This window comes from Lolium rigidum, chromosome 7 (assembly GCF_022539505.1).
Source record: "Lolium rigidum isolate FL_2022 chromosome 7, APGP_CSIRO_Lrig_0.1, whole genome shotgun sequence".
NCBI lineage: Eukaryota > Viridiplantae > Streptophyta > Magnoliopsida > Poales > Poaceae > Lolium > Lolium rigidum.
In genome coordinates, this window is record NC_061514.1 from 318,499,673 (window position 1) to 318,571,412 (window position 71,740).

The 71,740-nt window shown below is 47.7% G+C and overlaps 4 protein-coding genes and 1 long non-coding RNA gene across 5 annotated transcripts; 2 read left to right on the top strand and 3 right to left on the bottom strand.

Moving 5' to 3' along the window:
- Window positions 1–5,633: 5,633 nt before the first annotated feature.
- LOC124669875 (calmodulin-binding protein 25-like) lies at window positions 5,634–6,511 on the bottom strand. Its single transcript, XM_047206413.1, has one exon. It carries the CDS (start codon window positions 6,426–6,428, stop codon window positions 5,706–5,708), a length of 723 nt encoding a protein of 240 aa, XP_047062369.1. The 5' UTR covers window positions 6,429–6,511; the 3' UTR covers window positions 5,634–5,705.
- Window positions 6,512–26,651: 20,140 nt separating this feature from the next.
- LOC124676479 (protein ROLLING AND ERECT LEAF 2-like) lies at window positions 26,652–31,456 on the bottom strand. The gene is made up of 5 exons (XM_047212528.1): window positions 30,763–31,456; window positions 30,600–30,674; window positions 28,368–28,525; window positions 27,685–27,908; window positions 26,652–27,524 (listed from the first exon to the last, which is right to left on the bottom strand). Exons 1-5 carry the CDS (start codon window positions 31,370–31,372, stop codon window positions 26,906–26,908), a joined length of 1,686 nt encoding a protein of 561 aa, XP_047068484.1. The 5' UTR covers window positions 31,373–31,456; the 3' UTR covers window positions 26,652–26,905.
- A 2,315-nt stretch (window positions 31,457–33,771) lies between these two features.
- Window positions 33,772–37,808, top strand: LOC124675314 (interaptin-like). Its single transcript, XM_047211378.1, has 4 exons — window positions 33,772–34,130; window positions 34,613–36,515; window positions 36,774–36,980; window positions 37,249–37,808. Exons 1-4 carry the CDS (start codon window positions 33,772–33,774, stop codon window positions 37,564–37,566), a joined length of 2,787 nt encoding a protein of 928 aa, XP_047067334.1. The 3' UTR covers window positions 37,567–37,808.
- Window positions 37,809–38,639: 831 nt separating this feature from the next.
- LOC124673226 (E3 ubiquitin-protein ligase Arkadia-like) lies at window positions 38,640–39,389 on the top strand. The gene has a single exon (XM_047209347.1). The coding sequence runs from the start codon at window positions 38,640–38,642 to the stop codon at window positions 39,168–39,170; it is 531 nt and encodes a 176-aa protein (XP_047065303.1). The 3' UTR covers window positions 39,171–39,389.
- An 18,593-nt stretch (window positions 39,390–57,982) lies between these two features.
- Window positions 57,983–59,436, bottom strand: LOC124669353. The gene is made up of 3 exons (XR_006992149.1): window positions 58,555–59,436; window positions 58,239–58,322; window positions 57,983–58,131 (listed from the first exon to the last, which is right to left on the bottom strand). It is a non-coding gene; the product is annotated as an uncharacterized LOC124669353 (long non-coding RNA).
- Window positions 59,437–71,740: the final 12,304 nt, after the last annotated feature.

Below are 71,740 nucleotides of genomic sequence, written 5' to 3' on the forward strand. Positions count from 1 at the left end.
TCAGTCCGGAAGCGCTTGGATGCAGGGGCCTGGCTCGAACCGGCGTCGGAGGCCGGAGCCTTGTTCTTTTGCCCCGGGCCATGAGTTTCTCCACAAACTCTTGGCCCGCCTCGGCCTCGCGGGGAGGAACGTGCTCGTGGACCTGTGGGTTGATGTTGGCTGAGGGAACATCTACAGAGGAACAATAACAGAGGAATATGAGAGATCAAAAAGAAGAGCCACCTCAAGCAAGGTCAGGTCGTCAGACGAACCGGATGGTTCCGGTGGAGATTTGCCGAGGCGCGAGGCTGGAGTCCGGCCCATCTTCAGATCCTGCCAATGAATGACGGGGTCCGGGTCGAATTTGTCTAGAGCACGCTTCCGGCAAGGGCCTCGCCGGTCTGAGTCAATGCGGGGGAAGCGGTCCTTGGCCTGAAAAACAAAAGAGAAAAAAGGGTTAGTCACAGTATAAAAGTTACCGGTAAACCGACCCGAGTTGCGTAATTTCTTACTTCTTGGGTCGGAGGGTTAGTGGAACTGAGGGGCCGGAGGCCCCATTCCCAATCATCCGGCATGGCAGTCGGCAGATCCGCCTAGCCTTGAGGACAACGTCCTTCTTGTCGAGAGGAAGTCCGGTGATCTTGGTAGGATCACCGGGACCGTACATCTCGCTCATCTTATGCATGCGGCGCTTAAGAGGAAGCACCCGGCGCGAGATGAAGGCGCGGATAATATCATCGGAGCAGATGTCAGTGTCCTTCATCAGCTGCTTCATGAAGCGTATAACCCGGTTGGTCTCTATATGAGAGTCCTTCGGATTGTAGCTCCAGTTGGCCCTCGTGGGCGGCGCCGGATTAAAAGGCGGCAGATCGATGAGATCTGCGGCGCCGTTGTTCTTCACATAGAAGAAGGTCCCTTGCCATAGCCGGCATGACTCGAGACCGGAAAACTTGAAAAAAGGGCTCCCTTGGCGGGAGCCGATGATGCAAGACCCGCATTGTACGGGGGGTTTGGGTTTAGGGATCTCCTTGCCCTGAACGGAATTGATCCGAAGAGCAAAGAAACGGGCAAATGTCTCGCGAGTGGGACGAATGCCGATATAAGCCTCCATAAAGGTGGCATAGCAAGAGAGGTAGAAAACGGCGTTGCCGGGAAGATGGTGAGGTTGGAGTTGGTAAAAATCGAGGAAACTCCGGAAGAAAGGAGAGGCGGGAAGGCCGAAGCCACGCTCGAAGTGAGCGAGAAAAACAACGCGTTCACCGGGTTCAAGCACCGGTTCAATCTCGTCGCCAGGGAGCCGGCAGGATACTCCTTCCGAATCCTCCTGGACCGGTAAAGCCGCTCAATTTCATACGGCTAACGTTGGAGCCCATCCAGGCCCCGCGTGTGATACCGGCGGGATCTACGCCGGAAGCTTGGCTAGAGCTACCGGTTTCTTGGTCGCTACCGGAATCGATGTCCATCTGGACAAGATCGGCGGTTAATCCGTCGGAGGATTGGCTATGCCGGCTATCTGAGGAAGAGGCAGAAGAAGAGGCAGAGGAAGATTCCTCACTAGACATGAAGTTTGACGCGGAGAAACAAGAATCCCACGATTTACCCCCGCGCGAAGATCTACGAGAGAGAGAAAAAGAAAAAGAAAAGAAGAAGTAAATACACTACCAACTCAAGATCTAGAAAGCAAGCAAAAGAGGGGTAAACACAGATTGAGCCTAACCTGAAGCGGCGGAGTCGCAGAGGAAGTGGCTCGCCGGTGGATTGGCGAGCTTGCGGTTGGCGAGGAGGTCCGTTGACGGCGAGGTGAAGAAGAGCTCGAGGAAATACCAATGCCGCGACCGCGAGAGGAGCACCACAGAGATTCTTCGCGCGGCGAAGTTCGGCGACGTCCGGCGGAGCAGTAGCGGAGATTCGCTGGGCGGCGAAGCTCGAGCGGCAAACGAAGCAGCGGAGGCGCAGAGAGCAAAGGACACTGTGCGCGAAGAAGTGGGGAATGCGAGAAGAGGAAGAAGATGGAGCGGTTTCGCCTTATAAAGGAAGAGAGAGAGGTGGGCCGAAAACCGCCGGGACGCGGCGGTTCGGTACGCGGGCCGCGACGGTTCGCTCCACGGGCCGCCGCGTGGCGCAGCGATACACGCGCAAAAACAGAAAGCCACAGGGAGGTGCACACGGATCCAAAACGGTGGTTGGGATCCGCTGTGGGGCAGTTAATACGCGCGCGGAAGCCGAAGGGAAGTGACCCCTGACACTGACGCGTCAGTCACAGTGCGCATGTCACTGACAGGCGCGGGCCCGAGATATTCTCGACTTCGCCGAGGAGGTGTTTAATGACTAAGATGCCGGAGGATAAGATACCGGAAATGCCTTGCAAAGAGAGAAAACGTGAGTCCGGGCAAAGATGCCGGATCTAAGTTAAGCGCCGGATAGGTTTAAACCGGTATCCAAAGACGTGAGAACCTGGCATGGTCTGTTGGATAGAATCCGCCAGACTATACCAGCTTCGGGGACTAATGTTGGGGGGATGACCCCCGGTATGCCAAAGGCATGCCAAACCGGATGGCTTATGCCATCAAGATACCGGTTTAATGTTCATACCGGAGCACAAAGATAAGAGTTTGGCTAAGTGAAGCTAAGCCGGTATCCCCAAGAGGGGTATACCGGAACCGGGTAAGAAGACACCGGAATACCGGAAAGAAAAGCATGTCGGCAGGACTGGTCAAAGATTCTCTCCAGAGCTAGAGGACAAATATGAGCTAAGCAAAGAAGCTTTAAACGAAGGCCTGACGATAAAGAGGAGGATGACGATGAAAGAAGCCGGAGGACATCAGCCTCCCTGTTTAAAGAAGACCCCGGTGTCATCTATGATTAAAGTAACTTTGTAAAGTAGTTTGTCTAGTCAAAGATGCCATTAGGGTTTCTTCCCCTGTAAGCCACCCTCTCCCCTATATAAGGAGAGGGGGCACACCCGTACTCGGGAGCGAAGAGCAGAGAGAGAAATCCTGTAAGCACAAACCTGTAACCTGTGAAGATCAATGAAGAAGATGATCTAGAGCGAGTTTCTCCTTATGTCTTTCTTCTTCAACCTCTAGCCTTGGCTAAGTTCTTGAGGAAACCATCCGGAAGTTCATCCCATCTAATCACAAACCCTCCCCCGAATCCTCTAGCGTCCATTCGGCCCCAACTTAAGCCATCCTATGGCATCTGTCTGTTCACCACGACGACAAAATAACATTTAAGAAAAGTTATTGTCCGTTCCCCCTTGGTGACCATTGCTATGATCTATTCGTTCACATTACTCGGCAGGTCCGTTCGAGAGCGAGGATGGGGAAATGATCAAGCTAGGAGCCCATGAAATGCTCCAGCAGGCGCCTGCGCTCCACTCCAACACGGCTCCTGCTATGGCTCCGGCTACTCCAACTGCTAGACTGGGGATGCTGATGATAACGAATGGCAGAGTATGATTATCCCCATGTTGCTGATGATGGTATTTGTAGTGGTTGATGAAAAACTCATCTGGTTGGATGTTTTTTCTAGCTGTTGAATATATGTTGGAAACCTTTGGACCCTGCAGTGTAGTGTAGGTTTTTTTTTGCCCTGTAGCTTGGTTTTTGATGCTGAGATCGAGCAGCGGGTTTTCCTACCAATTTATTTGCGTTTGCTGAGCATAGGTCTATCCCTTTCTTTTCCTTTCTCCTATTTGTTTTCGAAATCGAACATGTGTATTTCTGTTTGCTTGTAATGGAAAGGAAGGGGGAGAAGTTCCAGTTGGGAAAAAAATCTACAATTTTCATATCCAAATTAGGAAACCACACACACGTGGAAACAAAAAAGGCAAATCCAACAAGAATTGTGTCATAAATGGCAATGCACAAATCGATACTATTCAGGCATCAATTTGTCTTTTTACAATTTTCTAAAACCTTAAAATTATAAGTTTTGATAAGTGGTATCATGCTATCATCTAGCGGGTGGTATCACTAGGTATCTTCTTCAGCATGCAGGATATCTCGGCACGGCACATACATCTAAAGCCTCCGGCCCAAGAAGCCACGCTGTCAGCACGCGAGGCATGCCAGGGGCACGCGAGATTACATCGGTACTTCGGCATATTCCTTGATGTGAGCTCCCTGACTGCCTCTTCTTCCTCACTGCGACATCAAGTTCCAGCTCGCTCCTCATCGAGGAATCTAGTCGATAGACCGCATAACCTCGGCTAGGAACGAGTCATCGTCCAAATTCAGCAGCCATGCTTTTCTAAATCTAGTCGCCGCCTCCTCCTTTGATTCCCTGCACCATCACCTTCTCTAGCTCCGGCACGCGAAGCCAAGGGACCGTGCCCAGGTCGCCCGGCTAGGCACCTGTGTCGGCATGACACAACCCGTCTATATAGTGTCGTCGGTGTGCCGTGTCGTGCCAGTCACGCGGAGGTTGTGCTATGCCGATGCCGACCGGCCAGGTTTTTCTCCACCATCCTCCGCACGGACAGGTAGAGAGGAAAACCCAAATCCACCGACCCGATGTAAATGGCCAACCTCTCCGTGGTGACCCATTCGTGACACAAATTTGGGATGAAGTTTGGGCCCGTTCATCTGTAGTTCTTACGGGTTTCTTCTAGGTTTTTTTGGGGTTTGTTTATGCGGTCAGGTTTCTCAATTACTTAAAGAAAGTGAATTTTGTACTTACACGCCGAGACGGAAACACTCACACCCATCCGTGTAAGTACAAAAATATTTCCTTTATTTAAAAATATGGTTTTTCAAATTAAACCTTTTTTACATCTAAACATTTTGTTTTTTCAATTCTAATTTTTTTTTAAGGGAAAGCCACCACGGCTAATCTAACCATGTTTTTCAAACCTATGAAAACCTGGAAAAAAATCGGAACAAAACCGGAGCTCACATACACGTGAGAAAACAGCGAGCACACAACGGGCGGCCCATCGGAAATTCCTTGAGGCGATGCGCCATACCACGCTGCGTGCGTGGTATAGAAGCACCCGTTGCCCTGGAGAAAGCACCCGTTGCCTGATGTCATCTGGAAATGATATCGCGAGCTGTTCAAATTCAGATGTGTACGTACGTACGTACGCTAGTGGAGGTCAAATCAAACCAAATGTTCCCAGGGAACGAAAAGGGCTAAAAAGGGCAAAAGGCCGATCTGGAACTGGAACCAAATCTCGACAGTCCTCCACATCTCGCACCAATTTAATTTCGGTGCGACCGGGTCAATAAACCGGTGCCGTCGCCGTCCTTCGAGCGACGACACCGACGCCCGGCCGGTGCTTCTCTCTTCTCGGCTGTCTTGCAAGGATGCGAGCCAATAAATCTGGCTCGCGTTCTAGAAGGAAGCTTGAACGGCGCGAGAGGAGAGGAGGGCTGTGTTCTAGAATCTCAGCGTGGAACGTATGGATCACAAGGTAGCCAGGCGTCGCCACGGTGGGCTGATTACGTACACCGTAGGCGGTACACCTAGCTAGCTAGCACTCCCAGTGTCCGGACGGCGACATGTATGCTGGATGCCTGAATTGCTGATGACTGACGCTGATGCAGATAAACCCAGCAATATTTCGTTCTGATTTACTTCATGGCCAGATCAGGCAAGGTTTACTACAGAGGCCCGGCAAAAAGAGAAAACAGTACTGTAGTAAATCAGTCTAGGAAGTTCCTGGTTAATAATGCACGGATGGAGTACATGGAGGCCGGCTGATCGATCGGCCGGCTAGGCTAGAACTAGAACAGCTGGGCGCTCTCGTACAGCACGTTCCAGGAGTCGAGCGTCGGGAAGCACGGCTGCTGCTGCTGCTGGAGGCGGTGGTGGAGCGTGGCCGCGTCGGCGTCGGAGGGCAGCTGCAGGGCGTCCGCGAACGACGCGCCGGTGTAGGTGGGGCAGTCCAGCAGCGCGGCCGCGGCGGACGCGTCGAAGGATGTGGGTGTGAAGACGCCGGTGCCGTCGTCGGTCCCGGGCTCGGCCTGGATGCCGGTGACGTGCTGCACCATGAGGCGGAAGTTGGCGGGGTCGGTGCTGATGTAGGTCGTTGGCGCGCGCTTGGACGCCCGCGGCCGCCGCTTCCCCGCGCGGCCCGTGGCCGCGGCGACGCCCAGGCCCAGGCGCCTCTTGTTTGACGTCGCGGCGGGGGTGACGGAGGTGTTGATGGGTGTGGACGGCGGGCGCGGCGCCGCGTCCGAGGCGACCAGCACGGAGTCGCAGGTGAGGCTCGTGAGTGGTGCTGGGGCGGGCGCGGTGGAGGCGAACCAGTTGGTGCCGTCGGAGTAGGGGAGGTCGGTGAGGAGAGATGAGGACGAGGAGGGTGAGGAGGTGGAGGCGGCGGGGGAGTAGTGGTCGGACATGGAGTACTGCAGCGCGCGCGCCATGGCGGCGTCGGTGTAGTATGCGGGCGGGGCGGCCGGGAAGAAGGACGTCGGCGGCGGCGCAAGGCAGGACATGGCGTCCATGGGGCGAGGCGGGTCAGGCAGGCACGTTCAAATTCAGCAGGCAGCTCGGTGGGTAGTGTGAGTGTAGTACAGGAGGAGGTGGGTTGTTGCGGTTTGGGAGGATTGGGAATGGTGGGAGGGAGGCGGGGTGTATATAGAGGACACGCGGGTAGAGGGAGGCAGGGGTCCCAGGGGAAAACGCGTGGGCGCACCGGGCATCGGCATCGGGGTGTGTCGGCGTGTTCGGGGGAGAGCGGGGCCGCGCGCGCGGCATCGGCATGCCTCCGTGTCGGACTGCACCGCCACCTCCATCCATCAACGCCAGCCAGCCTGGAGTCAACTCTCTACGAGCAGTCGAGCACACAGTGACACAGATCAGGCCAGACAGACGCCGCGGGCGAAAGCGGCTGGCTGTGGCTGCCTCTGCCTGCGTGGCGCGGCCGCGTGCGCCCAGCGTCGCGAGACGTACGGTACGGCGGCCGTGGAGCTCCGACCGGCCGACGGTGTGGCGCGCCGCGCGGTGAAAAGGTTAAAAGGCGAAAGTTGGTCGGAGCGGCGCGGCGTACAGACTACAGAGCCATGTCGATCGGCGGTGGCAAGTGGCGCGCACGTTCCACGGGACGCGCGCGACCGAGAGGGAGGGTCAGCATGCAGCGGCCGCGCGCGAAACAGCTGACCCACGCTGCGCTTTCCGCTAAACACACGCACGTACGTACTGTACGGCGGTGCGACCGCGTGGGCGTCGGGTTCGAGATGCAATTGCAGGATCTAAAGGAAATAGCTTCGAGCACACGCACGACGGCGCCAGAAAAATACTTTACCTGGGACCGTAGTATGAGTGCCTTTTACCTTTCCTCCCCGGCAACGGCGCCAGAAAAGTGCTTGATGTCTACGTTCCCCTCCTTTCCTGTAGACGATGTTGGGCTCCAAGAGCAGAGGTTTGTAGAACAGACAGCAAGTTTTTCCTTAAGTGGATCACCCAAGGTTTATCGAACTCGTGGAGGAAGAGGTCAAAGATATCCCTCTCATGCAACCCTGCAACCACAAAGCAAGAAGTCTCTTGTGTCCCCAACACACCAAATAGGTGCACTAGTTCGGCGAAGAGATAGTGAAATACAGGTGGTATAAATATATAGTAGCAGTAGCAACGGTGCCAGAAAATAGCTTGCTGGCGTATAGTTGATGGTGGTAGTATTGCAGCAGTAGTAACACGATAAAACGATGAAACAAGCGACGATAGCGATATTTAGGAACAAGGCCTAGGGATTACACTTTCACTAGTGGACACTCTCAACATTGATCACATAACGGAATAGATAAATGCATACTCTACACTTTTGTTGGATGATGAACACATTGCGTAGGATTACACGAACCCTCAATGCCGGAGTTAACAAGCTCCACAATAATGCTCATATTTTAGTAACCTTTAGTGTAAGATAGATCAAAAGACTAAACCAAGTACTAGCATAGCATGCACACTCGTCACCTTCATGCATATGTAGGAGGAATAGATCACATCAATATTATCATAGCAATAGTTAACTTCGCAATCTACAAGAGATCATGATCATAGCATAAACCAAGTACTAACACGGTGCACACACTCGTCACCTTTGCACACGTGCGGGAGGAATAGAACTACTTTAATAACTTTGCTAGAGTAGCACATAGATAGTAGTGATACAAAACTCATATGAATCTCAATCATGTAAAGCAGACTCATGAGATCATTGTATTGAGGTACATAGGAGAGAGATTAACCACATAGCTACCGTACGGCCCCGAGCCTCGATGGAGAACTACTCCTCTCTCATGGGAGCAGCGGCGGTGATGAAGATGGCGGTGGAGATGGCAGCGGTGTCGATGGAGAAGCCTTCCGGGGGCACTTCCCCGCTCCGGCAGGGTGCCGGAACAGAGACTCCTGTCCCCCAGATCTTGGCCTCGCGATGGCGGCGGCTCTGGAAGGTTTCTGTGGTTTTCGCCGAACGCATCAGGGTTTTCGCGATGGAGGCTTTATATAGGCGAAGAGGCGGCGTAGGAGGGCTTACGGGGGCCCACACCATAGGGCGGCGCGGCCCCCTCCGGCCGCGCCGGGGTGTGGTGTGGGGCCCCCGGGCTCCCCTCGGCGGCTCTCGGGTGTTCCGGATGGTTCCGGGAAAAATAGGAACCCGGGCGTTGATTTCGTCCGATTCCGAGAATATTTCGTTACTAGGATTTACGAAACCAAAAACAGCGAGAAAACGAGAACCGGCACTTCGGCATCTTGTTAATAGGTTAGTTCCGGAAAATGCACGAATATGACATAAAGTGTGCATAAAACATGTAGATAACATCAATAATGTGGCATGGAACATAAGAAATTATCGATACGTCGGAGACGTATCAGCATCCCCAAGCTTAGTTCCGCTCGTCCCGAGCGGGTAAAACGATAACACAGATAATTTCTGGAGTGACATGCCATCATAATCTTGATCATACTATTTGTAAAGCATATGTAGTGAATGCAGCGATCAAAACAATGGTAATGACATGAGTAAACAAGTGAATCATAAAGCAAAGACTTTTCATGAATAGTACTTCGAGACAAGCATCAATAAGTCTTGCATAAGAGTTAACTCATAAAGCAATAATTCAAAGTAAAGCATTGAAGCAACACATAGGAAGATTAAGTTTCAGCGGTTGCTTTCAACTTATAACATGTATATCTCATGGATAATTGTCAATGCAAAGCAATATAACAAATGCAATATGCAAATATGTAAGAATCAATGCAAAGTTCACACAAGTGTTTGCTTCTTGAGGTGGAAAGAAATAGGTGAACTGACTCAACATAAAAGTAAAAGAATGGTCCTTCAAAGAGGAAAGCATCGATTGCTATATTTGTGCTAGAGCTTTTATTTTGAAAACATGAAACAATTTTGTCAACGGTAGTAATAAAGCATATGTATCATGTAAATTATATCTTACAAGTTGCAAGCCTCATGCATAGTATACTAATAGTGTCCGCACCTTGTCCTAATCGGCTTGGACTACCGGATCATCACAATGCACATGTTTTAACCAAGTGTCACAATGGGGTACTTCTATGCCGCTCGTACAAAGGTCTAAGGAGAAAGCTCGCATTGGATTTCTCGCTATTGATTATTCTTCAACTTAGACATCCATACCGGGACAACATAGACAACAGATAATGGACTCCTCTTTTATGCATAAGCATGTAACAACAATTAATAATTTTCTCATTTGAGATTGAGGATATATGTCCAAAATTTAAACTTCCACCATGGATCATGGCTTTAGTTAGCGGCCCAATGTTCTTCTCTAACAATATGCATGCTTAACCATAAGGTGGTAGATCGCTCTTACTTCAGACAAGACGAACATGCATAGCAACTCACATGAAATTCAACAAAGAGTAGTTGATGGCGTCCCCAGAAACATGGTTATCGCACAACAAGCAACTTAATAAGAGATAAAGTGCATAATTACATATTCAATACCACAATAGTTTTTAAGCTATTTGTCCCATGAGCTATATATTGTAAAGGTGATGATGGAATTTTAAAGGTAGCACTCAAGCAATTTACTTTGGAATGGCGGAAAAATACCATGTAGTAGGTAGGTATGGTGGACACAAATGGCATAGTGGTTGGCTCAAGTATTTTGGATGCATGAGAAGTATTCCCTCTCGATACAAGGCTTAGGCTAGCAAGGTTTATTTGAAACAAACACAAGGATGAACCGGTGCAGCAAAACTCACATAAAAGACACATTGTAAACATTATAAGACTCTACACCGTCTTCCTTGTTGTTCAAAACTCAATACTAGAAATTATCTAGACCTTAGAGAAACCAAATATGCAAACCAAATTTTAGCATGCTCTATGTATTTCTTCATTAATGGGTGCAAAGCATATGATGCAAGAGCTTAAACATGAGCACAACAATTGCCAAGTATCACATTACCCAAAACATTTATAGCAATTACTACATGTATCATTTTCCAATTCCAACCATATAACAATTTAACGAAGAGGAAACTTCGCCAAGAATATTATGAGCTAAGAACACATGTGTTCATACGAACCAGCGGAGCGTGTCTCTCTCCCACACAAGCATGATGTAATCCAATTTATTCAAACACAAAGAAAAACAAAAGCACACAGACGCTCCAAGTAAAGTACATAAGATGTGACCGAATAAAAATATAGTTTCAAGAGAAGGAACTCGATAATTTGTCGATGAAGAAGGGGATGCCTTGGGCATCCCCAAGCTTAGATGCTTGAGTCTTCTTGAAATATGCAGGGATGAACCACGGGGCATCCCCAAGCTTAGACTTTTCACTCTTCTTGATCATAGTATATCATCCTCCTCTCTTGACCCTTGAAAACTTCCTCCACACCAAACTCGAAACAAACTCATTAGAGGGTTAGTGCATAATAAAAATTCACATGTTCAGAGGTGACACAATCATTCTTAACACTTCTGGACATTGCCCAAAGCTACTGGAAGGTAATGAAACAAAGAAATCCACCCAATCACAGACGAAAGAAGCAATGCGAAATAAAAGGCAGAATCTGTCAAAACGAACGGTCCGTAAAGACGAATTTTATTAGGCCACCAGACTTGCTCAAATGAAAATGCTCAAATTGAATGAAAGTTGCGTACATATCTGAGGATCATGCACGTAAATTGTCTTAATTTTCTGAGCTACCTACAGGGAGGTAGACCCAGATTCGTGACAGACAAAGAAATCTGGAACTGCGCAGTAATCCAAATCTAGTACTTACTTTACTATCAAAGACTTTACTTGGCACAGCAAAACATAAAACTAAGATAAGGAGAGGTTGCTACAGTAGTAAACAACTTCCAAGACACAAATATAAAATAAAGTACTGTAGCAAAATAACACATGGGTTATCTCCCAAGAAGTTCTTTCTTTTTAGCCATTAAGATGGGCTCAGCAGTTTTCATGATGCACTCGCAAAAGATAGTATGTGAAGCAAAAGAGAGCATCAAGAGGCAAATTCAAAACATATTTAAGTCTAACATGCTTCCTATGCATAGGAATCTTGTAAATAAACAAGTTCATGAAGAGCAAAGTGACAAGCATAGGAAGATAAAACAAGTATAGCTTCAAAAATTTCAGCACATAGAGAGGTGTTTTAGTAACATGAAAATTTCCACAACCATATTTTCCTCTCTCATAATAACTTTCAGTAGCAACATGAGCAAACTCAACAATATAACTATCACATAAAGCATTCTTATCATGAGTCTCATGCATAAAATTATTACTCTCCACATAGGCATAATCAATTTTATTAGTTGTAGTGGGAGCAGATTCAACAAAGTAGCTATCATTATTATTCTCATCAAGTGTAGGAGGCATAGTATAATCAAAGAAAATTTTCTCCTCAATGCTTGGGGGACTAAAAAGATCATGAAAACCAGCTTCCCCAAGCTTAGAACTTTCTATATCATTATCAACAATGGTGTTCAAAGCGTTCATACTAATATCACTACCAGCATGCAAATAAGATTCCATAGGTTTTTTAATTTTCGCATCAAACAATCCATGTTTTAAATCAGGAAATAGAACAAGAAGCTCATTGTTGTCCATTATGCCAAACTAGTGTAAACAAGAAACAAAAAGATGCAATTGCAGGATCTAAAGGAAATAGCTTCGAGCACACGCACGACGGCGCCAGAAAAATACTTTACCTGGGACCGTAGTATGAGTGCCTTTTACCTTTCCTCCCCGGCAACGGCGCTGGAAAAGTGCTTGATGTCTACGTTCCCCCTCCTTTCTCGTAGACAGTGTTGGGCCTCCAAGAGCAGAGGTTTGTAGAACAGCAGCAAGTTTTTCCTTAAGTGGATCACCCAAGGTTTATCGAACTCGGGGAGGAAGAGGTCAAAGATATCCCTCTCATGCAACCCCGCAACCACAAAGCAAGAAGTCTCTTGTGTCCCCAACACACCAAATAGGTGCACTAGTTCGGCGAAGAGATAGTGAAATACGGGTGGTATAAATATATAGTAGCAAGTAGCAACGGTGCCGTAAAATAGCTTGCCGGCGTATAGTTGATGGTGGTAGTATTGCAGCGAGTAGTAACACGGTAAAACAAGTAAACAAGCAAGCGATAGCGATATTTAGGAACAAGGCCTAGGGATTACACTTTCACTAGTGGACACTCTCAACATTGATCACATAACGAGAATAGATAAATGCATACTCTACACTTTTGTTGGATGATGAACACATTGCGTAGGATTACACGAACCCTCAATGCCGGAGTTAACAAGCTCCACAATAATGCTCATATTTTAGTAACCTTTAGTGTAAGATAGATCAAAAGACTAAACCAAGTACTAGCATAGCATGCACACTCGTCACCTTCATGCATATGTAGGAGGAATAGATCACATCAATATTATCATAGCAATAGTTAACTTCGCAATCTACAAGAGATCATGATCATAGCATAAACCAAGTACTAACACGGTGCACACATCGTCACCTTTGCACACGTGCGGGAGGAATAGAACTACTTTAATAACTTTGCTAGAGTAGCACATAGATAGTAGTGATACAAAACTCATATGAATCTCAATCATGTAAAGCAGCTCATGAGATCATTGTATTGAGGTACATAGGAGAGAGATTAACCACATAGCTACCGGTACGGCCCCGAGCCTCGATGGAGAACTACTCCCTCCTCATGGGAGCAAGCAGCGGTGATGAAGATGGCGGTGGAGATGGCAGCGGTGTCGATGGAGAAGCCTTCCGGGGCACTTCCCCGCTCCGGCAGGGTGCCGGAACGGAGACCCTGTCCCCCAGATCTTGGCCTCGCGATGGCGGCGGCTCTGGAAGGTTTCTGTGGTTTTCGCCGAACGCATCAGGGTTTTCGCGATGGAGGCTTTATATAGGCGAAGAGGCGGCGTAGGAGGGCTTCTGGGGGGCCCACACCATAGGGCGGCGCGGCCCCCCCTCTGGCCGCGCCAGGGTGTGGTGTGGGGCCCCCAGGGCTCCCCTCTGGCGGCTCTCGGGTGTTCTGGATGGTTCCGGGAAAAATAGGAACCCGGGCGTTGATTTCGTCCGATTCCGAGAATATTTCGTTACTAGGATTTCTGAAACCAAAAACAGCTAGAAAACGGAACCGGCACTTCGGCATCTTGTTAATAGGTTAGTTCCAGAAAATGCACGAATATGACATAAAGTGTGCATAAAACATGTAGATAACATCAATAATGTGGCATGGAACATAAGAAATTATCGATACGTCGGAGACGTATCAAGGGATTAACTCGTCAATGCCTACAGATTGTAGACTTAGGGTTTCGTAAGAAGTAGAGGGCAAGTAGATCTCGAAGGTTCAGCCGAACAAAGGTGCTCAACTCAAGGTTATGGTGGTTCTGGCTACAAAGATTTCGATCCCCCGTTCCTCCCTCGGCTCCCCTTTATATAGGAAGTGGAGCCGAGGCTTTTCGTGTCGTACAAGTAACAAACTATCTGAGGCGCATTGGGCCTTTCCTATGTTGATACATGATTACTGTTACAACTCTACTTTTCATATCCGAAGATCTCTGAGCTTCTGGGCCTCCAAAGCTTCGGGTCCATGGGCTTCACGCCCTCTTATAGAACCAGGGTACTTTAGGGGGTGTTTGGTGTGGCTTTTTTTGGCTTTTGGCTTTGGCAAAAGCCACCAAAAGCACCTAAATAGGTGCTTTTTTTGGCTTTTGGATTTTGGAAGCCAAAAACAAAGATCCTATTCTTTTGGCTTCCAAAATCCAAAAGCCAAAAAAAGCACCTATTTAGGTGCTTTTGGTGGCTTTTGCCAAAGCCAAAAGCCAAAAAAAGCCACACCAAACACCCCCTTATTTGGCATGACTGTTAGCATACCTATGTAAACCGGTAAAAGGAAAACCTAGCAAGACCATATTTTTGCCTTGTGCAGTCCATTGATCTTGATGGCGACGCTTCGGGCTTCATTCAAGCTTTAATGCTACACTCGTTCATTGTTGCTTCGTGAAAACTCATAATTTGTTCCCCCATACACCACTATGGGATAGCTTTATTCACATACATTATCAGATGTCCATATTGTCACTTAATAGACGACAAGCTTCAAGCATATTATCTTCTTGAGATGCTTATTTTGAACTTGCTCTTCTCAACCTTGATGACGATCAACACTTGCTGTCATACGCTTATGTACTATATGAGATCTTAATTTTGATGCATGCCCATGCAAAGAGAGCTAAGCCCACACAGAAGACACAAAAGCACATATATGATTGGTTAGTTCACAAATCATAATTGAAAAAGCTTATCATATCGAAAGATCACATGATACCATGTGGTACATTCTTTTATGCTTCATGTGTTGACAAACTTGGATCCAATCTTTGCTCTTAGTCTTGTTCAAAGCTCTACCATAATATATTGAGGTACATATAAAAATATTCATTTGATTGCATGCTCTAAACCTTGGTCAACCATAGCTTAACTCATGAGACTATCATGACACCGGCTTTGAGCCATATCTTGAATTCTTCTCTGGAAATCAAGCTCTCAAAATCTTGATCAAATTCTTAACATATAAGTTATAGCACGACTAAATTGAGTTCCACACCGGCTTTGAGCCCTTTTTCATTTCTTCTTCTTCCTCTTCTTCTTGATCATACATATTGTTCTCTTTAAATGGATGATCTTGATGCCAATACTCAAGGTATATCTCTATCTTCACGACGTCCATACTCGAATCCAACACATGCACTACAAGCATTACCTATTGAATATTTCTTCATACAAACTCAATGAACACATTAGTCCACCGAGATTATTATTAATTATCAAAACCATACATAGGGGCAATATATCCTTACAAAATTCAAAGATCTTGCAACAATGTATTAGTTCACGACACAATGTATTGAAAGATCATCGCTCGAGCATATAGTGCGGTAAATTATATACATAAGTAAAAGTAGCCAAGATTGGATTATGCAAACACATCATAATTAGGGGCATCTTCAAAACCATATATCACCAAGAATGCACATCAGAAAGGTGTTGTAGAGACATCTGCTGGACACACTAGTCAAGTGCCATGGACAACTAATTTAGTTGTACACAACACATGCTAAAAGCAGATTATCCCAGTGTGATTTAGATAGTGTCCAGTTTTAATCATCATCCAAACAATGCAAACAACAAGCCTCATATGAATATCGTATAACTGGCTTGAAAGTAATCATTGAGTTTGCATAGATCATTGGCAATTTATGAATCATCGGCCGTCCATGAAACCTAAAGAGTGCAAAAATCCCCAAATGTTTCAAGACCAAAGCCATGGCCTAACCTAGCAAAATTTGACCATAAATCAAAACAACGTAAAGGTAGATCTGCACTTTTTTTTGCGAAAATTCCGTAGATCTATTAATAATTATCAGCAACAGTAACGACCTAGCGACAACTACAAACACTAGCGCGAGCCGAAGGTGCACTGTCGTCCTTGCCTCTCCATCACCGGAGCCAGGCAAACTTTATCGTAGTAGAGCTTGTTGTAATAGACAAACGAGAAATTGTCGTGCTAAGGCCCCAAAGAACCAACACACCAGAGCAGCAACCATCGCCAATGATGACAACCGGACCGTAGATCAGAAGAGATTGACCTAAAACCACACCAACAAACACAAGAACCGGCCGGGTCCCAGGAGATCAACAGACACACGACTCTTCCGGCGGTAGACGCGTCATCGGAGCGAGGATAGGGCGGGGAGGACCTTATTTTGATTTCAGGACGTAGCCGCGCCTCACCATCCCGAAGAAGACACTGAAAACAAACTAAACGAAGAACTGAACCTTCATGTTGGCGAGAGGCCGCGGTCCTCCACGCCTCCAAGGCCCCAAGGCCACCGGAAGCGGAGCGGACCGACGCTAGACCGGTATCATCGTCGGGGAGAGGGACGAAACCCTAGATGGGTTTTAGTGGTACCTCACGGCCGCCTCCTGTCTATTCTCGTCCTCGTACCGGTTCGTAACAAAAACATTTGGTAGGCCTGGTGAACAAGTAAGAGGATAATCGCTCACCCGGAAGAAAAATTAACCATGCCAATTAAGATAGAGTGCATGTCATATGTAAACACAAAATTAGCATCCTACATACAGATCTACGCCCATGCAATCCTCACAATTTGGTTTGAGGGCTTATCGCCATTGATGCACATATGAAAGTAGAGCTTGAGGCGGGAACAAAGGCATCATTGTCGATGGAGGTTTGCCAACATATAGCTTTGATTTCCTGCTCTCCTATCGTCGATGGTCACAACGGAGCTCTTTGTTCTACCGGCGGTAGTGCAACCACCGATAACAAGAAGATGAAGAGGACGGATGTGAAAAGACAGTTGAGAGTGGCAGTGAGCGGTACCGGGATTCATGGCACACGTTCTCGATGCTTCGCGCAGTGTCCCGCTATTTTTCATACGTAGGGTGGTCGCGAGAGTCTATCCACGGATGGACGACTCGAGGGTTTCTCACGTGCTAATTTTTAGCCTGTTTCAAGAACGGTGCAAAGTTCACCAAACACTTGAGCAACCAAGCGACTGAAATCTTTACTATTAAATGTGAGTTGGTCGTTTGACACTCAACGCGTTTGATGGTCGTCATTAAAAACATCCGGACCATCCAATCGTCTTGACTCAACATCTAACCTGCATAGGCCGTCCGATCCTGGAATGTGGCTCCTGCTCCCCCAAGACGTTTCCTTCACTTCGGACGCTTGCCAAAAAACCCATATTCATTTATCATAAAAGCTTGCCAAAATCTCCATTGCTACCATTAAGTATTTGCCATAAACTTGTCCTGCCGCTAATCAGGCCAGCAAATCATATACTGCTCGCCAAAAATACAATCCATTCTAGAAATCAAATCAAATCAAATCAAAGCACGGGTCCGGATTCTCATCTCCTGCAGTAGGTCCAGCCAAACATATCTTTACGTACCAAATTCAACTCCCTGACCATCCCGATGACAGGAAACCTCACGTCCTCCAGAATAGGTCCAGCAGAACAAATCTTCACGGACCGAATTCAACTCCCTCTCCATCCCGACGATAGGAAACCTCACGGCCTACCGCCAAAGAAGATCGCCAAGACGGAAGCGCCTCCCTGTTTGATCTTCCGGCAAAGGCGAGCAAGCAGGTATCACGATGCTTCCGCCTCCCTATTTGATCTTCCGTGTTTTTTTTTGAAACTAGGCAAGAGGCTTGCTATTCATTGATATAGGAGAAGAGAATGGCCAATTTATGAGGGAAACCAGCCGAAAACCGAAACAACCCAACACAACACGCCGGCCCCGAGGCCGCGCACCACACGAGCCGACGGCCTAGCCACCCCAGTGGCCAAGGCCGACACCCTAAAACACCTCAAAATGCAACAAGGCGGAGGCAAAACACGGAGCCGCCGCTCCGACAACCACGCCGACCCCCGGGGCCGCGCACCACCTAGCCGAAGACAAGCCGAGGACAAAACCGACAGGACAGACAACACGAACAACAAACTTGCAGTGAAGGGCCTCCACAGTGATGCCTCCAACGAGGGGAGCGACGTCCGAGAGCGCCGCCATCACCGGCATCGGCCGAGGCCGATGCGGGTTTTCACCCGGAGCACACCGAAACCGAAGACGTGTTCGCCTGACCGCCGAGTCGAGGAATCCAAACCGCTCGTCGACGCCGACAACCAACTCGCTCCACAGCTCTCTCCGGCCAACAGAGCAACCAAGGCGAGGACCCCATCGGGCAAAACGACACTGGAAAGTGTCGCCCTCGAGCACCCGGGCGGAGGCGCAAGAACACCACCACGACGACGCCTCCAAGGAGGTCACGACGCCAAAAAAGGCGCCGCCGCCGTCGGTTCCAGCTGCAGCCAGAACAAAACTTTCGCCCGGCGAGAGTCGCAACCTCACACCCGCCGCAAAGGGCCGTCCAGACCACCATCACCACCCGGCGCGCCGACTTCGCGCCACAGCCACCACCACCACCAAACCAGAGAGCTCCGCGAGCACGACCGACACCCACCGCACCTCGCGGAGATGAGGGCCGGGCTGCGCAGCATGCGGCCGACAGAGCACTGCTAAGGAGCACCGTGGGCGCCGCCGGAACGCCACGAAGGAGGGGGCGCCGAACAACACCGAAGCGGAGACTCGAAGACGAACGCCAACGCCCGAAGACTTGAGCTCCCTGGACCAGCCGCCGCGCGGCCCACGTGGCCACCGCGGCCGCCGCACAGCCGAGGAACCCGGGGCCGCCGCCCCGCGCCCATCTCCGCCGGAACGCCGCGCCAAACCAGGGTCACCACGCCGATCCGGCCGGAGCTCCAATCGCTCGAAGGGGAGAGGCCCCTGCCCACCCCGCCCGCGCGAGAGGAGGAGGACCCGCCGCCATCGTCAGCCGCGCGGCCTTCGCCCGGCGGCGTCCTCGGCTTGAGTTGTTGATTTTTCCCTCCGTTGCCGTCCGATCGTTTAGGAAGCCAATAATGATATCCTCACCTCCAGCCACATTTCGCTCATCATCTCTTTTTCGCTCGTCGATGGCCAGGGCTCGCTACACGTTTTTCACATTGCTGATGAGGCTGTTCGCGATGGTCGAGGCGAGCGTACGGGTAATTAAGACTTTTCACTTTGCCAGTTCTTCCGTTCCTCAATGTGCAAGAAATCTTATTAAATGCATTATCAATCTCAATCATCGGACTATAAGTGCCAATTCACTGTTATACGGCCGGAGATTTTATTTTGTTACATGAAAATATGAAATGGCTTTATTTGCATCAGAGTTTCAATGATTTTATCTTTTTTGTGTCTCTAGAGGATAACAATTGCAGAGACATTAGAAGATGAATGGTTCAAAAAGAACTATAAACCACCACAGTTAAGCGAAATGAAGATGTGTGCCTTGAAGATTTCGATGATGCATTGAATAGTTCTGATGTAATACAATCTGAATGTCGTTTCCTGGTATGTAATCTATTCCCCAAAATTTATTTTTTTAAAGGTCGCTTTTTTTATTATCTTTGATTTTAAATTTCATAGAACATCTTGTGGCGGAGAAAAGATAGAAACCATAATCCATGAATGCGTTTGCTCTTATTTTAATGTCGCAGGGATTCAACATTGGAAATTTGTTGATAAAGTGATGGTGGTAGGTTCATATAACTGTTAACATATAATTTTCCCCAGATTGCACTTGTGATTAATTTACTTCTGAGTTCAGTATTTCCGATTGTTTGAATATTGTTACCGATGCAGTAACAAGCAGGGTAGTATCATGCCCTCTATTCACTTCACTTCACAGCCTCTTTTTATAAATCTAGGGCTCTAGGCATCTTCTTCGATACTAATTTGTACTATTAGAGAATATTGTTGGTTCGGAAATAATTTTATTCTTTGTTAGGTATTGGTAAAACAGGAAACATAATTCCCGTCCCAACTTACGCCACAAGTGATTGTGACAAAAATAGAGGAAACTTACAAACCTCTTGGTTTCAATGTGCGGAAACAAAATTAAACCAATGTGTGAAAAAATTATAAGGTATTATTGGGTTCCTTGTGCTTTCTTGCTGCAATTTGAGCAGTTCAGTGCGTACAAAGATTTCTGTTTTCTACCTTCAAGATGAAATACATTGATTTCTATTTTTACCTTCCAGCTGAAGCTTAAAGGTGACAGGACTGGAATAAAAAAGCATTTATCTGTAGCAACGGAGGCACCACCACCATTACAATGTAATTTACAGATCACTGATCATAATTAACTTTGTTACATCTATACTAACTTCATTGCACCAGCCATGGTGTCCGAAAATAGAAAATAATTAAGTTCGATTGAAAATGACACTGACGTTGCAAACTAAAGGTGTTGTTTTATAGGGATGCATCAAATATTTTTTTCACTTCGGATGTCAGGTTCTAATCATTCTATGCTGCGTAGTATTCTAGAGAGTGAACATTTTATTTCACAACTATGTGCCTGATAATTACAGATCAATCTCTTGTAGGGTTTTGAGGTGCTCCATCACTCCATATGGTTGAGCTTCCTAAAACAGGGGGTGACACACGCCAGGGTTTGGCATTGGTGCTTGGTCAGCCAAGGGTGTCTTTGTGGTAGCAGTAAGTTCCTGCTTAAAATGTTTACAAGATGACAATATTGAACTTGACCTAGAAGCCCTTAAACTAGATCAAGTTCACTACACTAGATCGAAAAATAACAAGGTAACTAGATGTCTAGAATTCTAACAGGATTTATATTTCATTGTATCATATTTATTTGAACTAAAGTAGCCGCTCTAAGTGTGTTCATGTGATTTTGAACATGAGATAAGCTCTAATGTGAGGGCAAAGTTCAAGGATGTGATCCAGGTTCAAAATAAGTTTTGTTGTCTCAGTGCAATTCAGTTCAGATGTAGGGGTCGGTGGGAGGAGTAAAATTTGATTCAATTAGAACAGCATTGTTTGGTTGTTTGGTAGTGTTTTATTCGTGTGTCTCAAGACTTTAGTACTATCTTTTCTTTTAAATTGCCTCTTAGAGAAAGATACACATGACTTATTCTTGATAAGTCGGAATTTTATAAGATTATCATTTCCTGCTTGTGGATCTTCGTAATATTATTCATATGGATATTATCTTTCTTGGGTCAGAGTTGGGATTTTTTCCTTCTAATCTTTGGATATCTTTTTTTTTGTCGTAGTTGGTAATTTTTCTAATCTTCGGCTTTCTGTCAATCTGAGGTATGATTGTGCGATGTGTCATTAAGTTATTGTTAGATGGTGCATCTCTTATATGCTCGTATGTATTTACTTTGCTATACTTGGCTCATCATGTTAAAGAACATTGATTGTTGAGAGGTGACAGATGGCTCGGTTAACTCGTTTTTTTCCTTCTTTTGTACCACAGATAGTCATCCTAGCTATAAGTTTTTGTAAACTATGTGGTTGTTTGTTGGTTAAAGACTACGGAGTGCATCAATTTTCTTGGCAACAGGTCTTGCCTATTATATCAAATTTTATTTATTTATTAATACAATTGTCCTATATGGTGTGGTTACGTTCGAAAGGTAAACTTGCAGCTGAAATGAAAAATATTAATTTGAAAATCCACATTTAATGCGGATTTTATTATATATTATTTACTTTGGTAGATAAAATGCAAAAAAAAATGTCGCCCCTCTCTCAAGAATAAAAGATGTGAATGGGTGAATTGGTGAGTGAGGAAGCATGAATGACAAATGCATCCTTGTCATGACTTTGCGGTTATCTGTTTTGTGTGCATATGTGAGCGAGGGCGGGGATAGAGAGATAAGTAATCCATTCTACTTTTTGGAGTTGCAACTAGTTTCAGTAATAAGGCTGGTGCCAATGCACCGCCCCACTCTAGCCTCGCCACGTCAGCTTTTTCCTCACTCTCATCTCACTCTCACCCCACTCTCACCCCACCTTGCCAATGCATGGGCTATAGTGAGAGCTCTCACTTCTCTCTCCTCCACATCAGCTTCTCTCTCTCCTCAACATTAGCTTATCTTTTTCAGATTACAACATTAAAAATAATGGAAGGAAATTATTTTATTGAACTAAAATTGTTACCGATTACATCATAAAAAGAAATTACATAAAAATTAGAAAAAATTACATAAATAGTTGAAAAAATTACATAATCTAGCCATTATGAGCCCACACATGCTCTATCAAATCTTGCTCGGAGCCGTGTATACAACGGTGAGTCCCTCATATCGTTGTCCATCTGAATCCTGGCTGCTAGGCTTGGTGGTGCATGGTGGTGTATTGCAGGGCCGACATTGGACTCAACGGTCTCATAGGTGTGCTCCAAATTTGTACCACGCTCATCGTCGATCAGCTCACCCTCTATTCCGTCGCTCGAACTGCTGGACGAAGACATGGCGTTCAGAGGTAGTGGAAATGGAGAGTGGAGGAGATGAAATGGGTGTGGAGTGAGTGAAACCATATGCAGGTATTTATAGAGGGGGGGCTCAAATTTTAGGGTTTTTTGAAGTACCAACGGCTACCCCAACGGCTAGCTGAGGTGGACGAATCACATCGCGCCACCTCAGCCACTGCCGCCCCACTCGCGCCCCACTCCCGCCCGCTACCGCCCCACTCCCGCCCGCATCCCGCCCGCCTCTCGCCCGCTACCGCCCCACTCCCGCCCGCGTCGCTCTCGCCCCCCCCCCGCCATCGCGTCGCCCCGCCTCCCGCCCCGCTCCCGCCTCACTCCCGCCGCCAACGCGGGCGCCGGCCGGGCGGGAGCGGGCGCCACCGCCGGGCGCCCCACCGGCGCCCCGCCGGCGCCCTCCCTCCGCGTCCCGCCCGCCTCCCGCCTCTCTCCCGCCCCGTCGCCGCCGTTACCGCCTCCGCTCCAGCCTGCAATGGCACCAGCCTAACGCTAAAAACAACTTGGCGAGCAACAAGCACGCCGCTGAATATGCGAGGGTGCCGAGGCACGCACGAGCAAGCTAGCGTGATTAGTGGGAGGTTTGCTGCTCCATCCAATCAGACCATAAATGGAAAGGCACCAAAGTTAATTTGTACCCGGCCGGTTAATCAGACAGGCAGCTCGCGGGAATGGCGCGATCGGGTGGGCTCGCTGTCGCTCTCGCCGGTGATTTCTCCTCTCCGGCCGGGCGAAAGATCCTTCAGCCACTGCTAGCTAGGCACTGAGGGCTCCTTTGATTCAAAGGATTTGCATAGGAATTGTGTAGGATTTGGTTCCTACGGGAAAATTTCCTATACATGTTGTTTGATTCATAGGAACATAGCTTATAGGAAAAATTCCTATAGGAATCTTGTAGTGTAATTCCTATAGGAAAAAGCATTAGCTCATACCTCATGGAAAAATTCCTTTGCTACAATCAAACAAACTTCATCTTCCTATAGGATTCAAGTAGACATGTCATTCCAATCCTATACCTTTCCTATTCCTATGTTTTTCCTATCCTTCAAATCAAAGGAGCCCTGAACCTGAGTAGTAGATGGTAAACAGGGCGCAGGAAGAATCTCATCTACATGTCATCCATCCATCCATTCATTCATTTTATCCATTGCTAGTATGCTAGCTCACTCAGTCTGATGCTACGAGCAGCACACGCCAAGCACTGAAACCACCATGAACCGATTAATCAACTAGTACTCTTTAATCTTTGTTCAGTTTTATATCGTCGGCTGCCGTCACCGGTACCTATATTTGATTTGCCACTTAATTTATTCCCTGGAAAATCTAGAAGAGATCGTCGGCTCGTCGCCGGGCGGGCGCGCGCGCGCGGTTGCCTCCCAACGGTCCAAATCTAGAACTCTAGAAGAGATCCTTTCTCTGTTTTTTTCTTTCTTCTTCTTCTAGCAAGAGATTCTTCTTCCATTGCAAGCGATCCTTTTCTCCCCTCTCGCCGAGGGCGAACGGAACCGCGAATAATTTCTTACCGGTCCAGTGAAAATGACCTGGGAGCGATTTTTAATTTCTTGGGTGCGCTCGATCGATCCTCCTCGAGATTTATCCGTTGTTCACGTCAGAATAATCCAGGCGACACACTTTCTTACCGTCGCCTTCAGAGCCCTTTTCACCGACGAGGCAACATTGCAACAGCCCATCATTCGTTACCTTCCAGTTATCTGTAGTAGGAGTATACATGTTCTCGCTGTCACGGAGCCAGCACCGATCGTAGGCGACAATACTGTGAGCTCAACCTGTTACGTGATCGATGTGTCGTGATCCCTCCTCGGCGCTGTAGGCTGTACCGTTCCGTTGACCCCGAGCATGGGTCCAAATGCGTATTCCAAAGACGACCAACCCCGCGCGCGGCAGATCTTCCACGGCGCCGGCTCATGTAGCCAACGCTGCGATCGATCGATCGATCGATGTACACACTGCCACTAGTCCGGCGTCAGTGACAATGCATTTTCTTTTCTTTCACAGACGACAAGCTAATCTTTTACCGCCAAATCATGCAGAGTTTCGATCGATCGATCTGAGCTCTGAGCTCTGAGCTCTGACCTAGCCGTGCATGGACAGACCAGTGGATTCTGAAGAAAGCACGGCATATGGCAGCACACAGAGACAGTGAGCTCGTACCGATCTCCGACGACCAAAAGCTGAGCAAGGTTGACGGTTTCCTGCACTTGTCAGCGTTGAAAGTCCCCCATGATATACTATCGAGCAGCCATCCAACCACTCCAATTCAAACTCGATCGACCGTATCGCATCGCCCGCCACACACTAGTCAACACACATCAGCAGGGACCGATCAATCGATATACTTAGTACATGCAAATTGCAGACTGACTCACCGATTAAACTAGCTACGCACAGTTGCAGTGGCAGCGATCGAGACGACCGAGCAAGGCATGTCGCATGGGTTTTATTCAGTTTAATCTGATCACGAGAGCCAGACATCCCATGAGGCATCCCCCTTGTGAGTTGTGATCGAGTACTCTCGAAGACTTTGCGCGCCTCTGATGGGGTCCATGGAGCAAACACTCCATTACCTCCACTAACACTCATACTTTTGATTACTCTACTGCTAACAAATCCGATTAACAATGGATCATGGACGGATAGACAGATCTCTGATCTTTTGGCTAGGTCAGTGTACACTTTTTTAGATCATCAGGGTCAGGATCCACTGGAAAGCTAAAAGCTTTACCTTGACAGTGTAAAAAGCATGCATTATAGAGTACTTGTTCAAACGATCTTTCTAATCCAGTCACAGCCAGAACAAACTCTATACATATAAACTAGGCTTCACCAGAAGACTAAATGAATGAAGGATATATACTTGTTCAAATGATCTTTCTAATCCAGTCACGCCCAGAACAAACTCTGCATATGTAAAGTTGTAAACTAGGCTTTTCCTGAAGGACATATATAGCTATTCTATTCTAACGTTTCAACTCTTCTTGTTGAAACCGTCTTCAGGTCAATCTTTCAGTCCTGCTGACGATGCAGAGCAAGAGAGATATCTCCAAGTCCAAGGTGACAATTTGTTTGACATGCGCAAGAAATGAATTTAGATTTCTGACGGCAGGATGATCTCACCCGGCGGTAAGCACCCACCCTACATTGTTTAACACTTCCTTCCACACATACACCAGATCAATCGATCGATTCCCTCGTTAAAAATACATAAAACCCTTCATGTGATACTACGCCGTTTTGACTTATCTCACCTGCCCCTCATCCACTTGCTCGATCAGCACAGTGGTCGTACGTACGCGACCCGGAATATATATACACCAACTGGTCTAGCTAGGTCCAAGGACAATGACACAGTTTGAGACTGATTAAGCATAGATTACTTGTCTAAGTGTTCATCCATAGAATAAACTAAGCAGCTCGCCTATCAGCTATCATGCTACCATGTGAGTATGCATGACGGATTCCTTATGGGAGTAGTAAAGCATTTGAAGTTTGGCCCATCTCCTTGTTCCATTTGACACACTTCACGGGGGAACATCCCTATCGATCCTAATACAGTAGGTCAATGCTTGATGGGTAGTAATACTAATACCCCGGAGCTTTGTTGTTTCTTTGCATACAGGGTTTGTCACATGCCACCGCACTGCACTGGACCAGTGTTCAACTTCTGAATTTCAAATTTGAAACACTTGGCTTCTATCTCTCTCTCCTACTGTCCTGCATAGTATGACATGAAAAATGCTGAAGTTGATACACAACAGGCGACTAGCTAGACAAACAGGGTGCACGAGAAACGAAGGGAACACTTTGCCGTGGACGCATCATGGCGAATATGCAATGCAATATTGGGCATGTTGCAATGGCATTTTGACTTTGGCCGTGGAGCCTGGAGCGGTTGTCGTTTCTCGTGGATGCAGCCAACAGAGTCAGGAATCTCGTAGCTCGACATGCTTGTTCGTTTCCTGGATGCCAGACGCATCCCTTGATTCCTCCCATTTTTTCTCATATTTTTTCCCATTACAATACTGTCAACCTAAGCCAGGCATCAAACTATGGAAGCGATGCCTGAATACTAGACTGACTGCTTGTCAGTTTCTTACCTAGTTTATGTATTGGTGTGCTGTCGCAAGTGTCAACGGGTTGAACTATTCAGCCTGCGCCATCTGACAGATATACTTATCCATCTCGAAGCAGTTAACAAATGGAGAGCATACTTCTGCTGAATATTCGTTTATTTTCTGGAAAAGGACGTGTAACAGGGTCACAAGTAGTACTATTTTATGTATTCTGGAAAAAAGATTTAGTTACAGTACCACAAGTTTGAACCATGCATGCTGTCCCCATACTTTGCTGTCTCTCCAGTTGACAGAAAATGGCATATACAGATTTCTATTTTTGGCTACAGCCAGCAAAATTCATATTTACACCAGAAGCTAGCATTTATTTCTTTACTTGACTGTCAAATTAAGAGTGATTCATCAAGTAGCTGTTCACCCAGCTGAGTTACTTGGACTCACTGCTTCAAGCCCCTCTCAGAAGCCTGTCTTTAGCTGCACCGATGCCTTTCTGCAGATCAATGTATTTCTGTACTGAATTTTCTGAAAAGGCTTCAAGCTTCGCTATGAATGTCACGAGATTTGACTGTATATCTGCAGTGGTATAATTTCTAGGGACCCCTTCCTCATCATTTAACGTCTGATCGAGGCCTTGATTCAAATGGCGTGGCAAATGTCTTCTTATATCTGCAGTTAGACCCTCGATAGCTTCTTCCAAGTCTTGGGTCGGTAAATCCTCCAGTAACTTTATCCAGATCTCGCAAGTTGTAAATATGGGAGCAACTGCACACTCTGTTAGTGTAACGTCGACGACGTTCTGCTTCCTGGAGCCCTTCCTCTTCTTCAGAGGTTTCATGCACTTGTGCAGCCACAAGTTTAGGCTGTGTAGGTAAGCCTTGTGTGACGCAATCCAATTTTGGAAGTTCAAGCAAAGTTTGCTGAGCTCAACCGATAGGAGAAGGGCAGCTTGGCATTGAGACTCGGAGTCGAGTGGTATTTCTAGTTTGCACCTGCTGGATAGTAACTTGATGACCGCATGTTGACGCCGATGGCACTGAAGCATGGTTGCCCACATCCTGGTTAAACTGAATGAGAAAAATTAACAGGTACTCCATCAGATACATATAGCTTCCAATATGTTAAGCAATCTTCCTCTTCTGATGCAGTGCACAGTAAGCTGCCATGATCTTATAACACACACCTAAGTGCAGTTTAATCTACATAGATTAAAATGGAAAAACATACTTCTCAATTAGTTTATCCAGCTGTGGTTGAAGCTCTTTATCCCTGAGATCTTCTATGTTCTTAGAAATGAAGTCTATTTTCTGAATAGCCACTAGGACTCTGGAATGCAAGTCTTTTACAGTAGCACGGGTAAAATCAGTAATGATCTGATTTTTCCCTCGTGACTCCTGGTCGCTCAGTTGCTTGCATTTCTCATCATACTTCTTGCAGATGGAGCTGCTGGCCTGAAAGCATAATCACACTTAGGGTTACCAAATGGCAATGGGCCACACAAACTATAAATCATACTACCATATGACAACCTTTATCATTTTTCCTTTTGACATTTCAAGGCACTAACAAATTTTGGCTCTGTGGAACTCTCCATCATATGACCATATGATAATGAGGTCGGGAGAGTGATCCCTTCCATTATCCAAAGAAAACAATGAAAGCTAAATGATCTACTATTACATGAAAAAAGTTATATGTACATGAATTTTAGTACTTCCTCCGGCCCAAATTAACTGGCACCGTGCCAATTAATTTGGGCTGGAGGGAATATCATAATAGTAAATCGGAACAATCAAGATATATTCCATGATGTTCTAAGGAAAGGGAAAAACCGAAAAAAGAGACTGCTAACAGAAATGGGAAACATGCATAAATACTCAAAGGGTGCACATCAAGTAGCATGCTATAACCTTAACTTCATCATAAAGCTTCGTTTCCCAGGCATACAATCTATCTAGCGTTGATGTATGGATGTCAAGAATATGTCCAGCAGGATTTTTTGATGGCGACAACTGTGAAGACACCGATCTATGCCAGGTAAGATACTTTATCTCAGCTTGAGGAGGAGCTGCATTAAACCATGGCGGATTAAATTACTTGTCACTGTAAAAGACCACCTCTGCTCTCATACAATAGAAAACGAAAATGCTGAGCAAAAAAGAGGATAAGATCAATTGCCTGGGGAGCGTATAGCATATAAAACTCATCTCAGTAGAATAGAAAGGAAAATAATAATAATAATAATAATAATAATAATAATAATAATAATAATAATAATAATAATAAACAAATTAAACGAACTTTAAACTACAGAGTATGGTAACAGCTAATAAAATAGTATTACTACGAAGTTTTTGAGGGGTCTGGAGATCCCCTGTCGCCATCGCTGTTTGTTCTGGTGATGAACTCGCTCAACAAGCTCTTGGCGAAGGCCATCGAGCTGGGTGTCCTAAGGCGTCTTGCAAGCCGAGACTTGATGACTTCGGTCTCCTTTTATGCGGACGACGTGGTGATCTTCTATCACCCAGATGAGACGGGGCTGCGAGCTGTTCGTGGTATCCTGGAGCTCTTTGGGGTGGCCTCAGGGTTGCATACCAACTTCGCCAAATGTTCGGTATCCCCGATAGGGTGCTCGGATGAGGAGGCCGATGGCGCTGCTGAGCGCATGGGTTGTCAACTAGCGCCGTTCCCGGTGAAGTACCTCGGCATACCACTGCCTATCAGGAGGTTGACAACTGCCTCTTTCCAGCCTCTGGTAGACCAGATTGCCGACAAACTTCCCACTTGGAGGGCGGCTATGATGCCAAGGGCGGGGCGTCTGACGCTTATTCGCTCGGTGCTCGCAGCGATCCCGCTGCACCAGCTGATGGTGTTGGGGGTCAACAAAACCGCTCGAAGCGAGTCAACAAAATCCCGAGGGGCTTCCTCCGGGCGGCGAGAGCTGATGCCAATGGCGGGCATTGCCACGTCAATTGGGCACGGGTCTCGTCGACCTCCGAGGCTTGGGGGCCTCGGGATTCCGGACCTGGCTCGCACCGCTACCAGCCCTAAGGGTGAGGTGGATATGGAGGATGCATACCGACCCCCTGCGACCTTGGCGCGGGCTGGACATGAACTTCTCGAAGATGGAGTTGGATGCCTTCGCGGTCTCCACCACCATGGTGATCGGGAACGGGGAATCCGCCCTCTTCTGGGAAGACAGATGGCTGGACGGCAAAGCCATGAAGGAGGTGGCGCCTGAGGTATATGCGTTGGTACCAAAGCGCCGGAGAAAGGCGCGTACGGTCCGCCAAGCCCTGATGGACCGCACTTGGATCGCTGACATAGTAGGGCACCGAGCGCTCCGGCACTATGGCGATGACGTGCAGCTGTGGAGCCGGCTCGGGGATACCCAACTCTCGGCGGATCCGGACAAGATGCTTTGGCGTTGGACGACGGATGGCCGCACTCCTCCGGTTCTTGCTATGACGCCCTCTTCCAAGGGGCGATAATTGCGAGCTTCGGAAGTTGAACTGGAAATCCTGGGCGCCGCCAAGGGTGAAATTCTTCTTGTGGCTGGCCTGTCTTGACAGGTGTTGGACGGGGGAGAGGCTGGCCAGACGGGGGTTGCCGCATACCCCCAACTGCCCGCTCAGACCATGCGCCATCTTCTCACAGGCTGCTCGTTCTCCAGGATGGTTTGGTTTGAGGTGCTGTCGTGGATCCGATCCACTTCAAGCCCTCCCATGGCTGAGGGCGACTTCGCGGAGTGGTGGTCCCTGGCGGTGCGGACCGCTCCTCGCCAGCTACGCAAAGTCACTTCGTCGGTTATCATGCTTACGGCATGGTGGATATGGAAGCATCGAAACGCGGTGGTCTTCGACAACGCGTGGCCTTCGGTGACGACCCTATTCAACGATATCGTGGCGGAAGCGCGGCAATGGGCGGACGCGGGAGCCCGGGGTGTGCGCCTTCTGCTCCCCTAGACTAGGTTTCCTTTTCTTGGGTCGAGTTGTACGGCGTGGTGTTCGTCCGGTTTCGGGCTTGTACATATAACCTTCTTTTCTATCAATGCATCGAAACGCAAGTCTTTTGCGTTTTCGCGAATTTTTTTTTTAACACGGGGACATGTTAACAGTAATAAGTTCAAAGAGACAACTTACGTTCAGGAACAGAAACCTCCTCTTTGCAGCAGATGAAAAATGTTGCAAGAAAATTTGATGCATTTGATCCATGTGCTGCATCAGAATATTAATTTGAACAAATGTCAAGAGAAGCTGAAAAAATGGAACATGCAACACAAATATACGTTGTTTGACATCTAACCTATTTCTTCAGATAGCAGAGGGCGGAACTGGATTTTATCTTCTTCCAGAATCATAGGGACTTGTTCTCCAGAATCACCTGCCCTAAAGAATAATATCTCAATCTCTTTCATGCATAAAGATAAGTCCCTCACCACATTGCTTACATCAGGATAAGGTTCCTTGGAGTCCATGTGACGAGTAGTCGCAGAAGATGACACCACATTAACTAGGGTCAGGGCAGGAATTTCATCATTTTCATTTGTAATAACATCTAATACTCTGCTCTTGTGTTTGAGGCTGTATGCTGAAGCAATATTTTCTGAAGCTACACTTTTTGAGGCATGATATGCGGTTGACTGTTCTGTTGAAGTACTACGGTTCTTGGCCACCTGCTCAAATGTTTCAGTGGATGGATCTGAATCTGCAAAATCATCCTCATTTGCAGCACCATTATCTCCTTCAAAACATTTTTTCAGAAGAGAACCTGTGTCTTTAAGCGATACTATATAATCGTAGTGAGTAGATGCAAGAGCGCATCGTCTATCAAGTGCCTCTCTTACAAAACGCTTCCTCTCCTGGCATAACACAAGGACCTTGTCATCTTCCATCTTAGAAGATGTCACCCCCATTTTCAGGTGCAACAGCCAGCGGCATGCAAAGTCGCACAAAGATTACCCGCACATGCGAATCCGAGGACATTCATGGAAGTTAACCGCAGATCCCTGGCTGTTATTCGTAAACAATGGCGTTAGAATTAGTGCCTGTGAAGCTGTAATATTTTGAATCATCACAGTTAAACGATTTACTAATATTGGCAAAGTCAACAAGACTGATGTACCCACTAAGTGCAATAAGGATACATCATACATCAACACTCATTATCCAGAAGCAAGAGATTCATCATGTGAAACAAATTACCACTATTTATTTTGAAACGTTTAACTGGAAACAGATAAAATTGAAGGCAGAATAACTGAGCTGTTAGAATGTCAGTTAATCTATTCGTAAGAGTGTGTTCAGTTAGTTCGTCAGCTATATTCAGGGTTTTTAGTTACGCTAGTTTCCCGTTTGGCTTGACCCGATCTACCCCTGTAAACATGATCTCCTGGATGTGGGATGTCACGTTCAACCGAGGGCGTCGTGTAGCCGGACACTATGAATTTCTTGTTGAATAAAAAACAGGCAAGAACGCAGAAAAGCTGCAAGTTGTTCGCAGCGCAAATACTGTCTCCACTCTGAATATCACTGAACTTTCGTTCTCTGAAACAACACATAGAATTGAACCGATTATCATGGAAGTATCAAGTATAACACTAATCCCTAAGGAAAAAAATCAAGTATGGAACAGTACCAAAGGTGTCAAGGTTCAATGAAACAGAACTCTGCTAATTTGCATCAAGGTTCATCAGTCATCACCGAAAACCCACACAACTGTACATGATTGAGCTACCAAGGTAAAGCTATTAAAAAATCTAATTTTCTAGCAGCAGAGTCAACGAACCAAATTGTACGCGTGGAACCAAAAAGAAGCATTTCCAAACTGTAACCAAATTATACTGTCGCCAAATTCGAACCGATGAAACACACTCTCTCGACTATTAATCCAATTAGGAGAACACAGATTACGCTAACTAACTAAACCACCACGATTTCAAATAAAGGGAACTATGTGAATCACCATTATGAGGCCAACTGGTATTAGTAATGTTCCTTTTTTTTTTTTGCGGGTTGTAGTAATGTTCCTCTATAATCCACTGGCACAGTGGCACTCCACCTAGCACACCCGCAAATCCATTTCCCCACCCAAAAGAGAAAAAATAGAAAAAATTAAAATCACCTTGCTGGGCAGCCAATGGACCACTACCAGGTTGATACCCGCCTCCCCGGCCGGCGCGGTTTTCTCCTGATACTTCAGCGACTCGCTCCACCTCGATGAGCGCGGCGGAGTGACGGGGGCGGGAAGCAGAGAGCGGGTCGAGGGAAGACGAGGCGCATAGCAGGGCGCCATTGCCGTCGCCTATAGGCATCGCCGGAGGGGAGGGGAGCGCCATCATTCCGCGGCGGAGTAACTGCAGATGCGAGCGTGTGTGGCGCAACTCCACTCCACGGGCCTTCTCAGAGTGGGCCCCCACAGAGAAGTCACTCTCCCTGTCGAGTCCTAATCCAGCTCGCATTTATGGCACATGCGGCCCATCTCCTTAGACAGTCCGGCCCACCGGGAGACCCATCTCGCTTCAGGATCCGGCCCATCTAAACCCGCTCCCGTCTCCTACCATTCACGTCCCAGTTCAAACCTCCTGGATTCGCGTCTCCTCTCCTCCCGAAATCATATCTCTTTCTTCCGCTCCCAAAAGCTCACGATTCCATTCCAGGACCCAAATCTTCGCAGTAATTGGAGCGCGCTTAATCAGCGGCGCCGGCCCCGGATTCCCGACCGTTGCCGCAGGCGGCGCACACAGGTTGGCTGGCGTCCTGCTCCTCCTCCTCTCGCCTCTCCGTTTCTTGGTGGTCAGTTCTCCGTTCTTGTTTCGGGCTGTTCCGCTGTTTGTAAATTCCGAGTTGGATTCGTGTGCTCCGCCACTCGGTGGTTCTGAATCGCGGGGTGAAGTTCGGTTTGGTTCTTGGGGTGCTGGGCGGGGGATTGGAGCGGCGTGGGTTGTGTGTGTGACCTGTTCGACCAATTTCCTCACCCGACTTAGTTTGGTGCGGCGGTCCGGGAAGTCCATGCTAGCTTGGTATCTTGCAAAGTGTAAATGTTACTGTGCGAATCTTGCTGCGGATGTACTTCCGTGCCTGGTTCCCAACTCCCCTGTCGATTTATTCTTGTCTACCTCTACTTCCTCAAGAAATGATTTGGTGTAGCATCTGGCTTCTCTACAATTTATTAGTAAATGAACTAGGGTTACTCAGTACTCCAACTTGTTTTACATGATTTATCTACTCCGTGGTTACTTCTTCGCTGACCAAGATCCGATCCACGCAGGCACTCATTCGCGGGGATCTGTGAACCCACAGCAGTTCCTCTAAGATGCGGCGATTCTTTTTCTTCGGATCCTCCACATCAAACGAGGGGAACGGCAGTGGGACACCAGGCGAGGATGGCAAGAGCAAGCATAAGAGTAAGAAGGCAGTGGAGGAAGGCGAGGGCAATGCCAACTCTAGTTCCAGATCCGATGACCGTGGTGCAAGGATATCCAGATCACGGAGCCGCCGCGGAAAGCTAAACAACGAGGAGCCATCCAACCCGAGGCAGCTCAGGAGGTGCATGTCGTTCTCGTCCGCGGCCACCAACAGCTGCTTGAAGGAACGGAGCTTTAGCTTCTCGGGCGATGTTCCTGGCTCTTTCTACAATGAGTCTGATGCGCCTCACCATGCCGAAGATGTCAAGTAAGTTTTTGGTTTACATGTTCTGATGTTGGTTGTTGTCAGTATCCCAGTAAATCTTGGATGTTTGCCATCATTGATCAAACTAGTAGAGGGTATTGACGCGAGTGATCTGTCGTTCCATTCTAGTAGTGACAAGAAAAGGAAAATGAAAACAGATCAGGATACGCTTGTTATGTGAATCTGCAAAGACCACTCAGTCTAATCCATGAGCCATATTTGTAAATGCTTGATTATTTGTCATATGCCCTTGCAAATTTTCAGTTTCAATGTGCATGCAGCTTATATAGAATTTTTCCTAGATGTGTAACACTTGTGGTCACATCTGATCCTAATCGTTCTTCTAGCTTTGCTTTACGATGAAAACTTGTTCTTGTGACCGGCTTCCATTTCATCTGTAAGATTATAACAGTTCTCTGGTTATATATGTAAGAGTTGTCCTATAGAGCTCCCATTCTAAATCGTTCTGATTATTTTACTTGCAGTCACTATGCATGGTCACCAGAAAGGCATCCAGTCTCAAGAGAACACTCTATAAAGGTTCCAAAAGCACATTCAGTTCTGGAAACTGATTCTCCTCGTTCAAGATGTCATTCATGCTCAACAGGGCACTCTCCTCCTACCTCCCCTGTTGCCCTGAGATGCAGGTCTACAAGGCTAGGCAATTTACTGAACAAGAATGAAGTTCTGGATAGGTACATTGAGGGAGAGCAGGAAGCTGCCATTCAAAGCGAGAAACGAAGGCAGAGCTCTCCCACCAGATCTGTGGGTTCGAGTTCAAGAAGGCCACCTCGACCCCATTATGCAGTGCCATCTTTTCAAAAGTCGGTGAAAGAGAGCCTTGAGACCTACCCAAATGTGAATGGAAATGATGCCTATCTCCATCAACTCGCTCAAGAACGTGCAAATGACTCCTACAAGAATACAACTCTTAGCAATGCAAGTAAAAATCATGCAAGTGTTTTGGATGATTTTGGAAGATTTCCGCATGTAGAAGATTACAAATCAGAAAGTTTTCCATCTGTTGAAGATATCTACGAGGACTTTCAAGATGTGCAACTTTCAAATGTAATTCAGGATGCCCCCCAGAATTATCATGATAATGACATGGACTTTGCCCTAGAAGAGCAAGAAACTGATGGCAAGTTGCTTCAGAGGGCAAAAGAAGTTGAAGAGAGGTTTATAGCTCTCTCTGGAGACAGTTATGAGCTTAACATGTCCAGGTATAAGCGACTAAGTTCAAATGAAATGTTCCAGTTACTTCAGTGTTTGACTGAAGATAGGAGGCAGCTAGCAGATGAACTGTCTTCACAGATTAAGGCACGCCTTACTGAAAGGTTTAATGCCAAAGAGCAGTACAAACGATCAATGAAGGAATCGGACATCAGAGCAAGAAAGTTGGAGAAGGAGAAGACTGAAATGCAAAGTGCTCTGGAGAGAGAGATTGACAGGAGGTCAAACGACTGGTCAGCCAGGCTATCGAGGTTTCAATCTGAAGAAGAGAGACTACGTGAACGAGTGAGAGAACTTGCAGAGAAAAATGTCTCCTTTCAGAGAGAACTCACTTCTATTGAGGCAAACAGAGTTGATGCATCTGAAAAGGTTGCAAGTTTGGAGATGCAAAATATAAAACTAACCGATGAGCTAGAGAAAGTCAGAAAAGAGCACGACAATCTCCAAAAATCTTCAGTAGAGTTGCATGCTCAGTTTACCAAGGTTGCAGAGGAAAAGGGTCATATCAGAGGATTCTTGAAAGATAAGGATGGTGATAACAAGGCATTGCACCAAGTGGTTGCAAGGCTACAAACAATATGCAATGAACAAGAAAAGACAATTGCTGGTCTGAGACAGGGGTTCAGTGCTGAATTAGATAAGGAATCTGCTGGATGCAGCAGTGAGAGAAAGAGTAGGATGCAGATAGAGCTTATTAGACTGACAGGAGTGGAGCAGAAGTTGAGAGGTGAAGTTCAGTCTCGGCGTCTTGAAGTAGAAGCTCTTAGGCAAGAGAACATTGCACTCTTAAATCGTCTACAAAGTACTGAAAATGGATCAAGCTTCTCCTCAATTCGGTTTGCCCAGGAACTTCAGGCCAGAGTGGACAATTTGCAGATACAAGGCTTGTCGTTGCTTGATAAGACTAGCCAACTTTGCACCAAATTGTTGGACCTCGTGAAATGCAGGAGGCACGAAAATGAACATGACACAGATATTGATGCATTAGACTACACACTGGAGTTCCAGAGCATCAAAGCTGGAATTGAGAACATGAAAAGAAGCTTGCGGGCAACCAATGCTGTGCTTGCTGAAAAGCAGAATTTGATAGAAAAATCTGGAGAGGCTGCGGCTGGAGGTACTTCTCCCAGGGTGCAGAAGGATGAGTTGTATCTGGTAAGCAAGCACGTATTCTATGCACTAACTTATTTTCTTATTATGCTAAGCTGTTTCCTTTTTCTGTTGGGATAAGAACCATAGATTGATTCAAGAGTCACATGTATGTTTTTGTAAGGAAACCATGACATAAGATCTTTTATGTGATATCTCTAGTGTGTTGAGTCAGATCAGGAGCTTGCTTAAACAAACTATTATGGAAACTATAAATGTTTCAGATCCTTGATCCAATTTTCCCATTATTTGTTCTTACTGTAGGTTGATTCTGAATTCAAGCTGAAAGAGGAGGCTCTTCTCAGTAGAGTACTAAAGGAGGCACTTTTGTCGAAGGAGCTTGACATTGAGCAGCTGCAGTCAGACGTGGCATCTTTGCTTCGTCTCCAAGATGTGATGAGAAATGAGGTCCAGAGAGTCCAAGATGAACTGTCTTGCATCACCCACAAGGCTAAACATATGGAGCTTCAGGTATCATCCTATCCCTATATTCCCTAACAAGCCTGTACTTGATTTTTGTTTGTCTGGTAATATGTGGGTTTGGACAATGACCTTAATGATGGATGTTGTAAATCAACTTATTTAAGCAGCCTTTTTTTTCTCCAGCTAGTCCTGGCCACACTAGAATTTTGTTTTGATGCTGGATTCTTCTATGTTTGTGGCACCTTTGTTGCAAATACACCTTGAGCGTCTGCAGCCTGTATCCTTTGTTTGTTCACATATTCGTTGCACCTGGCAGGGTTCGAAGAAAGACGAGTCGATCAACCAAATCCAGCAGGATTTCCAGGAATCCTCCAAGGAGCTAAGTTCCCTCAGAGGACAGCTGAAGATAGTCACCGATGAACGGGACCTCTCGTGGCAGGAAGCAAAGCAGCTTCGCAGAACAACAACTGTCATGCAGAACGAGATCGGCTCACTCAAGAAGAAGATCGAATCCCTTGAGGAAGACATCCTTGTTAAAGAGGGGCAGATCTCGATACTACAGGACAACATCTACAAGCCTCCGCTCGACTTCATCTGCAGCCCTACAACGATGAAGCAATTCGGCATGGAGTGAAAAAGTTGCATAGCAAAAGGAAGGTTTTGCAGCAGTCCTTGGGTAATATATATAGCTTTTCTTATATACTTTCGTGAACAGGGAGAGATAGATGCCTATGGTGCATAGGCTGTTCATATGCTTCCATAGTATCTTGGGTACACCATAGTCTTTACACCCTTTTTGTAAAGCAATGCATATACATCACAACCTGTGATGGTCTTGCTGCGGTCTGAAGTTTCTGCACTATGAGATCTTTGTGATGGTAATGTGAACCGTCCCTTTCCTTGGTTTCCAATTTATTTTCGTTCGCTGGTCACTGTATGTATTGCGTGGTTAGTTCTGTAACTGAGCAGCATAACACCTTGTGCTAAGCAATGCATACATCTGTCACCGACGGTTTCAAGTCTTGATAACCATTTTAATTAGCTCCTGGATTAGGATGTGTCTGGCGATGTGTAACTATCGTGCATTTTAACTACTCCTACCCAATTTGTATTTGTTCACTTGTCCACTGTACACATGGCCTTGGCGTGCTGTGAACTTCACATTTGTCACAATTTATTTCCCAGTGGCGACTGCTTGAGAGCTGAGAGTTACGGACGTGGACTTACATGACATGTTGCTACATCAAGCAACTTGCATTTGACCATGTTGTAATGCAATGTGGGTAAGTTCACTGTTCTGGATATGGTTTGAATGATTGTATCCAACTATTCAATATTCATTACCAAAAGGAAAATAATGTACTAACAGATGTCTCGAGGGAAAAATGGTTTTGTGCACAAGTGGGGTGGGGGTCAGGAGTCACTTGCATATAGTAGTCGCATTGAACCGCAAGATCACACGAGCTCTGACTCGAAGAATGATTTTCTTTCCTTGGGGTGGCGTCGTTATCCCTGAGAGGAACCCGGCTTCAATGCGGCGCCGATCGTGTCACCTCTATCTATCAAAGGTCAAAATGACGCTCCATGTCCCGGTGCCGCAGCCCCACCCGCCTGCTTATATCGCCCAAAGCGACGAGCCCAGGCTAGGTAGACGAGAGGTACGGTACAGTACGTGACCAAACAAGCAGAGAAGAGAAGAGATCGGCCATGGCAAGCGTGTCCACGCTCCTGTTCGTGGCCGTTCTACCTCCGCTGGCCGTGCTCCTGATCACCGTGGCCGGCCGCGCCGCCGTGCGCGGGGTGGGCGCGCTGGCGCGCGCGCACTTCGCGTGGCCGGCGGGGTCGCCGTTCATGCACGTGGATCAGGCGCTGCGGAAGGGCGGCAGGTGGGCGGCGCTGGGGCAGCGTGACCACGAGCTGCGCGTGACGCTGCATCGCCGGAGGAAGAACCAAGGCGGCGGAGTGGATGAGCCGGCGGTGGAGTGCGTGTTCTGCCTGAGCGGCGTGGAGGAGGGGGAGGAGGTGCGGGAGCTGCGGTGCCGGCACGTGTTCCACAGGGCGTGCCTGGACCGGTGGCTGGCGACGCCGCCCGCCACGTGCCCGCTCTGCCGCTCCCGCCTCCTGACGACGCCGCCGCGCGCCGGCGAGGAGGAGGAGGAGCTGGACCTGGACTCCGACCTGGTGCTGCTCATGGCGTACGTGCACGGCGGCGGCAGCAACTGGTTCTGGTCGCCATGATCCATGCCCCATATCGTCGTTTCTGTACAGCGAGCTAGCGTACGTGCACTGGTACGCCGTACACGTACGTACGGCGGTCCGCACGTCGTCTCGGCAGTTTTTTGTTATTGTTTTCTGAGCTTGATGGAGCCATTTCTAGTTTATTTCTTTTCTTTTTTGGCGGGATTGTGTACGGAGGATTGTGGATGGCATGGGAGCTCCGAGCTCAGCTTATTTTTGCAGTTTGTTAATGGCGGTGCATGCGCGCTCGCACTACATACAGGGTGACAGAGCGTGCTGCTTGGTGGCCGCCACGTACGTCTCGGCGGGCGCACGTTGTTCCCGCCTGCCTCGACGTGTGTCATGACGACGGCCTCGTGTGCACGCAGCCGCAGGCACAGCTAGTCGCATGCATCTTTTTTTCAGCTTTTAATGGCTTGCGTTGACAGTGTCGATCTGGCCTTAACTTCATCGACGGTGGCATGGAAATATCGGACCCAAAGTCTTAGTCGACGACGTGGACGAAAGATAGGAGTTGCTGCGGATATATATGATATTGCACCGTGGAAAACGAGCATCATCATTGTATAATCGCACAACACACGTGCACTGACGCATCAGTGTCGAGGACGAATGCACGATGCATCCAAAGGAATGGCTATGGCATATGACACGTACGGATGTAAATAATACGGGTGATTTTCGTTTCAAATTCGCGTCCTTTTTGATGATATGGTGTGCACATTATCAATCAACCGAGTGTAAATTTAGATGTAAATATTGGTCAGAGGATAACGGATATGATATAGAAAGCATTGAGCGTTCTCAAGGGATCAAATTCCCCGATCCCCTTGTCCGTGGCCATCCGTTGAGATAAATCTAACCATCAACATACGGGTCAATAGTCTCGCGGAAAAAAAAAACAAGAAGGAAAACACTCCCATCGTCCTCCTCCTCCCGACCCCTCATGTAGAGAGGATCTCGGCATCATCAGCAACTTCGGCTGGGAGGAGCGCCGGCGACATTGAACCCGGCTTGAAGCACCCGATCCCGACAACAACACCGCTGCCCACGCTCGCCTCTACACATGCAGGGAAGCTCTGGCTGCTCCTTACAGTACGAAAACCTCCTATTGGCAGAAACTTCGTCGCCGTACGCAACAGCGCCCCTCGTTATATAGTCATAGCACTGCTATGGCCGGCCCGCGCCGGTAAGTGACGGAGGTGGAAAGCTTGCCGCAACGCCAACAACCGCTGGTAGGCAGCCACTTGTAGCAAAGCCAGCAAAAGGTTGTAGCACAGCCAACCGCAGATTGTAACAGAGCCAGCTAGAGATTGTAGCACAGAGTCGGCGGGCGCTTGTAGCAGAGGGGTTAGCCCTTTGTGGCAGCGGGGGACGATGGCGTGCGGTGGTGGTAGCATCAATGCTGCATCGGTAGGGGGAGGTGATGTCTACGGGTGCTTCTATTCTTGTAGACAGTGTTGGGCCTCCAAGAGCAGAGGTTTGTAGAACAGCAGCAAGTTTCCCTTAAGTGGATTACCCAAGGTTTATCGAACTCAGGGAGGAAGAGGTCAAAGATATCCCTCTAATGCAACCCTGCAACCACAAAGCAAGAAGTCTCTTGTGTCCCCAACACACCTAATAGGTGCACTAGTTCGGCGAAGAGATAGTGAAATACAAGTGGTATGAATGAATATGAGCAGTAGTACGGCGCCGGAAAATAGCTCGCTGGCGTGCGGTTGATGGTAGTAATATTGCGGGAAGTAAACATGCGGTAGTAACGCAGCGAGTAGTAACGCATAAAAACAAGTAACAAGCAGTGATTGCAGTATTTAGGAACAAGGCCTAGGGATTAGACTTTCACTAGTGGACACTCTCAACATTGATCACATAACAGAATAGATAAATGCATACTCTACACTCTCTTGTTGGATGATGAACACAACCCTCAATGCCGGAGTTAACAAGCTCCACAATTCAATGTTCATATTTAAGTAACCTTAGAGTGTAAGATAGATCAATACGACTAAACCAAGTACTAACGTAGCATGCATACTGTCACCTTCATGCTTATGTAGGAGGAATAATACACATCAATACTATCATAGCAATAGTTAACTTCGCAATCTACAAGAGATCATGATCATAGCATAAACCAAGTACTAACACGGATGCACACACTCGTCACCATTACATCGTGCGGGAGGATTAAAACTACTTTAATAACATCACTAGAGTAGCACATAGATAAATTGTGATACAAAACACATTGCAATCATAAAGAGATATAAATAAGCACTTCACTATGCCATTCATAACGGTGAATAAGTATTCTGTGAAATATAGCCTAAGAGACCCACACGGTGCACACACTGTCACCTTTACACACGTGGGACAAGGAGTCTCCAGGAGATCACATAAGTAAAACTCACTTGACTAGCATAATGACATCTAGATTACAAGCATCATCATATTAATCTCAATCATGTAAGGCAGCTCATGAGATTATTGTATTGAAGTACATAGGAGAGAGATGAACCACATAGCTACCGGTACAGCCCCGAGCCTCGATGGAGAACTACCCCTCTTCATGGGAGCAGCAGCGGTGATGAAGATGGCGGTGGAGATGGCAGCGGTGTCGATGGGGAAGCCTTCCGGGGGCACTTCCCCGCTCCGGCAGGGTGCCGGAACAGAGACTCCTGTCCCCCAGATCTTGGCTTCGCGATGGCGGCGGCTCTGGAAGGTTTCGCGTACCGTGGCTTCCTCCCTAAGGGTTTTCGACGCAGGGGCTTTATATAGGCGAAAGGGCAGCGTCAGAAGGTCGAAGGGGCGACGACACCATAGGCTGGCGCGGCCAGGGCCCAGGCCGCGCCACCCTATCATCTGGGGCCCACAGGGCCCTCCTCCGCGGCTCTCGGGTGTTCTGGATGCTTCCGGGCAAAATAGGAACCCGGGCGTTGATTTCGTCCAATTCCGAGAATATTTCGTTACTAGGATTTCTGAAACCAAAAACAGCAGAAAACGGAACCGGCACTTCGGCATCTTGTTAATAGGTTAGTTCCGGAAAATGCACGAATATGACATATAATGTGCATAAAACATGTAGGTATCATCAATAAAGTAGCATGGAACATAAGAAATTATCGATACGTTGGAGACGTATCAGCATCCCCAAGCTTAGTTCTGCTCGTCCCGAAGCGAGTAAAACGATAACAAAGATAATTTCTGAAGTGACATGCCATCATAAACTTGATCATATTGTAAACATATGTAATGAATGCAGCGATCAAAACAATGGTAATGACATGAGTAAACAACTGAATCATAAAGCAAAGACTTTTCATGAATAGCACTTTCAAGACATGCATCAATAAGTCTTGCATAAGAGTTAACTCATAAAGCAATAATTTAAAGTATAGACATTGAAGCAACACAATGGAAGATTAAGTTTCAGCGGTTGCTTTCAACTTGTAACATGTATATCTCATGGATAATTGTCAACATAGAGTAATATAACAAATGCAATAAGCAAGTATGTAAGAATCAATGCACAGTTCACACAAGTGTTTGCTTCTTGGGATGGAGAGAAATAGGTGAACTGACTCAACATAAAGGTAAAAGAATGGTCCTTCAAAGAGGAAAGCATCGATTGCTATATTTGTGCTAGAGCTTTGGTTTTGAAAACATAAAGAGAGCATAAAAGTAAAATTTTGAGAGGTGTTTGTTGTTGTCAACGAATGGTAGTGGGCACTCTAACTACCTCATCAACCGGACTTTCAAGAGCGGCTCCCATGAAGGACGTCATCTCTACCGAGCAAGGTAGATCATCCCTCTTCTCTTTTGTTTACACATGTACTTTAGTTTAGTTTTTCTTTATTTATGGATGACACTCCTCCCAACCTTTTGCTTACACAAGCCATGGCTAACCGAATCCTCGGGTGCCTTCCAACATTCACATACCATGGAGGAGTGTCTATTTGCAAAATTAAGTTGCTTACTCGATGAATCGGAGCAAAACATGTGAAGAGAATTATTAATGAAAGTTAATTAATTGAGGCTGGGAACCCCATTGCCGACTCTTTTTGCAAAATTATTGGATAAGCGGATGTGCCACTAGTCCATTGTGAAAGTCTGTTAAAAGTAAATAACAAGATCGAAAGATAAAACACCACATACTTCCTCATGAGCTATAAAACATTGACACAAATAAGAGGTAATAACTTTTGAATTGTTTAAAGGTAGCACTCAAGCAATTTACTTTGGAATGGCAGAAAAATACCATGTAGTAGGTAGGTATGGTGGACACAAATGGCATAGTGGTTGGCTCAAGGATTTGGATGCATGAGAAGTATTCCCTCTCGATACAAGGCTTAGGCTAGCAAGGTTATTTGAAACAAACACAAGGATGAACCGGTGCAGCAAAACTCACAAAAAAGACATATTGTAAACATTATAAGACTTTACACCATTTTCCTTGTTGTTCAACCCAATACTAGAAATTATCTAGACCTTAGAGAGACCAATTATGCAAACCAAATTTTAGCATGCTCTATGTATTTCTTCACTAATAGGTGCAAAGTATATGATGCAAGAGCTTAAACATGAGCACAACAATTGCCAAGTATCACATTATCCAAGACATTTTACCAATTACTACATGTATCATTTTTTCAATTCCAACCATATAACAATTTAACGAAGAGGAAACTTCGCCATGAATATTATGAGCTAAGAACACATGTGTTCATACGAACCAGCGGAGCGTGTCTCTCTCCCACACAAGTATGAACTTATTCAAACACAAACAAAAACAAAAACGAGCAGACGCTCCAAGTGAAGTACATAAGATGTGACTGAATAAAAATATAGTTTCACTAGAAGAAACCTGATAAGTTGTCGATGAAGAAGGGGATGCCTTGGGCATCCCCAAGCTTAGATGCTTGAGTCTTCTTAAAATATGCAGGGATGAACCACCGGGGCATCCCCAAGCTTAGACCTTTCACTCTTCTCGATCACATTATATCACCCTCTTCTATTGACCCTTGAAAACTTCCGCCACACCAAACTTCAAGCAAACTCATTAGAGGGTTAGTGCATAATCAAAATTCACATGTTCAGAGGTGACACAATCATTCTTAACACTTCTGGACATTGCACAAAACTTCTGAAAGTTAATGGAACAAAGAAACTCATTCAACTTAACAAAAGCGGCAATGCGAAATAAAAGGCAGAATCTGTCAAAAACAGAACAGTCCGTAAAGACGAATTTTAAAATGGCACAGACTTGCTCAAACGGAAAAACTCAAAACTAATAAAAGTTGCGTACATATCTGAGGAACACGCACGTAAATTGGCATATTTTTCTGAGTTACCTACAGAGAAAACAGCCCAGATTCGTGACAGATAGAAATCTGTTTCTGCGCAGAAATCCAAATCTAGTATCAACCTTCGATTAGAGGCTTCACTTGGCACAACAAATCACAAAACTAAGATAAGAAGAGGTTGCTACAGTATTAAACAACTTCCAAGACACAAATATAAAACAAAGTACTGTAGCAAAATAACACATGGGTTATCTCCCAAGAAGTTCTTTCTTTATAGCCATTAAGATGGGCTCAGCAATTTTAATGATGCACTCGCAAGAAATAGTATTTGAAGCAAAAGAGAGCATCAAGAAGCAAATTCAAAACACATTTAAGCCTAACATGCTTCCTATGCATAGGAATCTTGTAAATAAACAAGTTCATGAAAAGCAAAGTAACAAGCATAGGAAGATAAAACAAGTGTAGCTTCAAAAATTTCAGCACATAGAGAGGCATTTTAGTAACATGAAAATTTCTACAACCATATTTTCCTCTCTCATAATAACTTTCAGTAGCATCATGAGCAAACTCAACAATATAACTATCACATAAAGCATTCTTATCATGAGTCTCACGCATAAAATAATTACTACTCCCAACATAAGCATAGTCATTCTTATTAATTGTAGTGGGAGCAAATTCAACAAAGTAGCTATCAAATATAGGAGGTATATTGTAATCATAATCAAATTTATCCTCCATAACAGGTGGTAACAAAAGACTACTATCATTATAATCATCATAAATGGGAGGCAAAGTATCATCAAAGTAAATTTTCTCCTCAATGCTTGGGGGACTAAAAATATCATACTCATCAAAGCCAGCTTCCCCAAGCTTAGAATTTTCCATAGCATTAGCAACAATAGTGTTCAAAGCATTCATATTAATATGTTCCATGGGTTTTTAAATTTTCGCATCAAACCATCCATGTCTTAAATCAGGAAATAGAATAAAAAGGTCATTGTTGTCCATTATGCCTCACTAGTGTAAACAAGAAACCAAATGTCGCAATTGCAGAGTCTAAAGGAAATAGCTTCGAGCACACACACAATGGCCCCAGTAAAAGTACTGTTACACCGGAACCGAAGTATGAGTGCCTTTACCTTTCCTCCCGGCAACGGCGCCAGAAAAGTGCTTGGCGCGTAGTTGACGAGGGAGGAAAAGTGCTTAGTTGCCGGGCTTGCCAATGTGTGAGTGCCGTTTACCTTCCCTCCCCGAGCAACGGCGCCGTAAAAGTGCTTGATGTCTACGGGTGCTTCTATTCTTGTAGACAGGTGTTGGGCCTCCAAGAGCGAGAGGTTTGTAGAACAGCAGCAAGTTTCCCTTAAGTGGATTACCCAAGGTTTATCGAACTCAGGGAGGAAGAGGTCAAAGATATCCCTCTCATGCAACCCCGCAACCACAAAGCAAGAAGTCTCTTGTGTCCCCAACACACCTAATAGGTGCACTAGTTCGGCGAAGAGATAGTGAAATACAAGTGGTATGAATGAATATGAGCAGTAGTACGGCGCCAGAAAATAGCTCGCTGGCGTGCAGTTGATGGTAGTAATATTGCAGGAAGTAAACATGCAGTAGTAACGCAGCAGTAGTAACGCGATAGAAACAAGTAACAAGCAGTGATTGCAGTATTTAGGAACAAGGCCTAGGGATTAGACTTTCACTAGTGGACACTCTCAACATTGATCACATAACAGAATAGATAAATGCATACTCTACACTCTCTTGTTGGATGATGAACACAACCCTCAATGCCGGAGTTAACAAGCTCCACAATTCAATGTTCATATTTAAGTAACCTTAGAGTGTAAGATAGATCAATACGACTAAACCAAGTACTAACGTAGCATGCATACTGTCACCTTCATGCTTATGTAGGAGGAATAATACACATCAATAATATCATAGCAATAGTTAACTTCGCAATCTACAAGAGATCATGATCATAGCATAAACCAAGTACTAACACGGATGCACACACTGTCACCATTACATCGTGCAGGAGGATTAAAACTACTTTAATAACATCACTAGAGTAACACATAGATAAATTGTGATACAAAACACATTGCAATCATAAAGAGATATAAATAAGCACTTCACTATGCCATTTATAACAGTGAATAAGTATTCTGTAAAATATAGCCTAAGAGACCCACACGGTGCACACACTGTCACCTTTACACACGTGGGACAAGGAGTCTCCGGAGATCACATAAGTAAAACTCACTTGACTAGCATAATGACATCTAGATTACAAGCATCATCATATTAATCTCAATCATGTAAGGCAGCTCATGAGATTATTGTATTGAAGTACATAGGAGAGAGATGAACCACATAGCTACCGGTACAGCCCCGAGCCTCGATGGAGAACTACTCCCTCTTCATGGGAGCAGCAGCGGTGATGAAGATGGCGGTGGAGATGGCAGCGGTGTCGATGGGGAAGCCTTCCGGGGGCACTTCCCCGCTCCGGCAGGGTGCCGGAACAGAGACTCCTGTCCCCCGGATCTTGGCTTCGCGATGGCGGCGGCTCTGGAAGGTTTCGCGTACCGTGGCTTCCTCCCTAAGGGTTTTCGACGCGAGGGCTTTATATAGGCGAAAGGGCAGCGTCGAAGGTCGAAGGGGCGACGACACCATAGGCTGGCGCGGCCGGGGCCCGGCCGCGCCACCCTATCATCCGGGGCCCACAGGGCCCTCCTCCGGCGGCTCTCGGGTGTTCCGGATGCTTCCGGGCAAAATAGGAACCCGGGCGTTGATTTCGTCCAATTCCGAGAATATTTCGTTACTAGGATTTCTGAAACCAAAAACAGCAGAAAACGTGAACCGGCACTTCGGCATCTTGTTAATAGGTTAGTTCCAGAAAATGCACGAATATGACATATAATGTGCATAAAACATGTAGGTATCATCAATAAAGTAGCATGGAACATAAGAAATTATCGATACGTTGGAGACGTATCAGGAGGGGACAAATGAGGACATGGTATGGGAAAGAAGGGATATGGCAGCGGCTGCCCATGGATGCGTAGCAGCATCGGCTACGCCTGGCCGATGCCCACAGCGGATGCTACTCTAAATCATCGTCGTTGCCTCGTCACTTCCCCACATGCTCATGATTTCGTCACATGTTTGGTGACAACGAGATGGCTGCTGAGTGGGCACGGCAGCGGCGCTGCATGGGTCATGGAAGCATGCGAGGTGGTTTTATGGATGCAACCAGTGGGGGAGACGATATGTGGATACTTCCCTCATGCAGGACCAGGAGGACAGGAGCGACGAATATGGTTTATTCGTTTAATACAGATTATCGAAAATTCCTTAAGAGATTAATCCAATAAAATTTGCCTAGCAAAAAAAAAAGTGTTCACCATGTCCCTCCACATGTAGGTGTGTTGGCAGGCCAACATCAGCCCAGAAAGTCAAACACATATCAACCGATGATCGAGGTTCACATCCAACGGTTGTGCTGCCTCCTTGAGAGGTAGATAAGAAGAAAACCATAGCCACCTTGGATGTTGTAACTTAGAGAGCAAGAGCAAGCCAAAACATGGCTGCTACTGTGAGTTGGTGAGAGAACACACTAGAACGCCACAACCAAGTGATAAGAGAGGAACAAGGAGATGTGATCTCTATCTAGATGTCTGAGATCTGACCGGTCTGTCTTCAAGCTGGTGTTTGGAGGCTCAAACGTTCTTGGATCGGCTCCAAACTAGGTGAGCTTGTTCCTTACTTTAAGTACTTCGATCTGGATAGCTGGTTTAGTATTTGGGTCAGAGGATAATCAGATTTGAGAGCGGTGAAGTCAGTTCGGACTGTTGCAGTTTCAACACAGAGTAGTTTTAGGAGACGAACAGTTTGGGCAGGCAAACGGTGTATGATTGAGATGATTTTTGGTTAGTATGTTGAAAACTCATATGTCTGCATGTATTCCAAGTTTGGTGCTGATTGGATATGCGATTTAAGAGCAATTTGCTGATTGCGAAGATAACAAAATTTGTGATATCTCTGCTTTGTTGTATCTTGCCTCTTGTGGTTGTTGTTGCTGTAATTTCTAGATGTTTTAGAGAAGACTCTCTACCCAGGTTGCTCATAATTAAGCTTGCGTGGACCGGTTGGTCCATAGTTGTGGTTTTTCCCTCCTTAAGTTGAGGAAGTTTTTCACGTAAATCGTGGTGTCACTTGTGCGTGTGTTTGTGTTTGTTTCTCCGATGCATCTATTGATTGAAACTATTCTCGAAATTTATCTAATTTTCACACAAGCATTGTGGTGGTTGTGCCCGAACATTTAGTTCATATCGGTAATCCAATATAGTACTCAAGCCAACAATTGTCACCTCTAATCCAAATCCGCTAAACCATAATAGAAAGGAGGAACATCCTACCAAAATTCAATTGATGGCTAATGCTCTAAACAATAGTCTGGAGATGATTGATGTTTAGCAGGAAAATATAATCAAGAAACATGAAAATATCAAAGATTTATCTACTCGAGAAAGACAAATACAAGTGGACAATCAATTACCTACTAAAGGGAATACTATCAAGTTGTTATTACACATCACAGGTTCAATGGTTTTCTCGGATGCGGCTCACAAAACAAGGAAAGCATCTGGATTGCATGCAGCGACATCTACTGAAATTGAAGTTTATTGTGAGATTCGGAAACAGGAAACAACCGCTGAAATCATGCTACAGGCTTCCATCCCCGGCCTGATTCTGTTTTACAGGCAGAATCTGAAGCTCTCCTTGTTACAGTAAAAGTAGCTTCAACGCTTGATTTACAATACCACACACCTTTCTAACGGACAACAGTACTTTAGCATTTGTAGCAGTCTCGGAAACAGCAACTCTTCAACATATTCCTTGGAAGATTAGAAGGCACATAGCTGAGTACAAAATCTTGATGGTATCTTCTGAAGTATCAATCTACCATATAAACAGGAAGTAGCTCACGACCGTGCTCACCAGACTCTTAGGATGTGTTTGGTTTTAGAATGAGGTGGAATGGAATAAAACCGTTCCATGTCTAGAAGCAATTTTAGTGTTTGGTTAGAAAGGAGAATGGAACCAACTCGTTTGAAGAAATACTAGGAAGTTAGGCGCGGCGCACGCCGCGCCCGTGAAGTTACCATTTCAGTGTATTAATTTTGGCATTTAGTTGTGTATTAATTTCATCTCAAAAAACAAGTTGTGTATTAATTTTGGGCTGTATCAAAAAAAAAGTTGTGTATTAATTTCAGTAGTTTATTTTGTATGTTTACCTAATGATTATGAATATGGCATATTTAAAAAGCGTTTGTCAGACTAAACCAGACGGGCCCTCTTCTCTGGGTTATGCCGCGATATTATAGTCCTTGGTTATGAAATGATAAGATAGAACAAACAAAACTTGGCAGATGGAAACTGACATCGATCGATTTTGAACAAATATTGCTACTTTGCAAGAAAATGTACCTCTTGAAAATTTCTGGACACATCATTTGGCCCTTGGTTATGAAATGATAAGAAAGTGTGTCACCAAAACAAACAGAAGCTGGCAGATGGATACTAACATCGATTGCTGGCTCGCAGCCTCGCTCAGTCTCATTATTATCTTAATCATGTTCATATCTGCAATGAATCTTGCGTCGGTAGACTAAAAAACATCGCTGTGCAACACTGTCGGTGTGGTCTGCAAGCTGTGAGAAAAATCTAGGACTCTAAGCTTGGTTTAGCTGCCAATTACAAAAATAAGAATAAAGTATGCATGTGTGAGGAGGCTACTGATGGCAATAAACCTTACAATATTCCTAGCAACAATTAACAAATATAGCAAATAGGTAAGATAAATGTGTGGCTACGTTTTCAGTCAATTCTTGTCCCGTAGTACATGGACTATTGTTTTTCTTCGCATAAGGATGCACACATCTAAGACTTGTGGCATTGTATGTATTAAACAAATACATTGTTGGGTCCATGTCAGATAACTGATCACACGTGCACCTGCACACGCTGATGCTTATCTCTCTCTCATCCATGCCTTTGACGCCCATCTTCTTTCTTCGATCCCCCTTTTCTTCACTCCCTCGATGGTCAGCATCTTGCCGATTCTTCACCATCTCCTCTAGAAATCTATGTTGCCGAGTGCTTTCTCGCCCTCTAACCCAACCAAATCAACGATCACCACCGTTGCACTGTGCTCCTGCTCTGCACCTGGTGAATCGAAAGCCGTACCGTCCAAGAGTGATGGCGTTGCCGCTTTTCACCGGTGGTGACTCCCCATATGATGGTCTCAACGCTGGTATGTGTCAGTTCTTTTACTGCTGGTTGAGGTGGTTCACGTTGCTAGCAGAGCACCGGTGTGGAGTCAGCGTCGAGCCAGCTTCGGCCTTCATGCAAGAGTGTGGTCTCTCACCCTGCTGCGTGATCTTCCTGCAGGCTGCAGCAACTCCCTCCATGGATCCACATAGCGTGATGACGATGGCAGCACTGGTTCGCTGGCGACACCGGTGTCAAGGTGACATTCTAGGCAGGAGACGTCGATGATGAGGGCTTCCAACGTTGCCGGCATGCTGCTACCAGGTGACCATCTCCATCAGGTGCATCTTTTTCTTCCCCTTAGATGTCCCCTAGTTTGGCTTTAGCTCAGGAAAATTGTTAAATTGAGGCCTGCCCTTTCTGACCATGCAGACAAATGTATCTGTGCATATACAAATAATGCAGAGATAAATTAGAGAATGCACATCAATCGGATGTTTTGATCTAAATACTCAACAGAACAAAGTGTAACGTAGGACTAATCATACCTGCAGCGGTCATGCCTATATCGATGAGAGAAATACAATTAAGTCCCACTAACTTCTTCAATATATACCCCTCTCTGAAATCCTATTTGTGAGTGGCGAATGGATCCGCACGATTCTAGACGCAGCCTGAGCCCTCCCACCCCCAGCCTGTAGCCCCGCCGCCGACGAGCCCAACCCAGCCTCCACCAGCCTCGCCGCCGTCGAGTCCTATCGCCGGCAGCCCTCAAATAACCCCCTCCCCTCCTCCCCATGGCGTCCAGCTCCAACTCCGGCGCGTCCGCCGCCAGCGACGGCCTCCGCTGGCTCAAGTCCGCCGGCGAATCCTCGAGCGAGCGCTCCTACCGCGATGTCGCGGCCACCCCTCCTCCTCCCGCTGCTGCACCTGCCCCCGCGGCCAGCCAGAGGGCTGCGCCTGCGAGCAGGTCGCCGGCGAGGGAAAGGGTGCCGGCCTCCGCCCGCATCGGCCCGCGCTCGGAGATTCACCGACTTGGAGGCGCCGTCCTGGTCGACGCGGATGGCTTTCAGCGCCCCCGCCGTAGGAACCGTCAGCGCCGCGCCTCGCCTCGCCACACGCCGAGCCCCCGCCGCCGCAGCACCTCCCCGGGAAGTGACGAGCTTTGCTTCCGATGCCTCGACCCCGGCCACCGCGTGCGTGACTGCACCAACAAGGTCAGATGCCGCACCTGCCTTATCTTAGGCCACTCCTCCGGCGACCGGGAGACCTGCCTGCGCGAGCAAAGGCTCCGCCGCCTCAACGACGACCGCGCGCGGCCACCGCACAACGGCAACCTGTCGCGCCCGCGCTCGCCGCCGGCACCTACACCTGCGCCTCAGCCCGCCCCCGCGCCCCAGCCCGCCCCGGCGCCCGCGGCTGCACGGCCCGCCCCGACGCCACCGCAGCCCAGCCATGCGCCGGTGCGGGTCCTTCTCTCGCGTTCTGTCGAGATCGAGGAGGCTGAGCTCACCCTGCGACGAGCCATGGTGGCTTCCATCACCGGGACCAGGCCTAGCGTGCAGGCGGGCGACATGGAACGGGCCCTCTACGCCATGTTCGACCTGGCGCCGGGAGATTTCACAGTCCACCTCCACCACCCGGAAGACTTCCTCATCCTCTTCACGTCCAAGCAAACCATGGACCGCCTCGCCGGAGAACACCTCGTCAACACCGCCAGCTTCTCCTTCCTCCTGCGACCGTGGAGCAAGCTCGCCCATGCCGGCCAGGGCAGGTTGGATCAACGCGTCGAGCTCGAGCTCCGCGGCATCCCCGCCCAGGCCTGGCATGCAGCCACGGCAGAGCACATCCTAGGCTCTGACTGCTGGATCGAGCGGCTTCACCCGAACACAAGGTCCCGCGCCGACATGGCCGTGTTCCGTGCTACGGCGCGCTCAGACAACCCATCCGCGATTCGCCGCCGCGCCATCCTGGAGATCGTCGAGCTTCTGCCGTCGCACATCCCGACCGCGCCGCCAACGCTAAGGACCCTCACCTACCCCATCACCATCGAGATCATCCCCGGCGAGGTGGCTACAAGTGGCACCGCACACGCCTCCCACACCGGCGGCCGCGACGGCGCAGGTGGCAGCGCCGACAATGGCCGGCAAGATGGGGCTCAGGGACGCTCCCGACGTAGAGGCCGGAAGAGGCGGGGCACCGGAGCCGCACCCGAGGGTCGCGCTGATGGCATGGCCGTTGACTCCTTTGGCTGGACCGCGCCCCGCACTGCCCGCGCCGATGGCGTCGGCGTCGATTCCGGTTGGGGCTCCGGCGGCCGCAACACGGCGGCGCCACCAGTTCTGGAAAGGGCGGTGGACCCCTGGCCGGACAGCTACGGGCCCCGCCATCCTCGTCGCCACGCCAAAAGTAGAAGGGCCAAGGCTGGCCGCAGTGCACCAGCTGCCAAGATCTGGAGGGCCAAAGCTGCAGCTGCTGCAACAGCTGCACAAACGACACCGGACCAACCTGCTGCGCAAGCCACGACCGACCCGGTCGCGTCGCAGCAAAGTGCTGGCCAGGAAGGCAGCGGGGACCCCAACGCAGCCATGGCCAATGAGCGCGGGGCTGGGGATCAGCGCGCATCCCCGACCGGGTCGCTTTTGCAAAGTGAGGTCCCTGATTCAGCATTGGAAGCTAGCGGCTCTGCACCCAACGCTGATCCTTTGTCGGGGCAAAGCAGTGCTTCATCTCTGGCTGCTTGTGGAGGCAATTTGGAGGCTTGCTGCGACCGGTCAGCACCGCACGACGGTGGCACCGGAGGCCATGCGAATACGCCATCTCCCGCCAACTCGCCTGCCAGGACTCCGGAAGCTTCTCCCACGATGGTTGCTGGACCGGCCCACGAAGCCCATGAGGCCACCAACAAGACCCCGGAGGCCCAGGAGACCCAGGAGGAGGCAAACCTGGCCCAGCTGACCATGGACTTGGCCAATGCCAGCGCTGTGCCAAACACGGCAAGCCTCACCGTGCCCACCGCAAGCCCTGCGCCGGCGACATCTGCTCCGACCAGCCGCTTCGCTTCGCCACCGATCACGCTGAGGAGAAGACCGCGGCCTGTGCAGCCGCCAGCCACGTGGACGCTGGGCGACTTTCTTACGGCCGCCACCAAGGAGCTAGGCTCTGCCCTGCCTACCCCGGGGAAAAAGACACGCCGCCACCCTCCCAACTTTGCGCCACGACGGGGACGCTCGGCTTCCTCTGCGAAAACGATCAATGCGCCGCCCACTGCCGAGCGACGTGCCCACATACAGGTCCTGCGCACGCTCGGCATCATCGGCACGGATCAGGCCATTACGGCGGAGGCCATGAAAGCCTATGACGACGTCTTTGCATCACCAATCCCACTCGTCGTCCTCACCGCGATCGCAGCTCTGGTTGACCGCCAACTACCCGCCCACCTGTTGACCCCGGACGCTGCCGCGACGCCGGGTAGCCGGCCGATCGTTGCTTAGGCTTCTAGCCCGTTTTGTGCTTCGTCGATCCCGTTCCTATGGATTACGGACTCAAAATTGTAATTTGGAATGTACGTGGGCTCAACGCGCGTGCGCGCCGCACCGCCATCCGCTCGCTGTTGGCCACCACAGATGCCTCGATTATCTGCCTCCAGGAAACAAAGATGGAATTGCTCTACTCGTCCATTGTCCTTGAAACGCTTGGCTCGGAGTTCGATGATTTCACATACCTACCAGCGGTCGATACTCGCGGCGGCATCTTGCTCGCATGGAGGAGCCGGGTGGTGAGCGTCACCGACCCTGAGTTCACCATGAACACGATCACCGCCAAGGTCCGCACCCAGTCGAGCGCCGGCCCATGGTGGATCACGGTGGTGTACGGCCCGCAGGAGGACGCCGAGAAAATCGCCTTCCTTCAGGAGCTAAGCGACATCCGCAGGGACTGCGAAGGTCCATGGATGATCTGCGGCGACTTCAACCTGATCTACCAAGACGAGGATAAGAATAACGGCAACCTAGACCGGAGAATGATGGGGCGATTCCGACGCGTCATCAACGACCTCGCCCTCAAAGAGGTGTATCTCAACGGGCGCCGCTATACCTGGTCTAACGCGCAGTCACCGCCCACCCTCGTCCGCTTGGATCGCGTCTTGTGCACGGTGGACTGGGAAGAGCAGCACTGTCACTGCCATCTGCGCTGCATCGCCTCTGTCGTCTCCGACCACAGCCCCTTGCTGTTGGACTGCTCGCCCCTGCCCCCTGCGCATCGGCGCTTTCACTTCGAGGACTTCTGGGTCCGTATGCCTGGGTTCCAGGAGACAGTGGCGTCGGCCTGGCAATCCATTCACCAGGTTGATCCCTTCCTGCGCCTGCTACTTAGGATGCAGGCCACGGCGAGAAGACTGACGAGCTGGAGCGCGCTCACCGTGGGCAACGTGCGGCACCAGCTTGCTCTATCGCGCGTGCTGCTGCTGAGTTTTGACAAGGCACAGGAGGGGAGGGTGCTATCTGCCCAGGAGGAATGGCTGCGCAAGGACATCAAGCGAAAGTACCTAGGCCTTGCATCGCTCGAGCGGACCATGGCAAGGCAGCGAGCTCGCATCGCCTCTCTCAAGGATGGCGACGCCAACACTTCGTTCTATCACCGGCAATGCTCCTACCGCAAGTAGAAGAACACGATCCACAGCCTTTCGGCCGGCGGGCGCACGCTCACGGACCATGCCGAGATCGCGGAAGCCGCCTTCCTCCACTACGACGGGCTGCTGGGCACAGAGGAGCAGCGCGACTGCACGCTCAATTTCGCCGACCTGATCACGCGCCAGGAGGACCTGCTCGACCTGGATGCACCATTCAGCGAGGAGGAGATTTGGCAGGCAGTACGGCGCATGCCTGCAAGGAAGGCGCCTGGCCCGGATAGCTTCACTGCCGAATTCCTGCGCGCATGCTGGCCCCTAGTAAAGCATGATGTCGTCGACATGTTTCAACAGTTGTACGAGCTACGGGGCCGCGGTTTCTCCAAGCTGAACCAAGCGTTCCTCACCCTGCTACCAAAGCATGCCGGCGCGTCCACCCTGCGCGATTTCAGGCCGATAAGCCTGATCCACCTCATGGCCAAGCTTTTTGCCAAAGTGTTATCCCTACGCCTCGCGCTGAAACTTGATGGCATTGTCAGCCCGGTCCAGAACGCGTTCATCGGCGGCCGCAGCCTCCACGACAACTTTGTCCTTGTCCGGCAGTCCGCAAGGCTCCTACACCAGCTGGGCGCGCCGCGCATCCTCCTCAAACTTGACCTGGCACGGGCGTTCGACTCCATCGCCTGGCCGTTCCTCTTTGAGGCCCTGCGCCAGTATGGTTTCGGTAATCGCTTCCTCGAATGGCTGGCCATCCTCTTATCCTCCGCGAGTACGCGGGTGCTCATCAATGGTGCGCCCGGCCCTGCAATCTGGCATAGGAGAGGGCTAAGGCAGGGCGACCCCCTTTCGCCACAGCTCTTCGTCCTCGCAGTTGACACCTTGGGGAAGCTATTCAAGCGTGCCGTTGAGCTTCGCGTCCTTCGGCAACTACACCCGCGGAAAGAGATGCCCACGATCTCACTATATGCTGATGACGTGATCCTCTTCTGCCATCCCACACCTGAAGAGGTTGTGGCCGTCAAGGAAACGCTGAACCTGTTCGGCCGCGCCTCTGGCCTCCACGTCAATTACGCCAAAAGCACCGCGACGCTGATTCGATGCGCTCCCGAGGACGTGCATGCAGCCGTCCAGCAGTTGAGCTGCCCGATCGTCGAGCTACCAATCACTTACCTTGGTATACCCCTGACTGTGAGGAAACCCACTGCTGCGCAATTGCAGCCCGTGGTCGACAGGGTTGCGGCGAAGCTCCCTACTTGGAAGGCCGGACTTATGGACAAGGCAGGGCGCCTGGCTATGGTCAAATCCGTCCTAGGCGCCATCCCGATCCACCAGCTTCTGGTGATAGCCCCTGACAAAAAAACCATCAAGCTGATAGTCAAAATCCAGCGAGGTTTCCTTTGGGCTGGGCGGGCTGATGCCAAGGGTGGCCATTGCCACGTGAATTGGCAGCGGGTGGCGAGACCGATCTCCCTTGGGGGCCTGGGCGTGCATGACCTGGAGCGCACGGGCCTCTCCCTACGCTTGCGTTGGCTATGGCTCAGTCGCACCGATCCTCGTCGCGCCTGGCATGATCTAGACCTACAGTTCACCGCCGACGAGCGCGCCCTGTTCTTCGCATCCACCACGATGCAGATCGGGGACGGACGCAAGGCCTTGTTCTGGGAGGACAGGTGGCTCAATGGACGGTCCATCGGCGAGATCGCGCCGCTGTTGTATGCTTGTATCCCCAAGCGCAGAAGGAAACTCAGAACGGTGGCGGACGGCCTGCAGAACCACGCCTGGGCACGGGACATCCATGGCACGCTCGGGCTCCATGAGATTGGACAGTACCTCCTAATCTGGCAGGCCATTGACGGCACACAGCTCCATGACGCCCCGGACCAGCTGCTCTGGAAGTGGACGGCCAGCGGCAGCTACTCTGCCAGCTCCGCCTACCTCGCCACGTTCCAGGGTTCCACCCTCTGCCCGGTGTGGAAACACATTTGGAAAGCTTGGGCGCCACCACGGGTCAAGTTTTTCCACTGGTTGGCGTCCCAAGATCGATGCTGGACTGCAGACCGGTTGGCGCGCCGAGGCCTGCAGCACCACCCCCGCTGCCTATTATGCGATCAGGAACCCGAGACCATGCGGCACCTTGTCATCCAATGCCCCTTTGCCAAGCAAGTTTGGCTCGAGGCTTTGGCATGGCTGCGTTTGTCGTGCCGTACGCCACGGGACACGGACGATTCTATCTTCGTTTGGCTGGTGGAAGCGAAGCAAACGACGCCCAAACCTCTCCGCAAAGGGCTAGGATCAGCAGCGTTGCTCCTGCCATGGATGATTTGGAAACATAGAAACGACTGTGTCTTTGAGGGAGCACGGCCATCTGTGCATGACCTGATGTCCAAAGTCAAGGAAGAAGCATCCCTCTGGGCTAAGGCGGGTGCTATGGGGCTTAGGGTGGCGCTGCCGGCGACCTGGGATGTACACTGAGTAGCAGAGTGTGTATGATGTATGCTGCCTCCTAGGAGGATTGTAAACAGTCTATCTTTTCAATGAAATGAGACAGTCTATCTTTTCAATGAAATGAGACGCAAAGGTCCTTTGCGTTTTCTCGAAAAAGAATGGGCCACATGTACCACGTAGACCATCTTGCTAACATTATGCAGGAACTTGCACTTTATGACATATTTTGTGACCAAACTACATCATTTTCCTACTATTGTCCTCTGAACATAGGGAATTTACAGTCCCTAAAACCTGGAGAATTCTGAATCTGCAGAGAGAAGAATTGTTAGAATGGAAAAAATTCTAAATAAAAAGTAATAATAAAGGACAGGGGTGAGTGTCCTATAGCATTGTCCAAGATGTAGAATTACTCACTTATGATATGTTCAAAGAAATTCCGAGTGTCGCTCATAAAGATTTCCTTCACTCGCGGATCGTGCCTCCTTGACTCGTCCATACCTGGTCGGTACACCGACAGTAAATTTTTCCATTACAAATCTAGGTTTGATGTCACGGTTAAAAATTAGGGAACTGTAAGAACTGAATGCTAGGAAATTGAAAATAGATCAACTCTAATATTTACATCATTCCAGAGAAAAATTACTACAGTTGCAATGAAACAATTAGTCTGAAGTTATGTCTCTAGAAATCTAGCCACACCAATCAAAGCAGAACAGAGAAAAAAACTCACCTTTTAAATCACACCTTCTCAATCTCGGAGTACTTCATGAGGACATCATCCATATCTCAGGTGTTTATCGTGTGGACCACATTCATATAGTCAACAAACTGAATGGAAGAGAAGAGGAGAAACACATACCCCTAAATGCACAAACCTTTTCTTCTTTCCATATAATTTCTGTTAATAGATTTTTAGGGCTCCAACTCCTAAGACAGATGCTGGGTAATTACTTCGTCCATCCATTTGGCATCAACTACTCAGAACTTTAAGTGTGCAGGTCATGTCTGATCCATTTGGCATCGACAACACTGAACTTCAAATGTGCAAGAAGGTTGCCCACACTGGCACCAATATTGAGAGGCACATGGAAAGGCTAGCAACAGGTACAAAACAAAAAAGAACATTAGGTAATTCAACATGCAATTCAATGAACATATCATATACTACAGTATCGAAAATTCTGATTAGCTAATAGTCCTTCTAGAGGCAATTATGAACAAACTGGTGAGTTATATCATATTGTGTAAATACAGTTCCAGTTCTAGGATCAAAAGTGTGCCTTACGATTAATCAGTGTAGTTATTTCTGGGTAAACCTGCAAACAAAATTTACACTGAGCAATCGCTTTCATGAGCAGCTTCCCAAGATTTAAATCCACCTCGAAGAATACACCTAATTACCTACTCAGAATTCATGTGCTGAATTACAACTTATATAGGCTTACTTGCCTTATGACGTCACTGCTCAGGTTCATGCTGGAATGCATTTCTAGCATAGAACTGCATATGGCAACAATGAATAGAACAAAAAACCTCTTGTTGCGTACAGATAGGACCTCCAACCCACATAACTTGTTCATAGAATGCTGCTTGCAATGCTTCTCGAGGTAAATGGAAGTGCACAACAGAGAAATAGAACTTCAACCTGAAGATGCTCTGAAAGTGCTCTATGGCCTCATTCATTGACATACGTGTCTGCCAAATTTATTGAAAATACATAGATTTCTTGTATCAGATTATTTAAAATATACTTGAACATCTAGGCAAAAGAGAAAAGTAGAAATCAATAATGGAAGGCATCCCAACCTGGAAGAGGAAAAATATAACTGTCGGTCATAATCGAAAGGATTATATTGATACACCAAATCCTAAAATATTAAATTCATGTGCACACAGATATAGCTCGCATCAATTAGATGCTGGTTCCAAGCACTATAAGCAGGAAGCATAAAATGTTCCATCAAGAATTTTCCCCACGAAAAAAAGAAACATTAGGCGAGAAAACAACCAGCCCAAACAATCACACATGAAGGCCATATCTCCTCAACCTTCTAGAGCATCAAACAGATATGGAAATATTCGAAGCAGCAGTAACATATACCTCCTAGATAACGAAGAGGTGAAAACAAATAATTGCGTCAAATAAGGAAGGCCATTTTTATGCGATTCAAATGTAGACACCAGAGAACATCAAATATACAAATAACTTTTAGGGAATATTAGTATTTTTAAAAACGCATTATTAAGTGGCAGTAAAATTAACAACATGTGGAGCAGAAGACAAAATTAGCATGTACTGAAATACACGCGAACTAAAGATATGACCCTGAAATGCTATTGAAGGTTACTTGTACCAAAAAAGCAACCAAAATTTGCCAGAAGACATGCATACAAAGAAAACTGAATTCTTTTAATTAGTACTGGCCATCTAAATACATGGATATCTGAAAGTATATCTAAAGTTCTAAACAGCATTTGGTTCCGACTGATGGAAGCACTGTTAAATCAGCAAGTGTGATGATCATTTTCTGATAGTACTTGGAGGTAGACTAATCCACATTTTTAGAAGAAGCAAAGATGTAAACATCGTCTTGTTTGTGGTAATCATTTTCAAACAATATTGGTACTGAAAGTAATCTGTATGAATGGGAAACCAACGCTCTGAGCAATGTGTGGTTTAAAAAGCTAGAAACATTGTTGGATGGGCATTTGTGAGAGTTACTTGCTGACAATATTGGAAGCTAAAATAGTGTGGGTAGAAGGGGACGCAAATAAGGTAGGGAATGTGTTGTACTTATCAAAAGAGGAGCATCTGCACATAGTACATAGCATTGGGACATCAAATAAACCTGAACAAAAGAATAAAAGGTACAACAAAAGCATGCATTTTGAGTAACAGTTAGTCTGCAAATAGCATATGCCCAAAAGTTAAATTTAGGAACATTGTGCCCGGCAAAAAAAAATAGGAATATCACATTTAACACAAATACTGTAAACCTATAGTGACCATGGATTCTGAGAACTCACCTTCTGGACAGAAGACCCAGGATCCCCTTTTGAAAATAGACCTGAAGAACAACTGACATAATGAACTAATTTGTGTAATATTAACACCACTTTCTTGCACCAAGCACACCATCGCCAGCTGCAGCCTACACTCGTGCATGGCAAACTGAAAATTATTAATTTAGGTACAACAGCAAAAAGAGGAAAAGAGCAACCTTACTGCCTGTAGGACATTAGATCAAACATGTTCAAGCTATCTACACCAGCAGGACTGTAGTACGGTTGGTTGTGCACCTATGCCATGCCTCTTTCTCCGGTGCTTGAGGCAACGCCGACGCAGTACAGAGCTATGAAAAATCAGCACAGAATCAAGGTCGCTGGCGACTCCGGCACGGGGACCCGGATCTCGGCTGAGCGGCAAAGGCGGGGACCAAGGCGGTGAGGCACGACCACCCCTCCAGCCTCCAATCCAGCAGCTCCACCAGCGACGACATGCACATCCTCTTCTGCACTCGAATCCGAAGCACATGGAGTGGAGAGGCTAGGCGGGCACGCAGAGCGGGCAAATCGTCCACAACGCGTGGAACCAGAGCATGTGCAGTCCTCCGGCGCCGCCATGGTTAGGCCATGGCCAAAGGTGCTCTAGGAAAGGGGCATGAAGGGAGGAACCCAAGCAGAAGGCCACACGGGGGATGAAAAGGGAGAGGAGGGAGCCGAATCTGGGAGAGGATGTGGGTGGCGGCGATTGGGAGGAGGTGAGTTTGTGCGAATCAAAGCGGTGGAGATGTGGAGCTCCTGGATCGCTCTCGATGGTGGGGACGTTCACCGCTTTGACCGTCCCACGTTGTGAACCGGAGAGAAACCGGAAGACCTAGAATTAACAGCACGTAGAGAAGAAAAAAATAGTGTGCACATCGAGGAGGAACCGGAAGGCAACCGGTACAGATCCGATTATTACGGATTTTGCACGGAAGTAAAAAATGGCACCCAAAACGGATCTACAGTTACCGATCGTCATCTACAGTGAAAAAAGGTTACGTGTCCATCTCTATATGGAGAAAAGACCCCATCAACAGTAGTTAAAAGCATAAGGTTTCAGCAAAGAGGTTTAGCTTTTATATAGGTTATAATTCTCCCTATATTCAGAATAGAACCAACTCGTTCGTGGAAAGGAATATTCCTCCTAGATTCTGAACCCACACGTTCCACCGAATCGGTCGGACGGTGTGGAACGGCTCGCTAATGACTGCTGTCAAAGGAAAGAAACAATACAGGCGATGCGGTGCAAGTCAGGCGCGGCGGCGGCCGATGCAGCGGGCGCGACGGCTACGGCTGGAGCCAGGGGTGCGGCGGCGCAAGCTAGGCGCAGCGGAGGCGGCCGGTGCAGCGGGCGCGATGGTTGCGGCCGGAGCCAGGTGTGGCGCCGGCGCAAGCCAGGCGCGGCGGGCTCCAAGGCGCGGCCGCGGCGGCCAGTGAAGCGGGCGCGACGGCGCAAGACAGGCACGGCGGGGTCCCAGGACGGCGGCGGCGCGAGCCAAGCCCGCGATGGGAAGCTCGGCGGCGACTATGTCGACTCGCTACAGTCTAATTTGCGTTTATCACTTACGATCTCTGGCTATAGCCATTTCTTTGATGTTCCCTAATCAACTCCTATTTAGTACGAATATTTAGGTTTAGGCTCAAAAAACCATAGTTTGCTTAGGAATATATGAGGTTCCATTCTACTTCCCAATTCCGCAACCATTCCATTATAATTATTTGTTCCAACCAAACACTAGAATGGAACCGTTCCATTACACTGGAATGAAACCGTTCCATTCCATTTCACTTGGTTGCAAAACCAAACATATCCTTAGACAACCTATGTCTCAGCCTATCTTTAGAGCATCTCCAGTCGCGTCCCCCAAACGATGTCCGAGCAAAGCGCCGGATTAGTCGTTTGGGGGACGTTCGGACAAAATTTTCGTTTGGAGAAGGTCCCTTTTCTAGCCACGTCCCCCAAACGCGACCTCCAAACAAAAATTAAGTGTAAAAGTCGTGTCCGGCGTCCCTGGTAGAGCCTCTATACACAGGGGATGGGCTAGGGACGCCGGACAACATTTGGAGCACGTTCGGACCGAAGCGGCCTTTGGGGCACGCGACTGGGACATTTTTTTGGTCGACATCCCCCAAATCCCTTTAGGGGACGCTTCGGGGGACGCGACTGGAGATGCTCTTAGTCGCTTTTTCTTCAGCTTATAGTCATTCACATTGTCCTTTTCTTTCAGCAGTTTCTCAGATTCAATTGCCAGGTCTTGTACTACATGTCAGTATCGCCTTGTTCAAAAAAAATCCGCTAAATGATAAATTAAAAATCCGATCGATTTAGAGCATCTCCGACCGCGTCCCCCCAAAAGATTTTGTGGCGCGCCACACAAAATTTCTTTCCCAGCCGCGCGTCCCAAAGGCCCTTTCCGTCCGCGCGGCCCAATACGATGTCCGGGCGCCGAGTCCGTCCCCGCTACACAGGGGACGCTCCGGGCACGCCAGACACAACGAGAAGCGAGGCGGGAAGACGCGGGCCCGACGCATCAGCGACTCACGAACGGATGCTCAACCGCCGCCTACCTAGCGACGGTGCAGTCGCCGGGAAGGAGAACCATCGCAATGGCAATCGCGTTGATCGACGCGCGAACCGCCGGAATGGAGCGTGAATTCCGCGGAAGAGCAACCGCCGCTCTCTTTGATATCTGCGCCGTCATTCATCCGCGCTCAATAAGACCCCTACATCCGCGCTTTCTGATCTACAACCGGCCGGCGCCATTCATCTCTCCTCTCCTCTCCACAATGAGCGACCTCTCTCAGCTGCCATCAGACACCGACAGCGAGGGGAAACAGCAAGGATGGTGTCATTGGCAGGACAAAGTTGCAACGCCTAGCAACAATGGTTCCCCGCTGCTGGACAACGAGGAGGAATGGGAGGCCGATGAGGATGAGGAGGAAGAGGCTGAGGAGGCGGCGGCCCAGACGAAGGCGGAGGCGGAGGCGAAAGCGAAGGCGAAATCGCAGCCGGCGAGCACCGTCGACGACAAGGAGGACACAAGTTCCTCCAACACGTCGAACGACACCGGTTCTTTGGAAGAGGTGACGAGCAGGAAGCGCCACTGTGAGGACGACGAGGCGGGGCCATAAAAGAAGTAGTTTAGAAAAAAATCAAATTTTTTATATGTAATTTATTTATGTTGCACCGCTTTAAATATTAGTACAACGTTACCTACACCGTACCTACAAATTTCTTCTATCAATAAAAATAAAAATATAGTATTTTAAAGTTTTGGCGGCGCATTTGGAGATGCAGTTGGGGAGCGATGTCCCCAAACACGATACGAAGGAAATACATCCCCAAAGGATAATTCCAACGCAATTTAGAGACGTTTTGGTGGACACGGTGATGCTGTTACATGTCTGTGAACACCCCATGTGGCCAACCAAGCTCGACAGAGTGCATGCAAGCTGCCGCAGCCGACACAGCAGAAACAGCACGCCCTGTGCAGCTCCAACTCAGCCGACACAGCAGATCTACGTGGCGTGATCAGAGGCCGCATCTCAGGTTTACATGGCCCCTGAGTTTGTGTCCTTTTGGCAAACACATGGTCTGAGCGGCAGCGTAGTGGGCCGCACTTCTGGACCATCTTCCGCAAGTCTCTACCCTCCGATGCACGGGCGATAAAAAGGCTTGGGCTGAGACACGCTTTTAACTGGGCCGTGAGCCTGCCACGTGAATTGATCCACAGTTTGATTCTTCTCATGGGCAACAGTTACAAATCGATCAACTGTTGTAAGTTTGTCGATCTGAGTTCTGAAGTAAAATCGGAAAAAATAATCGGTAATTAATGAGGGGACTATGCTGGCATTATTTTGACATGGGCAACAGTTACAAAATACAGATGTCACTTTTTTTTTTGGATAATGGGCGCTTTATTACTCAAAAGCAATTACACCCGACCTCTGCATAACTAAGATGCACACAGCCGTTCAACGAGTCTCAAAAGTGATGAAAATAAAAAAGAGGCGAATTACATAACAAGCCGAGTGAATGTAAAAATGCCTAGGAAGGAAGTGGAGGGCCAATCCGTAGATTATGCTGCCACCCATGTTGGGAAAAAGTATCCCTCGCCGTATCCTCCAACCGTGTACAGACCTCCATAAACAGGTCTCGGTTCTCCACCTTCTGTAGAGCAGACCATGAACGGAGAGTAGCTGTGCATCTGTAGATAACCTGCAGAAGAGAACAAACTTTATCATTAAAAACTTTGTCATTTCTACACAGCCATATCGACCATATCAAGGCAAACGCTCCCACCCTAATGAACGTTCTAAATCTGTGATCGATACCATGAAGCCAATTACCAAAGATATTTGCCACACTAGTCGGGGGATACGAGATCGAAGCTATTTGGATGCATGACCATATGGATCCGCCAAAGCGGCATTGGAAGAACAAGTGCTTAATCGTCTCTTTTTGTTGACAAAAACGCACCGCGTATTCCCATGCCAATTCCGTTTCACAAGATTATCTTTGGTTAGGATTACTCCTCGACGTAAATACCAGCAAAAAATCTTAATTTTAAGCGGTATTTTCATCTTCCAAATTTTCTTGTTCTTATCAACTGGTATAACTGGTTGGAGAATGGCATTGTACAAAGAACTTACAGAGAACTTTCCATTGGACTGTAAGTTCCATCGAAATTCATCTTGCCCTTCCGACAACTGAACGGATGCCAAACGCAACAGCCGGGCATTCCATGCAATAAGTCTCGGACCAATTAAATCTCGTCTAAACGTCACATTCGGAGGTGAGGTTGCCATTACGTAAGCAATGGTATCACTTTTGCGACGTGACAATGCTAAATAACGCCGGATATTGTTCTGAGAGAGGCTTATTCCCTAGCCATGTGTCCTCCCAGAACCGTATCTGCGATCCATCCTTAATAATGAAAGTACCATATCTGAAGAAGAATTTCTTCGTTGCCATTAGGCCAGCCCAAAAATGTGAATCTCCCGGTTTCCAAAGGATCTGGGATAACGCCTTTTGACCTATGTACTTTCTTCTAAGCATGGTCTGCCATATGCCATCCTCGGTAAGTAGCTTAAATAGCCACTTTCCCAATAAGGCTGAGTTCTTGACCTCAAGGTCATGAACTCCTAACCCACCCAAATCTTTAGGTCGACATACAACAGACCACTTGACCAGTCGATATTTCTTTTTTTCACTATCCCCTTGCCAAAAGAATCTCGATCTATAATAATCGAGTTTGTGTAAGACACCTTTTGGTAGAATGAAGAAGGAAATCATATACAACACCATATTGGTGAGTACTGAATTAATGAGAACCAATCTTCCTCCAAGGGATAGTAATTTACCTTTCCAACTACTAAGTCTCTTCTGAAGTCTTTCTTCGACAAGTTTCCATTCAGCCATCGTCAATCTCCGATAATGAATCGGGATACCCAGTTAGTTGATAGGAAACTGTCCATGCCCACAACCAAACAGCTCCGAATATTCGGCGATTGAGTCCTGAGCATCGCCAAAACAGAACAATTCACTTTTATGGAAGTTTATTTTGAGTCCCGATAATTGCTCAAAAGCAGCCAAAATTAGCTTAAGATTTCGAGCTTTATCAAGATCATGTTCCATAAATAAAATTGTATCATCGGCGTATTGAAGTATTGATAGACCACCATCAACAAGACGTGGAATCACTCCATCAATTTGGCCATCCGTTTTAGCACGTTCAATCAGAATAGCGAGCATATCGGCCACTATATTAAATAAAAGTGGTGATAGAGGATCGCCTTGGCGTAAACCTTTTCGTGTCTGGAAGAAACGTCCCGTGTCATCATTGACCCGAATCGCAACACTTCCTCCATACATATGTCACATGCCTTTTCTTTAATGTGAAACAAGCCAAACTATGCACCACCAAAAAAACGTCATCCGTCTTCCACATTGCCGCAAAGGACATTTTTTTTTTGCATAAGTAAACAAATTTAGAAATTTAACTTTCTCTTAAGTATCAAACTAGTAACTGCAAACTCCACATTGTTTCCATCAGTTGAGAACATGCTAAGGAAGTTCAGAAAAGAACAATTATATGTTAGAAAGCATAAGTATATGCATCATGCTACCGAAATGAAAAATGCAACGTACTCTATCTCAATCATGATAAGAACATTCAGCAATGCAACTCTATCTATGATCATGCAAAGAAAAATTAGAAATGAAGATCTATATGACATATTGTTGACATTAGTTCAGATCAAGTTAAGGAAAATAATGCATCTTAAATTCTCCATAGGTTGGAGATGGCGAGCTGCATCCACCTCCGTACAGCCTCTCTCCTAATGGTCCTGGAGATAGGCGGGAGGATGGAGGGGAACTTGAGGTGCCGGCGATCGGAGGCCGGCCGGCGGGGTGGTGTGCTGTGTGCACATGGGAAGCTACTACTCCCGGGAGCACATCCACTTCGTCAGCGACGATTCACACTGGCTAGCGACAGCATGTCAGGGCATCTCCAGCAGCGGCGCGACGCATTTTATTGTCCGCGCGCGTCCGTTTGCGTCGCGCATCGGACGCTCAAATGACCGTTTTCGTCCGCGTGTCCGTTTGGGTCTGGGGTTGGCTCCAGCGGCCCGGCGCATTTTTTTTGTTTTTCTCTTTTTCATTTGAACATAGTTCCAAATATTACAAATTGGAAGATTATTTTACACAAACTAATACATAGTTTGGAACATGGTTTACACAAACTAATACATAGTTTGGAACATGGTTTACACAAACTAATACATAGTTTGTACCATGGTGGACACAAATATAAATATTTTAAAAATAGAAACCAGTTGTGTTGATTTTCGTATGTTCGCTGCCAAGAAAGAACATTCGAGGGCACACCCAGTCACCCAAACTGGAAAATTCAGCGGGAGGATTGACGGTGCCCTTGTTGGTTCTACCGAGGAAGAACAGACAGAAACCTTCCACTACTGGCTTCGTCTGGCCCGTAGCCAGATTCGCTGCAAAGAAAGAACACTCTACGTTCTAACTATCGGAGTCCGACGCGGATTCGCCGGTGTGGTAGTGCCTGCGGCAGGCCGTGTCGTCGAAGACCTTGACGACCATCTCACTGTCTCCCTCGTAGAGGAAGGTGAGCTGGCAGCCGGGCTCGAGCGCCAGGTCACGGGCGAACTTGCCCCACCCGATGTGCAGGTACATCTTGCCCTCGCCCGTCGAACAGACCTCCACCGTTCGGCCGGCGAGGTTGCGGCCGGCCTCCCGTAGCCGCAAATGCGCCGGCTCGACGCCATCGACGAACTCGGCGAACTTGTCCGGCAGACGCTTGATGCCGATCGGGTCATCGTCGATGCGCAGGAGGAACTCGAAGCAGCGTTCCTCCACGTCGGAGGAAGACGAAGAGGGCGCAGGCGACGGCGAGCGTGGGGCCGTAGCTGCTCCACCACGGCGGCCCCTGCCCCGTCCCCGGGGGCGCCCAGGGCCGCGGCCTCGACCGCCTCGCCGGCCACCAGGACCCGCCATGGTCTTCTCGCGGGCCTGGCTGCGTCGCAGGAACACCTAGGCGGCGGAACGCTGGAGCTTTGTGGCGGCTAGGGTTTCTATGGAGGAGTGGATGAGGAAGAAGAACGTGCGGCCCTTTATATAGGCCGGAGGCATGCGGTGGCCGCGGGACGCGTGATGTAATGTCCCAGGTTTAGTGACGATCGAGGGGTAGATTTTAGAAAGGGATGTGCATTGCATTGTAAATTCTGGGGAAATTTCGCGCTTTTAAACAAAAACTGCATCAAAGGGGGACAAGTTTCTCTCTCGACACCTTACGGTGGTTAGGGTTTCGAGAGTGCGACAAACTTGTATCTCACCTAACTAGATTAGGGTTTTGAGAAGAGAGGGGAGAGTTTGCATCACAAAGTTAGGTTGCATAATTGAATTCAACTCAAAGTTGAATTTGAATTTCAAATACAAACATCAAACAAATATCTCATTATTTAATTGAAAGGAAAGTCACTAAGTAAATAATTAAAATACAAATAATAAATAATAAATAAAGCTCATTAGAGAAACCTTGAGCTTTATTGATCATCACACAAATTACATTGTCTTTACAATATCCACAAGAAAATAAATGAATATTACAACACAATACAAGAATTGCTTGAATAGTAAAAGATAAAGAAAATTACAAGTAATGAAAATAAATCCTAAACTACAATGTGATCCTTCACTTGGTGATTTTCATGTCCATTTTGATCAATTGTTGATTCCCCGCACAAAACAAAGCAAGACAAGAAGTTATGCCAAGTGGCATAGCCACTTGGCAGGTTAGAAATCAAATGAAACTAGGAAATGATCAGATAGGATCAAAGTGGCCGAGCTGATCCCTGCCACAGCCAAGATTTAGGTCCAGGTGCATAGCACAGGATTACACACACACACAGCCTGCTCACAGGGTGGTGTGCATGCAGCACACATACACTGTGAGTCACTAAAGTGACAAGCAGGAGCTGTCGACCAGGGATGCAAGGGGAGCACCACATATAAACTTTTCACAGCCAAACCCTAAGCCATATCCATCGACAGGCTTCACTGGGTAAGTCACCAAGAACACAACAACACAGGACAGCCACTGCTGTTCAATGTGCCTAACTCACCACAAAGACTCGAATCAAGCATCACAAGGTTGCAAGGAGGAGCAGGGCAAGCACAAGCTTATCACTGAAGCAAACCTCTACACCAACAAATAAATCTAGGAGCTCGGAGTGAGGTATACACCAGTAAATCATGGGCAAACATCTCGTTTTGCTCATAAATAAGCATGTGCATAACACATACACAAGCCGGAGGGTATGATTACCCCGTGTGCATCATCATTTGGTGTTCAACCATTTGATGCCGGCAAAAAGGGGATTAAGCCAGAAGAAAATCATCCTAGGGAAGAAATGGTCAAGCCAAGTGTATCAACACTGTGGCAAACCAGAGAATCCAGCAAGGATTGATCCACAACTAGCATAGCCCAACTCACCTAGCACTAAAAGGTCCACTAACCATCAGACAGTAGACAAATCAATGTCTATCTGATTTCAACAGCAAAAGCTTCTGGCAATCCAACAAAAAGGATCTACCAGAGAGCATCCAGAGAGCCACAGCCCGACCAACAAGAGGGGAGCTACCCTAGGGCAAGTGTATGATCACTACTAGGGTCACCTCAACCACCGAACCATCCTAAACCATTAAGCCTTGCACAGCTTATCATCACCCGGATGGGTTCAAAAGGAGGGCTAGGGTACACAACCAAGTGTTGGCATCCATCTAGCCCTACCACGCTTAATAGGATGATCTCAACCGCAGCAGTTCACATCACTTACCCATTTCAAGTAAATCCAGGCAATATAGATAAGTGAACAACACAAATAATCAAAGCATCGAGCCTTGCCGATGATCCAATGGATCATTGCAAGCAACATACCGAGGCTTAAATCAAGCACCAAGACACACCAGAGACAAACCCGTGTGACACACACACATCACAAAGTTGAGTAGCATAAGGCACAGATACAACACAGGCAGCTAGCAAAGCATTCTAGAACCAATCACTGGCATCACACAGAAGCTTTATGAATTAAACAGCCATTGATAACCAACAGATACCTCACAAATAATCACATAAACAGGTTATGATTGTATACAGAAGCATACATGGCTACACTTGAGCAATTGGCAAGGATAAGCACCACACAGGGGCTCTGGTACTTGCATAAAATAAGGATCATGATTCATGATCAAGCCAGAACCAAGATAATGCACATATTGGCTGTCCTTGTGGCAGCAGTAAGCTACGTAAGCTAGCCAGTAGTCCATAAACATCACAAGATGCTCCTAAGCAAATACAAAAAGGCCACAGGATGAATGTATCATGCAACAATGAGGGCTTAGGAGGAGGCTAGACAAGCAACAACAGCCAGCATCCATGGCAGTAACAGATGGCACAGCAGCACACACGCATGCACAGCCAGCACAAGCAGTGGGCACGGCACAGCATCTCCATCGGAGAGGCAGGCCAAACCCTGGAGTAGAGCACAGAGGAAGAAGAGGAGGGGGAAAACGGAGGCGTGTACCTGGAGCAGAGCACCGGCGTGCCATGGCGGCACGGCGGCACGGGCCACCCACGGCAGCCGCCAAGCCGCGCCCGGCCTGGCGTCTCCGAGCGCGTGCGCTCCATCATCACGTCAACGTCCACGGCGGCGTCACGGCGCCAGAGTCGCCGGTGGGCGACACATCACCGCGCAACCGAGCGGGCGATCGTGACGGGGGCGAACGGGAAGGTGGCGAAGAGCAGATCGAGCCGGAGGATCTGGTGCGCCGTCGTGAGGCGGACCAGATCCGCCGCATCTCATCGCCGGGGATGGCCGGAGTTGGCCGGGAAAATCCGGCGAAGGGGGCGGCGACGCGAGACCGCCGTAGAGACGCGAGGGGTTAGGGTTACCGCGTGAGGAGAGAGGAGAGGACGAATGGGCCGACCGAGCCCAAAGGGTGGCTCGGGTGCGACCTAACCCGTTGGGCCACCCTGACAGGTGGGGCCAGGGGCATTTCTGCCATTTCACAAATTCTATTAAAATGCATAAACTTTAGAAAAGCACTATAATTATTTAACAACTCTAAAAAAATAATTAAAAATATGAAAAGTGATCAGCATAAAATTCCCTATCTAAATAAAATATGAAAGAGAATTTTTGAAGATAATCAAGAATAAGTCTTAATATGATGATTTAAATAATCGTTTAAATCACACATCTATATTTTCAATAATAAAAATAAGTCCAATAATGCTTTTGGACTATAAAAACACCTTGACAACATTTCAAGG

Excerpts from the sequence above, each read along its gene's own strand:
- LOC124669875 (XM_047206413.1), bottom strand. The coding sequence starts at position 6,428 with ATGGACGCCATGTCCTGCCTTGCGCCGCCGCCGACGTCCTTCTTCCCG.
- LOC124676479 (XM_047212528.1), bottom strand. The coding sequence starts at position 31,372 with ATGGGGGTGACATCTTCTAAGATGGAAGATGACAAGGTCCTTGTGTTA. Across the intron at positions 27,909-28,367 it reads AGCTTTATGATGAAGTTAAG|GCCAGCAGCTCCATCTGCAA; the intron begins GTTATAGCATGC and ends TTATGCTTTCAG. Across the intron at positions 27,525-27,684 it reads CTGGATAAACTAATTGAGAA|TTTAACCAGGATGTGGGCAA; the intron begins GTATGTTTTTCC and ends TTTCTCATTCAG.
- LOC124675314 (XM_047211378.1), top strand. The coding sequence starts at position 33,772 with ATGCGGCGATTCTTTTTCTTCGGATCCTCCACATCAAACGAGGGGAAC. Across the intron at positions 34,131-34,612 it reads CACCATGCCGAAGATGTCAA|TCACTATGCATGGTCACCAG; the intron begins GTAAGTTTTTGG and ends TTTTACTTGCAG. Across the intron at positions 36,516-36,773 it reads AGAAGGATGAGTTGTATCTG|GTTGATTCTGAATTCAAGCT; the intron begins GTAAGCAAGCAC and ends TTCTTACTGTAG.
- LOC124673226 (XM_047209347.1), top strand. The coding sequence starts at position 38,640 with ATGGCAAGCGTGTCCACGCTCCTGTTCGTGGCCGTTCTACCTCCGCTG.